At 49.0% G+C, this 71,063-nt stretch overlaps 3 protein-coding genes and 2 pseudogenes across 3 annotated transcripts; 2 read left to right on the forward strand and 3 right to left on the reverse strand.

Annotated features, from left to right (window-relative positions):
* Positions 1-3,266: 3,266 nt before the first annotated feature.
* LOC123447419 lies at positions 3,267-5,033 on the forward strand (annotated as a pseudogene).
* Positions 5,034-20,604: 15,571 nt separating this feature from the next.
* Positions 20,605-24,432, reverse strand: LOC123450876 (pentatricopeptide repeat-containing protein At3g60050-like). The gene is made up of 3 exons (XM_045127927.1): positions 24,346-24,432; positions 22,647-23,925; positions 20,605-20,694 (listed from the first exon to the last, which is right to left on the reverse strand). Exons 1-3 carry the CDS (start codon positions 24,430-24,432, stop codon positions 20,615-20,617), a joined length of 1,446 nt encoding a protein of 481 aa, XP_044983862.1. The 3' UTR covers positions 20,605-20,614.
* Positions 24,433-32,773: 8,341 nt separating this feature from the next.
* Positions 32,774-34,202, reverse strand: LOC123450877 (annotated as a pseudogene).
* A 258-nt stretch (positions 34,203-34,460) lies between these two features.
* On the forward strand, positions 34,461-52,454 carry LOC123449900 (MADS-box transcription factor 51-like). Its single transcript, XM_045127264.1, has 5 exons — positions 34,461-34,645; positions 50,696-50,780; positions 51,009-51,058; positions 51,144-51,240; positions 52,094-52,454. The coding sequence occupies exons 1-5, from the start codon at positions 34,461-34,463 to the stop codon at positions 52,181-52,183; spliced, it is 507 nt and encodes a 168-aa protein (XP_044983199.1). The 3' UTR covers positions 52,184-52,454.
* Positions 52,455-54,005: 1,551 nt separating this feature from the next.
* LOC123449899 (alpha-L-fucosidase 2-like) lies at positions 54,006-58,685 on the reverse strand. The gene is made up of 10 exons (XM_045127263.1): positions 58,296-58,685; positions 57,804-57,949; positions 56,771-57,639; positions 56,506-56,638; positions 55,975-56,133; positions 55,461-55,685; positions 55,270-55,371; positions 55,044-55,179; positions 54,759-54,954; positions 54,006-54,674 (listed from the first exon to the last, which is right to left on the reverse strand). Exons 1-10 carry the CDS (start codon positions 58,513-58,515, stop codon positions 54,362-54,364), a joined length of 2,499 nt encoding a protein of 832 aa, XP_044983198.1. The 5' UTR covers positions 58,516-58,685; the 3' UTR covers positions 54,006-54,361.
* Positions 58,686-71,063: the final 12,378 nt, after the last annotated feature.

Below are 71,063 nucleotides of genomic sequence, written 5' to 3' on the forward strand. Positions count from 1 at the left end.
CGCCAGTCCATTTTCTATTCGGCATGTTATCTTTTGGTAGCAATCACATTGTGCCGGATTAACTAGACCCAAGTCTTAATTTTCAGGGGCAGTTTAGCTTTCCAAAGATGTCTAAAGGATCTATCTGGGCCAACATCAGAACTATGTTCATAAATTGACTTCACTGAGATCGGCCAAGTGCACCATGCATCAAGGCGTCCTATGTGTTTAGGACTTTGGAGGTGCTCAAGATCTGAAACTGCAACGGCTAGGATTATCATCACACTGTTTGGAGGACATCATTAACAATTACTCCTAGTAAAAAGATGTGAGTAACTAGCTAATGTACATGCATGCATGCTGAGAGTAGTAGATAGGTAGCTGATGGATCGAGTTCATACCTGCTAGAGCGGCCGGACGCTGCTGAAGGGAGCGAGTGCCCCCGCCGGCTTGAGCGAGTGGAGGACCACCGGTAGGATCAGGAGTTTTGTGCGGAGGGGAGGTCCTGGAACTGCTAAGAGAAGAGGGAAGATAGCCCGACAGCCAATCCATGAGCTTCTTCAGGTTGTATGCCATCGATCCTCACCAAGCCACTCGCCAGCTAGGGAAAGGACAACTTAATCAGTCGATCAGTAGTGTACGTGGTTCTGTAATGAGGATCTTGATGAACTGATGACTGATGACTGATGACTGCCTCCAAACTGCAGGTTCTTGTGTGGGTACTTATATAGTGTTCAAATCTCACCGAGTACTGCGTGCGTTTAATTGTCGAGTGAAAATGATGAATAAGTAAAGGAATAATCCAAGACAGAACAGGAGAGGAATACGCGGCCGTTCAAACCACCGTGTGTGAAAACGAAGACCGTGCTTCCAACACCCGTCAAATCAAGACGACCGTATGTACTTCACACAAAAGTTGTGGCGGAGAGGTACCACGTAGATCGGGACGGATTTCGTTTTCGGAGTTGCTAGCTATTGCTCGGTCCATCAGGCTTTTCAAAGTCTCGGTCGTACTAGCTAGATTAATTAACCTAGCTACCAGATATATTCAGGTTTTGACTTTCTCCCAAAACACAAACTCCAATGACGGGTGTGGTGGGAATCATCCTGACAATAGTACCTAGGGGTACGAATGAATGAGCGAAGTCTAGCTAGGCGTAGCGGATGCACTCGGATGTATGAGGTCATGCCCCATTCGAAAGTGGTGACAGCCCTACGTCTCGAGCCCTGAGGCTGATGTTTTCTTATGAGGGTGTAAAAGGTTACAAGGTGTTGAACCCTTGAGCCGGTGTTCGGGAGTGGCTTATATAGTGGCTGCCACGACCAGCCGAGCACCATTACAAGGCAATAAATGGCAATAAAGAAGAAAGTTACTAGAAACGGTAGCTTTAACTCTTGACGTTACTGGTAACGTGAGTCTTCACTGCACTTCATGTGGTGGATTAAGTCCTTAGCCGTTGTCACCTCTTCGGTGCCTACACCTTGCTGTAGTCCGAGTGGAATGATGCATCCGACTGGCGCGAGGGGATCCGATTGACTCCAGGAAGACCGAGTGACGGTTGCTGAACCGAGTGAGGTCGAGGTTGTCTTGGCGACTTTAAAGACACTGATATCCGTAGGGGGTCCTAGGTAGGCCTAAGGAAGCAGGTCCGTAGGCCTACCCCTAATGTATAACCCCATCAGTAGCCCCCGAATCGACTGAGGTTTTTGCGGACGAGTGAATGACTCCTTTCAGTGTCTTTTGAGGTCTTAGGGTTGTGACTCGGGCCGCGTCATTCGGACTCTCCGAAGACCTTCACGGATTCAAGAGGGAGGAATTCCGACTGTCCAGTCATACAGGTACGCCTGCAGTCGGCGATGACATAATACCTTTCGAGAAGATAGATTCCATGAATTGGCATGCGGGATTTCGGAACTCCGTGTGCTCAATCGGCGAGTGGGGATGGACCCCCGCCTGTATAGAGGGAAGGACGATCGGGTCGTCCTCATTGGTTTCCTAAGTGATCGGGTCCCGCAGGGAATGAGCAAAAAGATCATTCAACTCACCTCGTCACACGCCGTGGATGCGGAATCCATTCCGGATATGAGCTGGGGCAGATTTTTCGCGGTTTTTGAATCAAAGGAGCATGCGCGCGGGCGACGGTTTCGGCGGAGACGCGCGTAGTGGAAGTAGTGGGGTGACGCCCCGATTTCTACGGCTGTGATGTCACGGTCACCCTACAGTAGTAAATAACTAGAGAGGAACGCGTCCGTTCATACCACCATGTGCACGCGGACACGAAGACTGTACTACTTCAGACCACACCCTTCAATCAAAGAGTAAAAAGAAGACTGTACTTCAGACAAAAAATGTGGCGCTGTCATAGTTTTGCTCACTCGTGGGCACTGGGGTGACCGTGCAGATCAAGACGGACGTCGTTTTCAGAGTTGCTAGCTATTTAACCTAGCTACTCCATAAGAATTGTTTCAAGGTCTCAATCATCCGAGCTTAACCTGCTTAGCTCATATTGTATTTTTCGTTTTGCTGCTATGGCTTCGGCTCTTTGGAATGTTAGAAACAAATAAAGCTTCTCTTTTTTTGCGAGAAAAACAAATAAAGCTATGATAGGAAGCAAATTTGTTAGACACCCAACCGAGAGAAAAACTATGTTTCTTCCTTGTAAGCCGATATCCCCAGCAAAACTACCTCCCTTTCATCCAGCTTTACAAAAAAAGTTGTTGCTTAGCAGGAGTATCTGCTACTTTCTCAGTATGAAACCTCGAGTCAAGAAGAGTCCATACGTGGTTTACAAGGATCGATGTACCAACCATTTAGCAGGACCCCACGTTCAGTTGACTCTGCAGAAAAATATTTTCCTTTCGGTTTCAAATCGCTCCATGCCCATCCGTGTAACGACGATGATTAGTACTTGCGATATACACTAGCATCTTATATATATATATATATATATATATATATATATATATATATATACTACCTTTCCCAAGCAATCCAACAACAACCTGACAAGGGACAACTTGCTAGGGTTCCATACTGTAAGAACAAGTGGAGCGCCAACAACCGCTTCCAGCTGATCCAAGCGTTGCCAGCAGGCACATACTACAAGTTAATCACACGCTCATATGCACCTGCCCAGTTAGTTAATTTCTACATTAGCATTCAGCTGGAAGCATTCGTGATATCATCTACTTTGGCCCATTGTGATACAGTACCTTGTTGCTCCAACCCCCAGCTATTTAAGGTGGGAGAGGTACTGCTACACAACATACTTGTAAATCAAGCGAGAGCTTCCGCGGATCGATAGCTGAGTAATGGCATATTTGAGTGCCTTCCTGTTTTCAGGCCTCTGTCGATTTCTCTGCCTGTTGGGATTCTTCTGCAGCCTACCATCACTAGGCATCTGCGATGAATCAGAGAGCGATACACAAGCCCTTCTTTGCTTCAAGTCCGGGCTCTCGGCACCTGCCGGGGTTCTAGCTTCATGGAGCAACGCGTCCATGGAGCTCTGCAACTGGCACGGGATCACCTGCAGCGCAACATCCCCCCGGCGTGTCGTTGCGCTGGATCTTGAATCCCAAGCCATCTCAGGAACCATAGCACCTTGTGTTGCCAAGCTCACTTGGCTGGCAAGGCTTCAGCTGTTCAATAACAGTTTCCATGGCGGCATACCGTCCGAGCTTGGCTTCCTGAGCCGGCTCACCAACCTCAACCTCAGCAACAACGCTTTGGAAGGTAACATTCCGCCTGACCTCTCTGCGTGTTCCCAGCTCCAAATCCTGGGCTTGTGGAACAATTTCCTCCGTGGAGAGATCCCACCTACTCTTAGCCAATGCAAGCACCTTCAAGAGATTAACCTTGGCAACAACAAGCTCCAAGGGAGCATCCCTCCTGCTTTCGGAGACCTTTCTGAGCTGCGCATTCTAGTTCTCACCAGCAACAAACTTACCGGCAATATACCACCGTCTTTGGGCCGCAGCCGTCATCTCACATGTGTTGATCTTGGGATCAATGCTCTCGGAGGGGTCATCCCAGAGTCCTTGGCAAATAGTTCATCTCTTCAAGTACTTAGGCTCATGAGCAATAGTCTTACTGGAGAACTCCCACAGGCTCTCCTCAACACTTTGTCACTTTGTGCCATTTGCCTCACAAATAACAATTTTGTTGGTTCCATACCTTCTGTTACTGTCACCTCTTCCCCTCTTAAGCATCTCTATTTAGGGGAAAACAATCTTTCAGGAAGAATACCTTCCTCACTAGGGAACCTTTCCTCCCTACTTCATCTTCGTCTCACAAACAATCATTTAGTTGGGAGCATCCCGGAGAGCTTAGGTTATATTCCAACATTAGAGGTATTGACCATGAGTATAAACAACTTATCTGGACGGGTTCCACCGTCTATCTTCAACATGTCATCCCTGAAAAGTCTCGCCAAGCGAGGAACTCGCTTGTCGGAAGATTACCTTTCGACATTGGCTATACGCTCCCCAATATCCAGAACCTAATACTCTCAGAGAACAATTTTGATGGAGCAATCCCAGCCTCTCTTCTCAAAGATTGCCACCTACGCTGGCTTTACCTGAATGGTAATAGCTTTACTGGATCCATGGCATTTTTCGGCTCATTGCCAAATTTGGAGGAACTCAATTTGGCACACAACAAGCTAGAAGCAGATGACTGGGGCTTTATCTCTTCCCTATCTAACTGCTCCAGACTGTACATGCTGGCCTTGGATGGGAACAATCTCAAAGGGAAATTGCCAAGTTCTATCGGCAACCTTTCAAATAGTCTTGACTCGTTGTGGCTGAGTAGCAACCAAATTTCTGGACCTATACCACCGGAGATTGGCAACCTTACGAGCCTCAGTGCATTATACATGGATTACAATCTTCTCACCGGCAATATACCACCAACAATTTGGGAATTGCACAACTTGGTCGGTCTATCCCTTGCGCAAAATAGGCTTTCAGGTCAGATCCCAGATACCGTTGGCAATCTTGTCAAGCTGAGTAGACTGGAATTAGGTCAGAACAACTTTAGTGGAAGAATACCATAAGTATAGCATGATGAAGTCAACTTACCAGACTCCAGCCCTGCTTACAACTAACTAGATGAGCGTCTACCAAGTTACATCTTCAAAATCTCTACGCTTCTGAAGAGTTGAACTTGCCAGACAACTAGTTTATCTGTAGTAGCTTGAAATGCAAAGCAACTTCCTTGAAGATGACAATTATATATCATTATGTGTAAGCATCCCAGCGAGGGGTATGTCTCTTTGTTCAGCACTAGCACATCATCTTCAGTGTATTGAAAATGAATGACAAAGTTTTTTGACTTATTTCTGCTAATATTGTCATTTGTATTATGTGATGACAAATAATAATCACTACTAGAATCCGCAGCTTTGCGCAATGCCCCGTTATTTCCCAAGCTCATTTTATCGAGCACTCAGCAAAAACAAAGAAATTTGAGTGCGCTAGAAAAAACACTAGGCAAAGCACAGGTGCTTGGCAAAGACTGCTCTCTGCCGAGTGCACAACAAAAGAACTCGGTAAAGCGAAAATGCACTTTGGAGGACGGGCTCTGTCGTGGGTATAAGCCTGACAGTAGATGTGTAGGGTACGAATGAGATGGGCAGAGTCCTAGCTACGGCGAGGTTGTATGAGTTCAGGCCCCTCTGGGGTGGAGGTAACAGCCCTACGTCTCAGTGCTCTCGGAGCTTGTTACCGAGCGTGATATGGAGTACAAAGATTTTCCAACCCTTTCACCAGTGGGGGAGGACGACTTATATAGAGTGCGCTGCCCTCCACAACGGTTCTGATTCAAGGGTGGAGTAGTGGCGATTGAATGCATACGTTACAGGTAACGTATGCTCTAAATGCTAGTAAATGCACCCGGAAACGTACAGCAGTTTCCCTCCAGAGAGGTTACGGCGCGCCGAGTGTATCCAGTCGGTAGGCCCGGTGTTCTCCGAATGTTAGTCTCCGACTGGATGATTCTGGGCTTGTTCCCGACTGGATGATGGGGGCACCTTAATTCAGTCGGGCCTACTTAAGGTCCTGTCCCTTGTGTGGGGTAGTCCTTGGGTAGGACCTGTAGGACAGGCCTATGACCCTACCCTAGGACTATGACCCCATCATTAGTCCCCGAATGGATTGGGGTTGAAACGTCAAAGCAGTGCTCGAGGTTCAGATCCGACTGGACTAGGTTCGGCTTGGGCGTTGCTTGCCTCTATCCATTTTATCTCTCCTGACCAATGGTCCGAGTGGAGGTGTTTTGCGAAACAGACTGTCGGGAACCGAGTGCTTTCGCGGCATCTTTTGACGCGACCGGTCAACTGACAGCGGCGGATTTTCCGGGATCTCAAATTTCGGGTTCCGCGCGCTTAGCGGGGACGACGTCAGCGCGCTCGAGTAGCGCCTGACTCCTCGATCCTCGCGCCTTCAACTCCTCCACTGATATCGCCGCGGCTGGTTGGGCAGATAAGATTTCGGTGTGTCCCAGAGGAGCAGGTGGGGGCGGCCAAGGGGGCCATGATCCAGGCGGAGCTGATGGCCGGAGAAGCCAAAAGGGCTTATGACTCCGTTGCGGCCTTGTACCGGCAAAGCTTGGAGCTGCGCGATGACATCCGAGTAAGTAGTCTAGTAAGTACTTACTTTTCTTCTGTAACCCACTGGGTGTTGTCTGCTGTTTGCAATGGGTTCACTCCGAGTGAACCCAGTGGGTGTAGTCCCCGAGACTTCTGTCGAGTGCTTGCACCGACAGTTGTCTTTATACATTTGGTCTTTAGTTTAGTTGTGTCTGTAGACAATATTTCCGAGTGCGAGTACTTATTGCAGTCGGAGCGCTCTTGCGGTAAGAGTCTTCGAGAGTAAGTTGCACGCAGGTGGAGTAGTATTAGCCCTTGAGGCGTAGGTGAAAAACATGCATCTCAATAGGGCGGGCCTGCTTGAGGAGCATGCCAGTGGGGTCACTCTTAGTGAACCCACTGGGTGTAGTCCCCGAGACCGCTGTCGACTGCTTGCGTCGGCAGGGGTCTGAAGAACTTATAATGTGTATTGAGAAACTTGCTGATTACTCTTTGTTTCGTGGTGTAGAAAACTTGTGAAATGGGAACTGCTTATGAAGCCATGAGGGCGGAGAGGAACCAGTATGCTGGTGAACTGGAAGCTGCAATGCTCGCCATGGCCAGCATGAAGGACGCGCTGGAAGTTCGAGAGAAGTCCTTGGAGGAGGCGCTGGAGGCAAACAGGGCGTTGGTGGCGGAGGTGGAGAGACTGAAGAAACAGAGGACTGAACTGCACAATCAAATGGCTGTTCGGAACAAACGATGGACAGCTCAGGAGAAGTATGTCAACGACTGGGCTGTCCAGATGATGACTCGTCTGGCAGGTAAGTCTTATGCTTTGTCGAGTGGTTGTACCGTGTGACGAACACTCGGTTTTTACCGTCTGTTTGCTCGTTTGGTGCAGATTTTTGTGGTGACGCCGAAGCTGAAGCGGCGGCTGTAGAGCGGTCCATGAAGGACAATGTGCCACTCGGCGAGGACGCCAACCGGGATCTGCTCCGGGCGCATATCCGTGTAGGCAAAGTGGGTCCGTTCGTCGGCCGACTGAGAGAAGTCATCGGCCGCATTGAGAAGGAGCTTTGGCCGGAAGACGAGTCGCGGCAGGAGATGGAGACTCTGTTGGGGCGACTGGAGGAGATTCCGGACCGAGTGCAATCCTGGAAGAAATCGGCAGCGCGTTGCGGTGCTGACGTTGCGCTGTCATTGGTCCGAGTCCATTGCAAGGAGGTGCGGGAAGATAAGCTGAAAGCATTGAAGGTCGCCAACATGAAGAAGCTTCAATTCGAAGACTTCATGGAGACGTTCCTTGAGACTGCCACCCGCATCACTGATGGAATCGACTTGGACACTTTTGTGGAGCCCTCTAGTCCTGACGCCGGCCCAGCTGATGCGTGATCAAACTTTATCCTCGGTATGCCGAGTGTTTACCTGTAAGATACTGTGGCCACTTCTGTTGGCCGTCATACTTTTAGAGCGGTGCGGGTAATCTGGATCCGCACTGAGTCGGCTATCGTTTGTGGACTTATGTTGTCGGAATGAAAACATTTAGTCTTTTGTTGAAATATTGTTTCGAGTGGAACACTTAGTGCGTACTCGGAGAAGATTAAGACTTAGGTGATTCTTGGTCACGTCTAAGTCCTCGAGTGGGACTTGTATTGCACACTCGGAGGAGATTAAGAGTTAGGCGATTCAGGATCGCAGCTAAGTCGTCGAGTGCGACGTATAGTTCACGCTCGGAGGAAGTTATTACTTAGGTGATTCTTGATCACAGCTAAGTCTCCGAGTGCGACGTATAGTGCACACTCGGAGAATGTTAATACTTAGGCGATTCGTGATCACAGCTAAGTCCCCGAGTGCGACGTATAGTGCACAGTCGGAGGAGGTTAATACTTAGGCGATTCAGGATTGCAGCTAAGTCTCCGAGTGCGACGTATAGTGCACACTCGGAGGAAGGTTAGTACTTAGGCGATGCTGGATCGCAGCTAAGCCCCCGAGTGTGACGTGTAGTGCACACTCGGAGGAGTTTAATACTTAGGCGATTCAGGATCGCAACTAAGTCTCCGAGTGCGACGTATAGTGCACACTCGGAGGAAGGTTAGTACTTAGGCGATGCTGGATCGCAGCTAAGCCCCCGAGTGTGACGTGTAGTGCACACTCGGAGAAAGTTAATACTTAGGCGATTCGGGATCGCAGCTAAGCCCCCGAGTGTGACGTGTAGTGCACACTCGGAGAAGGTTAATACTTAGGCGATGCTGGATCGAAGCTAAGCCCCCGAGTGTGACGTGTAGTGCACACTCGGAGAAGGTTAATACTTAGGCGATTCTGGATCGCAGCTAAGCCCCCGAGTGTGACGGGTAGTGCACACTCGGAGAAAGTTAATACTTAGGCGATTCTGGATCGCAGCTAAGCCCCCGAGTGTGACGTGTAGTGCACACTGGGAGAAAGTTAATACTTAGGCGATTCTGGATCGCAGCTAAGCCCCCGAGTGTGACGAGTAGTGCACACTCGGAGAAAGTTAATACTTAGGCGATGCTGGATCGCAGCTAAGCCCCCGAGTGTGACGAGTAGTGCACACTCGGAGAAAGTTAATACTTAGGTGATGCTGGATCGCAGCTAAGCCCCCGAGTGTGACGTGTAATGCACACTCGGAGAAGGTTAATACTTAGGCGATTCAGGATCGCAGCTAAGTTTTGTGTGTGTGTGTGTGTGAGAACTCTGAATCTGCACAAAACTGAATCTGCTGAATATATTATTTCTTCAAACTTGTTCGTTACACTGCTTCAGTCGACGATCACGTATAAAAACGCTTGAGGAGATCTTCGTTCCATGCGCGCGGCTCGTCTGTCTCCCTTTGAATATTGTAGAGTCTGTATGCTCCGTTGTTCACCACCTTGGAAATGATGGAAGGCCCCTCCCAGGCCGGAGCCAACTTGTGGGGTCTTTGCTGATCCACTCGGAGCACTAAATCGCCAGCTTGAAATGTGCGACTCCTGACGTGACGTGCGTGAAAGCGTCGCAGATCTTGCTGGTAAATTGTTGAGCGAGTGAGTGCCATCTCGCGCTCCTCCTCTAGAAGATCGACTCCATCTTGCCTTGCTTGTTCCGCTTCGGCTTCGGAGAAGAGTTCGACTCGCGGGGCATTGTGAAGCAGGTCACTCGGAAGGACCGCTTCTGCTCCATAGACGAGGAAGAACGGCGATCGCCCTGTTGATCGGTTTGGAGTGGTGCGGAGGCCCCAAAGTACTGAAGGTAACTCGGTGACCCATGCACCAGCAGCATGTCCTACCTCTCGCAAGAGTCGAGGCTTCAAACCTTGAAGGATAAGTCCATTCGCATGCTCAGCTTGTCCATTGGATTGCGGATGTGCTACGGAAGCAAAATCCACTCGGATACCCTGACTCGCACAGAAGCCTTTGAATCTGTCCGAGTCAAAGTTTGTCCCATTGTCTGTGATTATGCTGTGAGGCACCCCGAATCTGGAAATGATGTCCGTGACAAACTTGACAGTTGTTGAGGCATCGAGTTTCTTGATGGGCTTGGCTTCTATCCATTTGGTAAACTTGTCGACTGCCACCAACAGATGTGTGTAGCCTCCTTGGCCTGTCTTGAATGGTCCGACTGTGTCTAATCCCCAAACTGCAAATGGCCACACAAGTGGGATTGTCTTTAGCGCAGATGTTGGTTTGTGGGACTTGTTGGAGTAGAACTGACAGCCTTCACATCGGTCGACCATAGCTTTGGCCATCTCGTTAGCGTGCAGCCAGAAGAATCCAGCTCTGAACGCCTTGACGACGATTGCTCTCGAAGAAGCGTGATGGCCGCAGGTACCCGAGTGGATATCCTCTAGGATCAACTGTCCTTCCTCTGGGGAAATGCAACGTTGGAGGACGCCTGAGACACTCTCCTTGTACAATTGACCGTCAATGACAGTGAATGCCTTCGACCTGCGAACTATTTTCCGGGCTTGGATTTCATCTTCTGGAAGTTCCTGTCTCAGGATATATGCCATGATCGGCACAGTCCAATCGGGAATGACTACCAAAATCTGTGTGACTAGATCAACCACAGCAGGCACATCGACTTCAGTCGGATCTGTTGCGCTCTTGGGTTGTACTGGTTCTTCCGTGAAGGGATCTTCTTTGACTGAAGGAAGATGGAGGTGCTCGAGACAGACATCACTCGGGACTGGTCTCCGAGTGGATCCGAGTTTTGCCAACTCGTCAGCTGCTTGGTTCTTCAGTCTTGGAACATGATGAAGTTCTAGACCTTCAAACTTCTTCTCCAGCTTCCTGACTGCATTGCAGTATGTCGTCATGGTGGGGTTCCTTACGTCCCACTCTTTCATCACTTGATTGACCACCAAATCCGAATCGCCGTAGACCATCAGGCGACGGACGCCGAGTGAGATGGCCATGCGCAATCCGTAGAGGAGAGCTTCATACTCTGCCTCGTTGTTGGAGGAATCAAAGTGTATCTGGAGCACGTACTTGAGCTTGTCGCCTTTGGGTGATATGATCACAACACCAGAGCCGGATCCATTCAACATCTTAGACCCATCGAAGAACATTGTCCAATGAGCCGAGTAGATGTGAGTCGGTTGCTGTTGTTCTACCCATTCTGCTATAAAGTCAGCCAGGGCTTGAGATTTAACAGCTTTCTTGGCCTCGAACTTGATGTCACAGTACAGCATCTCCATTGCCCACTTCGCCACTCGGCCTGACGCATCTCGATTGTGGAGAATTTCCGACAAAAGAGCATCAGAAACGACAGATACCGAGTGGTCTTGGAAATAATGGGCCACCTTCTTCGCAGTCAAATAGATCCCATAGATAAGCTTCTGATAATGGGGATACCTCTGCTTGGAAGGGGTCAGGACTTCGGAAACGTAGTACACTGGCCGCTGAACTTTGTATGCTTTGCCTTCTTCTTCTCGCTCGACTGTAAGAACAGTACTGACGACTTGATTTGTAGCCGCGATATATAGAAGAAGGGTCTCTTTACTGAGCAGAGCAGTAAGAACTGGCTGGGTGGAAAGTAGGACTTTGAGGTCGTCGAATGCGACTTGGGCTTCGTCTGTCCACTCGAAGGTATCTGACTTCTTCATGAGTCGGTACAGAGGAAGTGCTCTTTCGCCGAGTCGATTGATGAACCTGCTCAAAGACGCTAGGCAACCTGTGAGCCGTTGAACATCGTGTATTCTGACCGGCCTATCCATTCGGACGATGGTCCCGATCTTTTCAGGGTTAACATCGATTCCTCGTTCGGAAACGAAGAAACCGAGTAACTTTCCGCTGGGAACACCGAATGAACACTTGGCTGGGTTTAGCTTGATATCGTACCTACGAAGGTTGGCGAATGTTTCTGCCAAGTCAGTCAGCAGGTCGGAACCTTTGCGTGACTTGACTACGATATCGTCCATGTATGCCTCCACGTTGCGACCGATCTGGTCGAGGAGACATTTTTGGATCATGCGCATAAAGGTAGCTCCTGCATTCTTCAGACCGAAAGGCATAGTGATGTAGCAGAAGCACCCAAATGGGGTGATGAATGCTGTTTTCAACTCATCGGGACCATACAGACGGATCTGATGATAACCCGAGTAGGCATCAAGGAATGACAAACGCTCGCATCCCGCAGTCGAATCGACAATTTGATCTATGCGGGGGAGCGGAAAATGGTCTTTCGGGCAGACCTTATTGAGGTGCTTGAAGTCAATGCACATTCGGAGTGACTTGTCCTTCTTGGGCACCATGACGACATTGGCGAGCCACTCGGAGTGGTGAACCTCGCGAATGAAGTTGGCAGCCAGCAGCTTGGCCACCTCTTCTCCGATTGCCTTCCTCTTGTGCGCGGTGGACCGACGCAGGCGCTCTCGACGGGCTGAGTGACGGGATCCACATGCAGTCGGTGCTCAGCCAACTCCCTGGGTACACCCGGCATGTCGGAAGGTTTCCATGCGAAGATGTCCCAGTTCTCACGGAGGAATTGGGTGAGCTCGGCTTTCTATTTAGGATCGAGGGTGGTGGAGATGTTCGTCGGGGCGGCAGACTCGTCCGTCGGATGGATGCTGATTTTCTTCGTATCTCCCGCCGACTGGAACGCGGACTCAAAAGCTGGTTTCTTCGAGCGCATCAGGTCGGCAGGGTCGACTGTCTTCTTGTATTCGTCGAGCTCGAGCACCGCCATCTAATGGTCGGCGATTCTTGATCCCTCTTGCAGACACTCCTCGGCTCGCTGGCGGTTGCCGGTGATGGTGATAACGCCTTTTGGGCCCGGCATCTTCAGCTTCAAGTACACATAGCACGGGCGTGCCATGAAACTCACGTACGCTGGGCGGCCCAGAATCGCATGGTAAGCGCTCTGGAAATCCACCACCTCGAATGTGAGCTTCTCCTTGCGAAAGTTTTTGTCAGAGCCGAAAGTGACGTCCAACGCGATCTGGCCGAGTGACTTGGCCTTCCGCCCGGGGACGACTCCGTGGAACTGCATATTGCTCTCGCTGAGTCTGGACATCGGAATGCCCATTCCCTTGAGGGTGTCGGCGTACATGATGTTCAGTCCGCTACCGACGTCCATGAGGACTTTGCGCAGACGGACTCCCTCCACCACCGGGTCGACCACCAGAGCCTGTCTTCCTGGAGTGGGGACATGCGTTGGATGATCCGACTGATCAAAGGTGATCGCAGTCTGAGACCATTTCAGAAACTTGGGAGCAGTCGGAACGGCCATGTTGACCTCTCTGTTCACTAACTTCAGACGACTCTTGCTTTCGACATCAGCAGAAATCATGAGGGTTGCATGGACTTGGGGGAACGGATCCTCCTTGTCTTCCTCGTCCTGCTCGGGATTCTTCTCACTCGATTGTCCTTCGCTGAACCCCTGGATCAGGAGACGACACTGCCGAGTGGTATGCTTCGCGTATATGGGATTGCCTTCTTCGTCCATCTTCGTGTGTATTGGACAAGGCTGATCCAGGATGGGATTGTTGAACGGCTTCTTCTTGGGGGCAGACTGTGCTTTCCCCTTGCCCTTGAACTTGGCGGTGGTCACAGCTGCAGCTTCTGCCTGCAGTGTGGGTGGAACTTTCTGTTTCTGCTTCCGAGTGTTACCTCCGTCGGCATCGCCGACTGTCTTGTGTTTGCCGCTCCGGATGCGGTCTTCTTCCTCGCCATTTGCATAACGAGCAGCTATCTCCATCATCTTGCTCATGGAGATGTCGCCTGTCCGGCCGAACTTTAAGTACAACTCTCTGTACCGTACGCCTGCCTTGAATGCGCAGACCGCTTGATGCTCGGTGACGCTCTCCACCGTGTGGTAAAGAGTCGTCCATCGCTGGATGAAGTCGCGCAAGGGCTCATTCGGCTTCTGGACACAGTGCTGAAGCTCCACAAGGCCTACAGGGCGTTTGCACGTCCCTTTGAAGGTCCTGATGAACACTCGGGCAAGATCTGCCCAACTGTAAATGCTTGAGGGGGCTAACTGGTTCAGCCAAGCTCGCGCCGAGCCGTCGAGCATCAGAGGGAGGTGCTTCATAGCGACATAGTCGTCCCCTCCTCCGATCTGGACTGCCACTCGGTAGTCGTCTAGCCATGTTTCAGGCTTGGATTCCCCAGTAAATTTACCGATTCCCGCTGCCAATCGGAAGTTGGGCGGGATGTCAGCCGAGCGGATGGCTCGACTAAAACACTCGGGGCCGGACACAATGGTCTTGCTGCCACTCGGACGATCCAGATCGTGGCCATCGCGGTGGGCTCGACCCCTGTCGACTCTTCGCTGGGCGATTCGCCCTCTTGCGTCGGGTCTCGGGTCGTAAGTGTCGCCGACTGAACGCCGATCATCATGATGTCGGGACCCATAGGGTCCACCCCGCGGAGGGGTGCGCGAACGGCGGCGATCTTCACGGATCATGGAACGACTGCCTCTCCTGTGGTGCTGATAGGAGCCGGGGCTGTGAACCGACCGATGCGTGTTTGCATGGGCGGAACTGTTGTGGATCCGATTGTGCGACTGGGAGACTGCCGAATTCTGCTGCTGCGCCGTGTGCAACAGAGCACGGATCTGCTCGATTCCTCTTCCTGCCTCTGAATCAGTCGGTTGGAGGGAATCAGCGATCTTGGCTGCCGCAGCCAAGTTGAGGAGAGGTGTGCGGAACAACTCTGCGTTGCTCTGCCGGGTGTGTCGACTGGCAGAACGGCGAGGCGGACGGCGTGCACCGGATGCTTCATCGACTTCGCGCTCGTTCCGGCCGGCCTGATGGGGATCTTCATGGGTGTTGGCCATGTGAACTTCTGTTGCAGGCCCGCGGCCTACGTACTCGAAAGGGAGCTCAGTCGGAACCGAGCCCGAGCACTGGGGACGCGGGGCAACCACAACAGACTCCAGAACCGCCACTTGAGAGGACGCGAACTGGCGCGCTCGGGCATGCTGCATCCAACGTTGTAGACGCGGACTGCGAGACCGCCTGCTGCGGCGCGTGACGAAGGTGCAAGCCGGCAATGGAGCCGATTGTTGGAGAAGAAGAACGCTGCGAGCACCGGCACGGAAGTGCGTGGCCCCGCGACGGGGAAGCGCCTCGACGTCGAGAGGTGCCTCCCGAATCCACGCCGAATCGTCGACGACGAAGGAGAGAGCGCCGAAGAGGATCTGGTGACCCATGCTCGAACCTCCACCGGACGACATGACGAAAGGAAGTAGTCGCAAACTCGCGGGAAGTCGCTTAGACGCCTGCCCCAAGGTGGGCGCCAACTGTCGTGGGTATAAGCCTGACAGTAGATGTGTAGGGTACGAATGAGATGGGCAGAGTCCTAGCTACGGCGAGGTTGTATGAGTTCAGGCCCCTCTGCGGTGGAGGTAACAGCCCTACGTCTCAGTGCTCTCGGAGCTTTTTACCGAGTGTGATATGGAGTACAAAGATTTTCCAACCCTTTTACCAGTGGGGGAGGACGGCTTATATAGAGTGCGCTGCCCTCCACAACGGTTCTGATTCAAGGGTGGAGTAGTGGCGATTGAATACATACGTTACAGGTAACGTATGCTCTAAATGCTAGTAAATGCACCCGGAAACGTACAGCAGTTTCCCTCCAGAGAGGTTACGGCGCGCCGAGTGTATCCAGCCGGTAGGCCCGGTGTTCTCCGAATGTTAGTCTCCGACTGGATGATTCTGGGCTTGTTCCCGACTGGATGATGGGGGCACCTTAATTCAGTCGGGCATACTTAAGGTCCTGTCCCTTGTGTGGGGTAGTCCTTGGGTAGGACCTGTAGGACAGGCCTATGACCCTACCCTAGGACTATGACCCCATCAGGCTCCATGGAGCCCGTTTTAAAATATCATTTTTTCAAAGCCCAAAAAATCTGAAAGAAATTATACATATAGAAATACGTGTATAACGCATTTGATAAAAGTTTTGTAGCAATATACTTCCATACGTGGCGTATACATAGAAAGCAAATACAAAAATGAAATGGGCCCCTTTTTATTGTTTTTGGGTTGGATTTTTGTTATTTTTGTGCAGCTTGCAAAAAATAACTTTTTTGAACGAGATTTCACAGATCCACTGTGAATATGTATAAGTTTTCACATATTTATTTTCGGATTTTTTTTAAACATAAAAATATCATTTTTGCAGCTTTTGAAATAAAGTCCTCCATGTAGGACTGGCTCCAAAAAGTCGCACTCCTCGGTAAAGACCCTTGCTCTGAGCAAAGGTCTGACCACATGTCCATTCCCTACACAACTGACGGCTTTATGACCGATGGGGCCTTATTTGCCGAGTGTCACCAAACGGACACTCGGCAACATTATTTATTTTCCTTTCTAAAATACATGGTTTGCGAGTGCCACAAATTTTCTTCTCGAAGGCTATCTGGGTTCATGAGTCGGGTGCTTAGGAAACCTTCTTGAGCTGCCAAAATAGCTCCACGGTTGCTTCCCCTACTGCGACACGAGCAGCACCATCTGGGAGTGCATAGGTGCCATTAATCTGCGCGGAGGAGGTTCACGAATTACATGCCTAGGGAAGCTTTTGGAGGAACTGGTAAGCCTCTGGCTTTTGTGAACCATCTTGTTGGCCAGATCTGGCACAAGCGTGCTCTATGAACAATCTGGACGTCCTCCCCCTGGGTGTTTAGGACCTTGGAGGAGGTGCTCAGCACCATCTGAAACTACAACATCATGGAGTATGTTAGCGTGCAGATATGATCAACAGCAAGAAGAACATGTGCGTAATGCATGCTGAGAGGCTGAGAGTAGATAGTTGAGTCTTGAGTGCATACCTGCAGGAGCGGGTGGAGGCTGCTGAAGGGACGGAGTGTCCCTGGCTTGAGCGGCTGGAGAAGCCAGAGCATCATCGACAGTTCATGGCTTGAGCAGCACCAGCGGGGATGCCACTAATTCTCACTACCAGCTAGCTAGAAGGCAAAGGACAGCTTAATTAGTCTGTCAATCCGTCACTGATGACTGCCCACAAACAAGCAGTTCATTTATGCAAGTTAACCTCAAAGAGGAGCCCAAGTTAGTTTCCTACCTTAATTTCCTCAGTGAACTACCACAAGTGTTCAACGAGTCAAAATGATGAATAAATACTACTCCCTCCGTCCCACAATATAAGAGTGTTTTGGAAGCTAACACACTCCCTCTGTCCCACAATATAAGAGTGTTTTGGAAGCTAACACACTCCCTCTGTCCCACAATATAAGAGCGTTTTGGAAGCTAACAAGTAAATAACTAGAGAGGAGCGTGTCCATTCATACCACCATGTGCTCGCGGACATGAAGACTGTACTACTTCAGACCACACCCTTCAATCAAAGAGTAAAAAGAAGACTGTACTTCAGACAAAAAAATGTGGCGCTGGCATAGTTTTGCTCACTTGTGGGCACTGGGGTAACCGTGACGGATGTCATTTTCAGAGTTGCTACCTATTTAACCTACTCCATAAGAATTGTTTCAAGGTCTCAATCATCCGAGCTTAACCTACTTAACTCATCTTTTATGTTTCGTTTTGCTGGCAAAACAAAACTGCAATGACAAGTCGACGTCGGAAGCAGAGCAAAGAGAGGCGACCTCGTCAAAGTTTAGAAGAGACATGAGACAGAGGATGGCCTGTTATAGCTCAATTGTTCTTTTCTTGTGTTATGGCTCAATTGTTCTTCTGGGACTGTGTCCAAGACAGTACACGTGGACGCCATCATGTCTCACCAATTTCTGGGCAAAACTTCAAGGCAGGTCCAGCGGCTAATTTGGATGAGATTTGCTGCTACGGCTTGGGCTCTTTGGAATGTTAGAAACAAAGCTTTGACAGAAAGCAAATTTGTTAGACATCCAACTGACAAAAAAAAACTATTTTTCTTCCTTGTAAACTGGTATCACCAGAAAAACTATGTCGCTTTCAGCCGGCTTTATAAAAAAGTTGTTAATTAGCAGGAGTACCTGTTACTTTCTCAGTCTGAAACCTCGAGTCAAAAAGAGTCGGTACACGGTCTACAAGGATGAAGCCACCATTTAGCAATCGTCAGGGCCCCGTGTTTCTCTAGTTGACTCTGCAGAACAATCTTCTCCTTTCAGTGTACTTCTTTCAAATCGCTCGATGCCCATCCGTGTAACGGCCATGATTAGTACCTTTGAGTCTTGAGATATACTATCTCCAATGCGTCTTATACTACATTTCCCAAATAATCTAACAACAACCTGACAAGGGACAACTTGCTAGGAATCCATATTGTAAGTACAAGTGGAGCGCCAACAATCGCTTCCAGCCGATTCAAGGGTCTCCGGAAGGCACAACCTCCAAATTAATCATGCGCTCATATGCACCTGCCCATTTAATTTCCACATTACCGTTGAACTGGAAGCACCACACTCTGAGTTACAGATATCATCTACTTTGGCTGGACAGGACCCCAACCAAACGAATTGTTCTATATCCTGGAAGCTAGCTCATGACTTGCAACTATGACTCGCAGATATCATTGCTGGAAGCTTGGAACAATGACTTGCAGATATCGTTGTTGAGTTTCAGGCAGATTGTCCAGATAGTCCAAAATCCATGTTCCGGTGTTGCCTACCTTACCTGCTCCTCTGTCCATAGCATCCAGCACGGTTGCATTGCCACCCATTATGATATCTTAACTTGTTGCTCCAATCTCCTACTATTAGAAGTGGGTGAGGTACTGCGACACACCATGCTTAAACATCCTCTTGCAAAGCTAGAGCTTCCATCGATCTCGATAGCTGAGTAATGGTGTCTTCGGCTGCCTTCTTGTTTCCGAGCCGCTGTCAATTTCTCTGCCTCTTCTTGGGTTACTTCTGCAGCCTACCATTACTAGGCATATGCGATGAATCAGAGAGAGACAGGCAAGCCCTTCTCTGCTTCAAGTCCGGGCTCTTGGCACCAACCGGAGCTCTAGCTTCATGGAGCAACACGTCCATGGAATTCTGTGACTGGCACGGGATCTCCTGCGGCGCGACAGCACCCAGGCGTGTCGTAGCGCTGGACCTTGAATCCCAGGGCATCTCAGGCTCTATAGGGCCTTGCATCGCCAATCTCACTTGGCTGGCAAGGCTCCAGCTGTCCAACAACAGCTTCAGTGGCGGCCTGCCGCCCGAGCTTGGCCTCCTGAGCCGGCTCACCAACCTCAACCTCAGCATCAACGCTTTGGAAGGTACCATCCCACCTGAACTCTCCGCGTGTTCCCAGCTCCAAACCCTGGGCTTGTGGAACAATTCCCTCAGTGGAGAGATCCCGCCTACCCTTAGCCAATGTAAGCGCCTTCAACAGATTAACCTTAGCAACAACAAGCTCCAAGGGAGCATCCCTCCTGCTTTCGGGGACCTTCCTGAGCTGTGCATTCTAGTTCTCGCCAAAAACACACTTACTGGCAGCATACCGCCATCTTTGGGCAGCAGCCGCCATCTTAGATACGTCGATCTCGGGATCAATGCTCTCGGAGGGGTCATCCCGGAGTCCTTGGCAAATAGTTCATGTCTTCAAGTACTTAGGCTCATGACCAATGGTCTCACTGGGAAACTCCCAAAGGCTCTCCTCAACACTTTGTCAATTGGTAGGATTAGCCTCGAACAGAACAGTTTTATTGGTTCAATACCCTCTGTTACTGTCACATCTTCCCCTATTAAGCATCTTGATTTAGGGAATAACAATCTTTCAGGAAGAATACCTTCCTCACTAGGGAACCTTTCCTCCCTAGTTCATCTTCGTTTTACAAACAATCATTTAGTTGGGAGCATCCCGGAGAGCTTAGGTTATATTCCAACACTAGAGACATTGACCTTGAACATGAACAACTTATCTGGGCCGGTTCCACTGTCTATCTTCAACATGTCATCCCTGAGAAGTCTCGCCATAGCAAATAACTCACTTGTCGGAAGATTACCCTTCGACATTGGCGACACCCTTCCCAATATCCAGGACCTAATACTCTCAGAAAATAGTTTTGATGGACCAATCCCAGCCTCTCTTCTGAAAGCTTGCCACCTACGCTGGCTTTACCTGAATGGTAATAGCTTTACTGGATCCATACCATTTTTCGGCTCATTGCCAAATTTGGAGGAACTCGATTTGGCACACAACAAACTAGAAGCAGATGACTGGGGCTTTATCTCTTCCCTATCGAATTGCTCCAAACTGATGATCCTGGCCTTGGATGGGAACAATCTCAAAGGGAAATTGCCAAGTTCTATCGGCAACCTTTCAAACAGTCTCGAATGGCTGTATCTAAGTAGTAACCAAATTTCCGGACCTATACCACCAGAGATTGGCAACCTTACGAGCCTCACTAGCTTGTACATGAATTACAATCTTCTCACTGGTAATATACCACCAACAATTGGGAAATTGCAGAACTTGGTCTTACTATCCTTTGCGCAAAACAGGCTTTCCGGTCAGATTCCAGATACTTTTGGCAATTTTGTCCAGCTGAGTATGCTGGAAATGGATCATAACAACTTTAGTGGAAGAATACCTGCAAGTATAGCACAGTGCACTCAACTCACCACACTCAACCTTGCTCACAACTCACTAGATGGGCATATACCAAGAGAAATCTTCAAACTCTCTACGCTTTCTGAAGAGTTGGACTTGTCAGACAACTACTTGTCTGGAGGAATGCCAGATGGAGTTGGCAATCTCGTTCATCTGCAGAAAATCAACATGTCAAATAACAGGTTGTCTGGCAACATCCCATCAACTCTCGGCCAGTGTGTTGTTCTGGAGTATCTTGGTATGCAAAGCAATTTGTTTGCAGGAAGCATTCCACAATCATTTGCCAACTTAGTCAGCATAAAACAGATGGATGTTTCTAGGAACAATTTGTCTGGAAAAATTCCAGAGTTCCTCAAATCCATGAAATCACTGCAAGACGTCAATTTATCCTTCAACCATTTTGATGGAGCAGTTCCAACAGGCGGTGTTTTTGACATCGCTGGTGCAGTGTCAATCGAAGGAAATTATCATCTGTGTACAAGCATTCCAACAAGAGGTATGTCTCTTTGTTCAGCAGTGGTTGACAGGAAAAGAAAGCAGAAGCTACTGATTCTAGTTCTACTGCCAACTGTTGTTGCCACTGCAATCCTTTTCTTATTTATTACAACAATTTTTTGGAGGAAAAGGATGAAAACCAATCCCCATTTGCATCATGACAATGAGCAGATAAAGATAGAGAAAATATCATATCAAAAGGTATCATATGAAGACTTGGTAAGGGCAACTGATAGATTTTCATCAGCAAACTTAATTGGTTCTGGGTCATTTGGAAGGGTTTATAAGGGCAGTCTGCAGTTTCAAGAAGATCAAGTTGCCATCAAGATTTTTGATCTTGACATTAATGGGGCACATCGGAGCTTCATAGCAGAGTGTGAAGCCCTAAGAAATGTTCGGCATCGGAATCTTGTAAAAATCATTACTTTATGCTCTTCAATGGATAATGCTGGGGCAGATTTCAAGGCCCTAGTGTTCCCATACATGCCAAATGGGAACCTAGGAATGTGGCTACATCTAAATGACCCTGAAAATGGTGAAATGAATACTCTGACTTTAAGCCAACGGACTAACATAGCCTTGGATGTAGCATTTGCATTGGATTATCTTCACAATCAATGTGCACCTCCAGTTATACACTGCGACTTGAAGCCAACCAATATTCTTTTGGGTCTTGACATGGCTGCGTATGTCATCGACTTTGGCCTAGCAAGATTCTTGTTCAGCACAGAAAATGCACATCAAGATAGTTCAGCAAGTTTGAGTCGCTTAAAAGGATCCATAGGGTACATCCCACCAGGTGAGATAAGTTTATTTGCAAGATATTGATTCTGTTTGTTCCTTGTGGAGTTGTACAAATAGTGAAGATTGTTTAATTTTATTTGTTTTTTTAATGTAAATGCAGAGTACGGGATGAGTGAAGAGATATCAACCAAGGGTGATATCTATAGTTTTGGAGTGCTTCTGCTAGAACTGATAACAGGGTGCAGTCCAACTGATGAAAAATTTAATGATGGTATAAGCCTTCATGAATTTGTTGATAGCGCATTTACAAAGGATATTCATGAGGTTGTTGACCCCACAATGCTAGAAGATAACAGCAATGCAACTGACATGATGAAGAATTGCGTCATTCCACTTTTGAGAATAGGCCTCTCTTGCTCCATGAAATCACCCAAAGAGCGGCCAGATATGGGGAGAGTCTCTACCGAGATCCTTAGAATAAAGCATGTGTCCTCAGACACATGCATGTCAGGTGAAGCAAAGAATTGGCAGAATGGTGGCAAGCAATAGTAGTTCATGTATAGAAGAAGAAGAATGTACTATTTTGTTTTTTTCTTTCTGAATCCAGTTTGAGCCATTTCAGTAGCTAATGCATTATGCATCTATGTCAAATGGCTTTGCAGCATTTGTTTCTGCCGATGTATGTTTTTATTATCTATACAAAGTAAGAAACATGTCCTTCTGATTTACAGCTAAGTTATCTACTTATACATGGTGCAGACAGGAGTGAAGGGCATAAATGGCACATGAATATCTTATATGCACAAGCAAGTTTCACTCAACTAGATGACTCAACAAGAGCTCAAAAATAAATCAGTGTTCCAAACCTGACTGTACAATGAATTTCTGAAACAAGGACTTCAATTCAGCACACAGATCTCCCCTCCCCATCTTGTGCAAACCTTTGGAAACTGTAACATAAGCAGAGTGGTCTGGCCTAAGGCCTTTCTCCATCAACTCATAGAGGACACGGCCTGCCTCGATGTTCCTCCCCGACTTGTGCAACAGCTTGGCGAGCAGGCTGTAGTTCCTATTCGTGGAGTGTGTATCCCTGGTGCTCATAGCCCTGACATAATCACAGGCATCTTCGATTCTTCCGGTGTAGAAGTACCCCTTGATGAAGGCCGTGTGAATTGTAATCCTCGGCGTCAGCTTTTCCAAGAACATCTGATCGAGAATCTTCCTTGCCGAATCCATCTTCCCCGCCTTACAGGCGTGGTATGTGAGGATCTCGTACGTCAGTGAGTTTGGGATGTCGTCAGGTCCTGACCTCTCCATGGTCTCAACGAGGTCGCATGCTTCGGTGGCCCTGCCATTCTTGAGCAGGCACCCGAGGAGGTAGTTCCAGGAGTTGGCATTCGGGTCGCAGCTCCCCTTCCTCATTTCATCGAACACCTCACAGGCGCCCCGGAAGTCGCCATCCTTGCACTTGGCAGCCAAGAGGACGTTGTAGTAGCTCGCTCTCATCGCCGTCTCCTCAATCACCCACACGGCCGCGTCGAACTCGCCGATCGAGGCCAACGCCTTGACCAGCGAGAACACGCCGGACGCGCGGCACGGGCCGCCGGCACCGTCCAGAGTCTTCAGAGTCGCCGTCACCGCGTCATCCACGCTGCTTGACGACCTCGCCGCGGCCTCCAGGAACGCAAACGCCTGCTCGGTAAGGGGGAGCCGCCGCGCCGACACTTGGTCGAGGGCGCGGGCCATGGCGGGGTAGTCGGCCAGCCTGCCGGCGTTCTGGACGAGCAGGTTGTGGGCGCGGGCGCTGGGGGAGACGCCCCTGTGCCGAGAGAGCCAGGCGAAGAAGCGGCACGCGGGGATGCCGCGCTCCGTGAGCGCGCGGAGCGCCGCCGACACGGCCGCGTCGGAGAGGGGCGGGCCGAGGCGGTCCAGGTCCGCCTCCAGGCTGCCGCCATCGCCGCCTGCCGCGACGAGGCTGACGATCGCATTCGCGGTGGCGGCGGTGGTGGGTTCGGTGCTGCGGAGGTTTGAGGGTCTGGAGGAGGAGGAGGAGGAGGAGGTCGCGCCGCCGGCGGAGACGGCGCGGCGGAGGCGGGAGATGCGACGAGACATGGGGTGTGCTCCGAGAGTCTGGGTGGAACTGGACTGTTCGAATGCCAGTGGCAAGTGAGGTTGACGGGCCAATCTGGGCCGTGAAAGGCCGGCCGAACGGTTCCTGTGGCACTTAGAAAATTGGAGAATCCTCATTCCTTGCGGGTTACCCATCCTCTTTCGCCGCAGGAGTTCATAAAAGAGAAAAAAATCATTAGAGGTCCTCACGTTTGTTTTGGTGGTCATTTTAGTCATCGTAGTTGTAAATACTTGAAGTACGATCCTTATAGTTGTCATGGGGTTTACATATGATTCAATATACGATTTTGTGTATGTATTTGTTTAGTTGACCGTGTGACTGGCCTCGCCACGTGGCGTTTGAACGACAACTCAACTTAGGGTCGTCGGTTGGCTCTTATAAGCTGGTAAGCCTGGGGGTTTTCGCAAAATTGACACGCATTAAAAGAAATAGACCTGGTCGGACTGCACCCGATCACCACCACCTGCTCCCTTGTTCCTCCTTGGTCGCTTCTCCCATGTTCCTCCTCGCTCACCCGTCATCGCTGCCGAGGTGGTGCCCTCGAGCTCGCCGGCGTGCCCGCGTGCGGCAACGGCGACATGAGCTCATCGTCGGATGCCGAGCCACCGTCGTCCGACCCCTTTGGCAGAGGCCAGTGCGACATCATTTCGCCCCGACGCGTCGTCCACCCGATGCTGACCTCCCTCATTATGGTACGTCGTCGCCGTCCGGTCCTTCTCTGGTAGCTTATGGAACGGCTCCATAATGTCTTCAATTCCGCTGATTTGTTGGGGTTTTTGCTATGTCATCACGAATCGAGGCCCCGGGCTTGTAGGGTTTTAGGTACTCCAAGTAGGGTTTAGCAGCTCGAGCGGCAGACTACGATTAGGGTTTTGTGGGTGCGGTTAATGGGTGAAACAGAAGTATACTTCCATATGATTAGGATTCGCTGGTGTTGTTACTACAATACTTGGTAATTTTGCCCAAAAAAGTGTGCTGCTTTCAAATGCTTTTTTTATCAGAGTGCAAACAAAGTACACGATTTTGGATCATGCACTTGTCCTGTGGATGACTGTGGATTTGACAGTGTAAACAGAAGTATACTTCCATATGATTAGGATTCGCTGCTGTTGTTACTACAATACTTGGTAATTTTGCCCAAAAAAGTGTGCTGCTTTCATATGCTTTTTTTTATCAGAGTGCAAACAAAGTACACGATTTTGGATCATGCACTTGTCCTGTGGATGACTGTGGATTCGCTGGTGTTGTTACTACAATACTTGGTAATTTTGCCCAAAAAAGTGTGCTGCTTTCATATGCTTTTTTTTATCAGAGTGCAAACAAAGTACACGATTTTGGATCATGCACTTGTCATGTGGATGACTGTGGATTCGTTGGTGTTGTTACTACAATACTTGGTAATTTTGCCCAAAAAAGTGTGTTGCTTTCATATGCTTTTTTTTATCAGAGTGCAAACAAAGTACACGATTTTGGATCATGCACTTGTCCTGTGGATGACTGTGGATTTGACAGTGTAAACAGAAGTATACTTCCATATGATTAGGATTCGCTGGTGTTGTTACTACAATACTTGGTAATTTTGCCCAAAAAAGTGTGCTGCTTTCATATGCTTTTTTTTATCAGAGTGCAAACAAAGTACACGATTTTGGATCATGCACTTGTCATGTGGATGACTGTGGATTCGTTGGTGTTGTTACTACAATACTTGGTAATTTTCCCCAAAAAAGTGTGTTGCTTTCATATGCTTTTTTTTATCAGAGTGCAAACAAAGTACACGATTTTGGATCATGCACTTGTCCTGTGGATGACTGTGGATTTGACAGTGTAAACAGAAGTATACTTCCATATGATTAGGATTCGCTGCTGTTGTTACTACAATACTTGGTAATTTTGCCCAAAAAAGTGTGCTGCTTTCATATGCTTTTTTTATCAGAGTGCAAACAAAGTACACGATTTTGGATCATGCACTTGTCCTGTGGATGACTGTGGATTTGACAGTGTAAACAGAAGTATACTTCCATATGATTAGGATTCGTTGTTGTTGTTACTACAATACTTGGTAATTTTGCCCAAAAAAGTGTGCTGCTTTCATATGCTTTTTTTTATCAGAGTGCAAACAAAGTACACGATTTTGGATCATGCACTTGTCCTGTGGATGACTGTGGATTCGCTGGTGTTGTTACTACAATACTTGGTAATTTTGCCCAAAAAAGTGTGCTGCTTTCATATGCTTTTTTTTATCAGAGTGCAAACAAAGTACACGATTTTGGATCATGCACTTGTCATGTGGATGACTGTGGATTTGACAGTGTAAACAGAAGTATACTTCCATATGATTAGGATTCGCTGGTGTTGTTACTATAATACTTGGTAATTTTGCCCAAAAAAGTGTGCTGCTTTCATATGCTTTTTTTTATCAAAGTGCAAATAAAGTATACGATTTTGGATCATGCACTTGTCCTGTGGATGACTGTGGATTCGCTGGTGTTGTTACTACAATACTTGGTAATTTTGTCCAAAAAAGTGTGCTGCTTTCATATGCTTTTTTTTATCAGAGTGCAAACAAAGTACACGATTTTGGATCATGCACTTGTCATGTGGATGACTGTGGATTTGACAGTGTAAACAGAAGTATACTTCCATATGATTAGGATTCGCTGGTGTTGTTACTATAATACTTGGTAATTTTGCCCAAAAAAGTGTGCTGCTTTCATATGCTTTTTTTTATCAAAGTGCAAATAAAGTATACGATTTTGGATCATGCACTTGTCCTGTGGATGACTGTGGATTCGCTGGTGTTGTTACTACAATACTTGGTAATTTTGTCCAAAAAAGTGTGATGCTTTCATATGCTTTTTTTTATCAGAGTTCAAACAAAGTACACGATTTTGGATCATGCACTTGTCATGTGGATGACTGTGGATTTGACTGTGTAAACAGAAGTATACTTCCATATGATTAGGATTCGCTGGTGTTGTTACTATAATACTTGGTAATTTTGCCCAAAAAAGTGTGCTGCTTTCATATGCTTTTTTTTATCAGAGTGCAAATAAAGTATACGGTTTTGGATCATGCACTTGTCATGTGGATGACTGTGGATTTGACAGTGTAAACAGAAGTATACTTCCATATGATTAGGATTCGCTGGTGTTGTTACTACAATACTTGGTAATTTTGCCCAAAAAAGTGTGCTGCTTTCATATGCTTTTTTTTATCAGAGTGCAAATAAAGTATACGATTTTGGATCATGCACTTGTCCTGTGGATGACTGTGGATTCGCTAGTGTTGTTACTACAATACTTGGTAATTTTGTCCAAAAAAATGTGCTGCTTTCATATGCTTTTTTCTATCAGAGTGCAAACAAAGTACACTTCCGACGGTCGTTACTCCTCGCGGGATCTAGACTGGCCCCACATATTAATACCAGTCTTTTCTGCGCACTTTGTCCTCACTCATGCGCACCCGCGATCAACTTCCCGGTCGGTCACCCATCCTAGAACTACTCCAAGCTAAGCACGCTTAACTTGAGAGTTCTGTTCGAATTGGCTCCAGGAAAATAAGGAATTCTTTATTGATATGAGTAGTCTATCATCCCTAATAAGCCAGGCTATCACATACAGCACCACTCAGAGGAACCGACGTCCTCGTCGGGCCACATGAGCGTTCCCTCTTGGCACAAACATCTATGCATCCAGTCCAGTACATGTACCATGTCGTGTGCCACGACGGGTTTCAAACGTCATGAACAACATGACCGTACACCTGTCCGCAAACATCCGTGTAAGCGCGAGGGTCGGCTCTGATACCAAACTTGTAACGCCCCGGACACACCCGCCGACGGTCATTACTCCTGGCGGGATCTAGACTGGCCCCACATATCAATACTAGTCTTTTATGCGCACTTTGTCCTCACTCATGTGCACCCGGGATCAACTTCCTGATCGGTCACCCATCCTGAAACTACTCCAAACTGAGCACGCTTAACTTGAGAGTTATGCTCGAATGGGCTTCCGGAAAAGAAGGAATTCCTTATTGATATGAGTAGTCTATCATCCCTAATAAGCCAGGCTATCACACATATGTCTTGTTTTTATTCTGCAGATGATTGAAGTATCAACAAAATGGCATAAAGAGTCTAAAGATTGCACCGTCTGATATAATTGTCAAACCATGTCTGAAGTTTGTACTGTATGAACACTGGTGTAATTTGTGTGTATCAAAATGTATGAATATTGTGCATATGATTGCATTACTTTATCCATATTACGTACATTATTTAATTTTGCAACAAGATGTCAATAAAAGTCTGAATATTGCACATTTTACACTTATGCACTCTCTATTTGTATTGTACTGAATATGTCTGAAGATTGCATTGTGTGAACATTGTCAATGTGCTTGTTTTGCAGATTCCAAAGGCAACTTCTTCTCTTCTCACATCATACATGGTGGCTATTTTCTTTGCTCGGGAAAGCATAGGGGTTATCACAAAGGCCACTCTATTAGGTATGACTACTGTGATATAGATAATTGGACACCTAATGTTGTTGACAGTTTAGTGGAGGAAATAGGTTATGAGTCTGAGGGCAGGATCAGGGCTTATTGGTGTTCCTGGGTTGACAGTTTACAAGAATGGACTAAGAGAGATTAAGTTGGGGGACAACACTATGACTGAAAACATGAAGGATTGTGTCCTAAATGGAAACCAGTTCCAGTAGATTTATCTTGATCATGATCACAACGTGAGATCATATGTTACTATTGTTCCTGTTGATTCTGATGATGAGGATCCTACTGTGGTCAAATTCAGTGGCATTGGGCCAAAGAATGAGCAAGTGCAAGAGGAGCATTCACATGACCAGCAAGAGCAACAGGTTGTTCAAGTTCAAGTTCAAGTGGAACAAGCAGAGACACAACATGTGGAGCAACCTAACCAAGAAGAACTTACCCATGCATATCCACAGCAAGTGGAACAAGCAGAGACAGCAGGTGGAGCGGGATAACCAAGTTCAACTTAATCATGCAGATCCACGGCAAGATGGTGATCAAGATCCAAGTGAGGGAGATGCACTAGTTGAAAGTGAGGAAGAGTCAGAAGATGATTGCATACCATGACCCCCTCAACCAGGATATTATGTTCCTTCATATTAGTTGAGCATAGGGCCAAAAAAAACCTGCAGGGCTTTGAACATGGATGAAGCGGATGGTATGTTTGATTTAGCAGTTCATGACTCAGATGATGATTACAATCCACAATTTGTTGATTCATACATTCATATTAAAGATGATAATGACTTGTTTGACAACAATGTTGATTTTGAGAAAGGTAAAGCAGTCCAAGAATAACTTGATGATCCTAGTGAACATGGTGACATGTGCTTGCCTGACTCTGATGAAGATAAGGTTAACCCAAAATTCAAATATTTTAGAGAAGAAGGCCTAGCTCAACTTGAGTTACATGTTGGTTAGACCTTTGGCACAGTTGAGTTACTGAGGAAAGCCATCAAAGAGTACAACTATCGGGAAAGAGTTGACATTAGGTGCCCCAGAAATGATAGGAAAAGACTTGCTGCTAAGTGTGAAGATGGGTGTCCTTGGCTTTTGTCTGCTTCATATGACAATTTAGTAGAAGAGAGAGATCATCTAAAGCAAGAGAAAAGGAGGCTTGAGTACATGATTGGTGATTTGTTCAAACACAAATAGGAGACAAAGGACAAGATTAGGAAGCTTAAGGGGATCCTTGATGAAATAGATTAATGCTATATCTTTATGTTGTAATGATATTTTCAAATTGAAGTGAGCTATGTTGGTGACCTTTTTATGAGTGTTGCTTCTTTTCAACATTTGACACTTCTAGTTAATTATATGAGGACATCATTGCTCCATTTTAAGTCAAAAAACACACAAAGAATAATGACAAGTACAATTATGTGACAATATGTAGGCATGAAGCTACATGCTTCATATTACTTTATAGATCATCCATTACAACCACAACAAAACCCACCATTACATTATAGCTTAGATTAACTTTGGGCAGGTTTCTCACTTAAGAACTACTACAACTTCATAGACCAGAAGCTTCATTGTCTGCTAACTTATAAACTACAACACCTAAGATACCTACTCACCTAACTTAATCAGTTCTTCATAATTGTGATGAAACAGAGCACACAAAGCACCATGACACTAGCCAGCACCAGCTTCATCACTATTAGGATTTATCTACCTAGTTCAAGCAGCATAGCAACTTGTTGCTTTTGGTGGCAAAGTTCTTGTCAATAAGGCTGCCAAAATTGACTCTGCATGCATTGCCTCTTCCAGCAATGCCCCTTCTTCCTGCATTGTCTTCATTCCTCTTCATCTCAAGCTCTTCCCTTTTATCCTGAGTTGTACCTAATGCATCAACAACATCATTCCCAACAAGAACCCTAGTTTCAATGAGATGTTGCACATATTCTAGCTCCCAGCGCCAGAAATCACAGGTAGCCTACATTTTCAGATCAAACAAACCATATTAGCAAATCATGCATTATCAGATGAAGTAGCAAATCAAGCATTAACAAATCAGGTGAAAATTCAGTTTAACTGTCAAAATTCAGTTAACTATCAAAATTCAGTAAACATGTTAAGTTAAATAATTCAGATCAAGAGCAGGGGAGCGAAAACAAGAAGCTCACATTTTGTTTCTTGCACTTATAGAACACCCAGCCATCATGGTCATCAGTGGTCGAGCGGTAGAAGGTCATGGGGTCGTCACAGTCGGGGCAACCGACCAATGGGACAGCGACGACGTGGTCATGCAGTCCAGAGCGGACATATGACATGACTACGACAACCCTTGCACGCCGGAAGCGGAGGACGGGGGATGGATGTGACGACGGGAAGCACGGCAGCACGGCGACAGTGGATGCAGCGGTTCCAGTGGCTGCGGCGATGGCAGTGGCTACGACGGTTCCAATGGCTGCGACGTCGGTGGCGTTAGTTAGGGTTGAGCGAGAAGGACAGGAGAGGCGACGAGGAGAGGAGAAATGACCAAGGTGGTGTGGCGGCGGTCCTACCAGGTGGTGTGGCTGCGGTCCGACCAAGTGGAGTGATGGGTGTAAATGCGTGTCAATTTTGCAAAAAAAACCCTGGCTTAGCAGCGTATAGCAGCCAAGCGACGACCCTGAGCTGAGTTGTCGGTCAAACGCCATGTGACGAGGCCATTCAAACATCAACTAAGCAAATATATACACAAAAACGTATATTGGACCGTATGTGAACCCCATGACAACTATAAGGACCGTATTTCGGGTATTTACAACTACAATGACTAAAGTGGCCACCAGGAAAAGTATGAAGACTTCTCATGAAATTTTCTCGTTCACAAAATCTTCAAGTTTCGTTTGGATCTTCGCCGCAGGAGCTCAGCGCTGCAGGCGCGCGTTAACATCCCACACATGTAGCATCGTTGACGTGGGACGGCCCACTAGCATCGCTCGCGAGCTGTCCAATTTTTTTGTTCTGTTTTTTTCTGTTGATACATTAGGAAAAACCGTCCATATTTTCTATTTGTTATGAAAATAAAAATATATAACCAAAAAAGTTTTACAGATTTAACGAAAAAGGTTAATCCATTTGAAATAAAAGTTCATATATTTAAAAAAGGTTCATCAATTTTGAAAAATGTGCATTGAAATTGAAAAAAAGTTCATCTAATTTGTGAAAATTTCATTGAATAAGTAAAAAGTTCATGGCAATTAAAAAAATTTCTGTATTTTAAAAAAAAGTTCATTGATGTGGAAAAAGTTCATAATTCTTTAAAAATTTCATCAATTTTGAAAAAACAATCATCAATTCTCAAAAAGATGTTCATCAATTTTCAAAAAGTTCATAGAATTTAAATTTCATCGATTTTCAAAGAAAAGTTCATCAATTTTAAAAATGTTCGTCAAAATTTAGAAAATGTTTATCAATATTTTAGAAAAATTACAGAATTTTCAAGATAAAGTTCGTCACCGGCGTTTAGATGGCCTGGCCCCATTTAAGAATGAAGTAGGTGCGAGTTACCTAGGTCAGGAGACCACCAATGGCAAGTGTTTGTGAGTTTGTTAGTGGTGTAATAAGATTGGTATGATGGTAAAATGCGGCTTTATTCAAGTAATCCCAAACCGCCCATGATGGGTGAAAGCACGAGACACAAGGGGGAGCTTCATAGTGTATGTAAAGTGGAGTCGACACGCCTCAACACGGATACATATGAAAATGCATGGCTGTGGCTAGTGTTGTTCTTTGCCTTTTGGAATCTCCAAATGAATGAAAGAGATCCTTTGTGCGGTATGATAGTAGAACCGTCAAACTCATTAGAAAATTGCTCGTGCGTTGCGACAGACGTGTACTCTAGTAATCCAACATTAATTTTGTCTGACATCTCCCCTAATAATAAACCACGGATCGCTTCTGCCGTACGTCACGGTTGTTTTGCAAAAAAGTTCTTCTATTTTCGGTTATTCAACCCGTGGTCCCTCTTTAAGTGGTATCTGAGAAAACGTTTCAGTTTTGTAAATTAACCCCTGTGTTTTGCGAGAATCCCACCCGCACTCCTTTGTTCTATGCTACAATGGATTCCTCGCCACCCACCACATCCCCTTCCTCCCGGTCGGCGCCGCCACGCCTCCTCTTTCTCCTGGCCGTTCCTCCTCTTCTCCACCCTGTCCACCATCCTTCCCCCGTCGTGCGCTCCACATCTCCCCCCCATGCTTCTGCCCAAACCCCGCCACCTACCGCCTCGAGCGGCGGCCAGCCCTCCCACTCCAGAACACTCCACCGTGGCCTCGCGGATCTGACCAGCCACGGAACAAAACGCGACGATGTCAGGCGCTAGGGCGTGACAGACGAGCCACCGCCGAATCGAGGCATGGACCTGCTCCTACCCCGCCTCAGATCCGGCTGCCCGTGACCCGGCACCGCCACCGTCCATATGGTGGGCATGTAGTGGACAGAGGAAGGAGGGAGTGTGCTCCCCGACGTCCCACCTGCAAGATCCATGGTGGAGGATGTCGACCAACACCACCACAAGCTTCCAATCCGCCGCGCGACGGCCATCCCGAGCGCCGCGGAGATGCTGGTGGAGCTGTGCCCGGCGCCGAACGCGTCGTGCGCGCTCTCGTCGCGCTTGGGGAACCCGGCGAGGCCGGAGGTCTTCCGGATGGTGTGCATCCGCGACCGGCGCCCTGTGAGGATCTTGTGCGGGTAGGACTGGTGGCCAACGTCCCAGATGATCTTGTCCTCCGGCGTGTCATACACGTGGTGCAGCGCCACCGACAGCTCCACCACCCCCCAGGCTCGAGCTCAGGTGGCCGCCGGTCTTGGACACCGTGTGCACGATCTCCGCCCGGAGCTCCGCGGCCAGCTGCTCCAGGTCCTGCCATGCCAACCCAGATTCGTTTAGCTAACTGCTAGAATATCTATGCCTTCGAGCATGATTCTCAGCCGTTGCATTCTCCCGTTGCAACGTACGGGCTCTTTTGCTAGTATATCTTACATCAATTTTGACAACATTTAATTTGATAGTAATATGGGTAGGTAAAGATAAGGAAATTTTTGTTCAGTTGAGATTTGGTAAAATTGATTTGATTTTATTCGACTGAGGTAATGCAGGACATGGTTTTGAGAAAGTATTGATTTATGTTTTGTTGTTTTATGCGGCATCGGTTGGGGTTACCAAAGAAACCCACAGAAAACCAGGGGGGGGGGGGAGGGAACGTGAAAGAAAAAATAATTGAGCGAAAGGTGAAGCATGGAACAAACTCGTTAGTAGATTTTCTTTTTCTGTGAAAGAAAACTCGTTAGTAGATTTTCCTACCACGTGGTAAGCGTGGTGGTATGTAAAAGCAATTTCAAACAGACAAAATAGTAGATTTTTTTGATTTTTTTAAACACAGTACAAACACAAACATTCATATATACAAGCGCATATATTCATCTCCATGAACTATACAAACGCATACAGTCATCTTCATGAACGCACTCACGCATACCATATCCCTATAAACACCTTCGAGAGACTAAGACGGCGGTTTACAAAGTCGCCGTAAACGCCTCGACGTCGATGAAACGTCTCCTCTTACCGAATGCGCATCGTTAAAAACCCTGAAATGAATCCATGACGATGAAATTAGTAGCGTGGTCTGTAAAAGCAATTTCAAACAGGCAAAACAATAAATTTTCTTGTCTTGGTGCGTGACCATGACACGGGAGATGCACCAATGAGGAGGGCGTGGGGCCGCTTCAGATCCGATCGCGCCATGCGGCATGCAGTGCAAGCCGCCAACCCCTTTGATTGCCCTGAACGGCATCCGTATCCTCGCGGAATGTAACCACTTTCGGCACGTTGGAGGGGCTCACACGCAGATATCTCTGGACATGGATGCACCCCCCCCCCCCCCCCCACCCCCCGTTTCTCTCTCTCACACACACACATTCTCCAAGTCCAAATCATCGAGAGACGGCCGGAGGACGACTGGAGGAGGAGGGGAGGCGAGCAGCGGGGATAGAGATAGAGTAGATGGCGCCGCGCGGGGCGGTTGAGCTGCGGCGGATCGAGGACCGGACGAGCCGGCAGGTGCGCTTCTGCAAGCGCCGCTCATGCCTCTTCAAGAAGGCCTACGAGCTCGGCCTCCTCTGCGACGCCGAGGTCGCGCTGCTCGTCTTCTCCCCCGCCGGCAGGCTCTACGAGTACGCATCTTCCAGGTACGCTGCTTTCTTTATTTGTTTATACCTAATATATATCCCGCCTCAAAAAAACCCTCTAATATAATACATTGTTGGACCCAACTATAGAGCGGCGGCGCCGCACTCGTCATGCGGCGGCTCTTATACTAAGAGCATCTCCAACAGAGGCGCTAAAAGTAGGGGAGCATTGAAAAAACCGCTAATTTAGCGCGGGGGAGAAGAAAAAAGCTCTTCAACAGACGCTGCAAAACCCAGCACGCTGCAAAAACTATCCGACGTGCTGGGACTTTCGGCATCGCATGCGGGATATTTAGTGCGCGGCGTACAAAACCCAGCACGCTGCAAAAACTATCCGACGCGCTGAATCTTCCGACTCGCTCCGCTCCCTCGCGTCCCGCCTCGAGCTCGCCGCTACAGCCACAGCTCGCCGCCACCACTCCTGCATGCTCGTCCTCTGCTCGTCCCGGCACGGGGCGGAGCCGCCGCTGCCCTTCTGCTCGCCGGCTGCAACTCGCCGCCTCGAGCTCGTCGGCCGGGAGCGCGTGCCAGCCGGGAGCCGCCGCTGCCCTTCTGCTCGCCGCCTCGAGCTCGCCGGCCGGGAGCGTGTGCGGTGGCCGGAGGCGAGCGGCGTGTGCGGAGCTTGCGATTCCAAGCTAGCTCGCATGCGGTGGCAAGCGGCGCCTGCGTAGCTTGCTAATTCCATCAGCAAGCTAGCACGCTTGCGATTCCATCAGCACGCTTGCGATACGCATGCTAATTCCATCAGCAAGCTAGCTAGCTTGCGATGCGTGCTGATGGAATCGCAAGCCAATCAGCACGCTTGCGATTCGATCATCAGCTAGCTAGCTTGCTCCAACGATTGGGGACCTAATTGCGTTTTTGTTTTGGTCAAATGAACTTATTTGTAAATGTTAGGGACCTGTTTGTTGTAGATATATTTGTGGCGCACTAATTTTTTAGTGCGTCTGTTGGAGTGCGACGCGCGCGCAATTTTTTTCAGCGGCTGCTGGAGTGAGAGCTCTGCTGCGTGCAAAAACATATAACTCCGACGCTGTCAATTGCTTTTTAACGCGCGGAGCGTTGCGCGTGTGTTGGAGATGCTCTAATATGCATGCATGTCGCTATCACGCTTTATTACAAAGCGGATTCAACTTCCCTGGCATGCACATGCACCTAAATATAGACATAAAGATTCTCTCCAATGCTTGAAGTTTAAAAAGTTTTATCTTTAAAATCGTTAATTCAATCGATGATTTGTTTTCACCGTTGGCTTTGTCACGACAAGATCTTCGAAACTAGATCCCATGTCTACATGTTTCGACAATTTTTTTTCCTTTCGTAATTGCCACATTGTTCTATTCACTTGCTATATTATTAATCACTTATTTGCCCAATAAAAATAACTTAATTATCATATTTTTTTTATGTCAGTTCGTGTAAAGATTGTCGATGCTTATAAATGCAGTCCCCAAAATGTTTTGATGTGCTTGTCATTTTTATTTTACTAAGTTGTTACGTGGTCTCATAAAGCTTGTAGGTGCTTATAAAATCACAGTTGCCACGTATATTTTTTGTGCTTGTCATTTTAATCCTACCTCGTCATCATATTGTCTTATACAACTTGTCAGTCATTGTAAATATGACAAGTTGGTATATTTTAAATTGACAAACAGAATCAATGACATGCTTTTATATCATGTATAATGAAATCTGTTACAAGGCTTTTGTACAAACAACATTAAAAAGTGACAATCAAACTATTTTTTAAGGCAAGTAAGTGGTTAATAATATGGCAAGTGGGTCAAAAAATGTGGCAAGTATAAACGAAAAAAAATAGTTGACGAAACATATCGACATGTGATCTAATTTCGAAGAACTCGTCGCGAGAAAGCCAATGGCGAAAACGGATAAATGTTAGAAAACTAATGTTAATACAAAAAACATTATAAAAATGCCTTGCTTAATTACCTAGAAAAAATTTCATGCATGAGGGTATGTTTTGTATGAAGAGATTAATGAAAAAAGTAACGTATGAATACATGCATGACTTAATGATGTGGCATTGTTGCATGAAGAGAAAAATTAGGTAATGGGTTCTAGCTATTTAAGAATAGAAGATACGCCTAATTCATAAACTAGTTTCATTGAATTTCAACGGGCAGTACTATTTATTGATTAAACTAGTTTTATTAAACTTTCTGCTTACTCCTTTTATTTATTTATTTTTTGTAATATATCATCTATTGGTATAGCAGAACTTCTCCTGTAGAATTTTTTTAACTTCTGTAATACAAGAATTTGATGTTTGAACGGTCTGCCTTCTTTTAGTACTTGTTATATGTTTTTTTGTAATACATGAATTGCATGTAGTATTCAAGTAGAACTTCATGCAACAAATTCACCTTTGTGCTATATTTGAACTCTAGTTAAAACATCTAGTTCAGAAACTGGTATAATCAAACTTTCAGGCATCAACAGCAATGCACAAAATTGCATGAGAATACACTGAATGAGTAGTTTTGCTCACATTTTTGTCGCCGCGGTGATGTGAAAGACGAGCACCATTTCCTCGAGCCAAAGCTGCACAACTGCTGCCCTCTGGTTTGGCTAGCTCGTCTTCTCTTTTGTACTCAACATCAACGCCGATGATCTTGTCGACCATGCCGCCGATCTTCATCCTCATCTTATGGATCATCTCATTGGCGGCTGGGACGCCTCGGAATTGCCAAGCAGCAACCCGGAGGCGACGACGGAACTTAGTACCAGTAAATCAACAACAACTAATATGGATTGGAGGAAGTAGTACTATTTTCTCACTGTATTTAGACCATTGAAGAAAATAGCGCGCTATAGCGTTACTAATAGCACGTTATAGCGTGTAAAAAAATTGTTTCATTAAATTAATGAGTATACAATGTTTCGTCAATAACACAATATAGCATGTTAATGGCATATTTTTAAGAGAAACGTTATTTTTTCCTTAATTTAGTAAGAATTGTGTTTCAAATTGATAAAAAGGATTTCAACAGATTTATATTATAAAGCAACTACACCAATATCGTACAACATAAAAGGTTCAAAAGAAAACAACAAAGAGAGAACACGAAAGTGCGACAAGGTACCAAGTAGTTCAGCTGGGGGTACGACACACTAAACCCTTTTAAATACATGGAAGTTACTAGCAGCTAGCTAATCTGGCTCGGGCGGTGACGGAGGGGGCGATGGAGTGATGGATCAGGCAGTGGTTTACGTCGATGTTGTCCCAATCGTGCCGCTTGTGTCGGTGAATACTCACAACATATGCCATAGGTAGGCTAAAGTCGGTGAGAACTGAAGGGACAAAGGTGGTCGCTGGGAACGAGGTTGGTACACGCATGGGACGCACGATGTACCCAGGTTCAGGGCTCTCCGTAGAGATAACATCCCTAATCCTGCTTGTGTGTTTGATGTATGGGAACAGAGTACAATGTCGCTCCTGGAGCTGTGTTGGGAGGAGGAAGAGGGGAGCAGCCGGCTCGTCTCTACCTCGCTCTCTGTTGGTTGGTGAATGTGTAGTGTTGAATGACTGGCGAGTGATCGGTCCCCCTGCATGGGGGGCGGCCGGGGGGTTTTATAGACGAACCCACCGGCCTACAATATGGATAAAGGGTACAAGCGTGGGACCCGGCCGGCTGCTTCGCCGGCTGGCGAGGGGCCCACAAGGGTCTTGTCTTGTCGATGAGGGGCCCGCCGGCTGCATGGTCTCGTTTACCTGTGGGACCCGCCGGCTGGCCAATGGGGCTCCCGCGTAAGGTTGACGCTGAGCACGCGTTGTACGTCAAGCGTCGCCCCGTGAGATTCTTCATGGGCAGGCTGTACGACCGCCTCCACTGTTCCCCACGTCGAGTGCAGTAATGGAGTGGGAGTGTGACGGTCCGACATCAGGCTAGGTGATGGATCAGAGCCGGGGTAGATCAGCGGCGTGGCCGCCGACGCTCGTACCTGCCGGGCGCCCCGATCCAGTACCTTTGCTGACGCGTAGCTACCTTTAATCGTGAGGTCCTTTCCTGACCTATGATCTGATGTGACTGGTGATCCTCGGCCGGCTAGCCTGCTTGGTTAGCCGGCTCGCGGGTGGCCGCGTCCTCCCCAGTCCGGCCGGCGGGACCAGGCCGGCTCTGAAGGGGAGGCCGCCTGCGCTCTAGCCGGCAGGGGATGCCAAGCCGGCCAGAAAGGTGACCGCCTCGTCTTCCAGTTGGCAGGCGATGCCCAGCCGGCCAAAAGACTTGGGCCTTGGGAATCTCCCTATCTTCATGTCCATTGGGCCGGAAATGAAGGAGCAGGCTTGATGAGGCTACCCCGGGGCTCGACAGGGAGGCGGAGGATGCGGATGAAGACACCGCCTCCGCGGCCGAGCGAGCCGGCTGGACAGCGGCTGATGCCGCCAACAGGGAGCTGGAGATAGAGTCCAAGCGCCGGTGTGACACAGCCGCGGGGAAGGTCATCGTGGACCAGCCTTGCCCCAGCCGGGTCGAGAGGCCGGCGGAGAAGCGTGCGAAGGCTAGACAGGACCCCTCCACACATGCCCGTGTGGAGGAGCCAGCTAGCAAGGCCGCCTCCGGGCCAACCCCGGGGACCGAAGGGACCCAGCCGTCTGAGCCGGCAGCCCCGGAGCGGGTGGACCTGGAGACGATCCCGGTTTCTCCCCGGGCCGAAGCAGCTCCTGACGTGCCGGTGCTGGATCTGGCCGCGCCGGACGCGGCCCTTGACGCCCCAAGGGCGACCATGGATGCGCCAGACGCGGCTCATCCGCTTCCTGTGGAGGAAGTAGCGCCGGCTGGGGCGGCGCCCGAGCCGGCCGTTGAGCCGGCACCAGGAGCCGGCGCCATCGTCGTCCCCCAGTAGGGCCCTGTCGTGCCAAGGGCAGGCGGCGGACCTGGGAGCCGGCCCATGAAGTCGTGGCGGGCGGCGAACGCGGCCCGCCTGCGAATGCCCGCCGGCATCGTTCTGTCCGGCGTGCCGGAGCTGGTGACGCTGTTTGACAGCGGCCGGTCGAAGGTGGAGCAGGCGGCCCGCGTGGTATGCGGCGACATGGAGCGCCTGGAAGCCCGCACCCAGGTAGGCCTTGCCTGTTTTGATTTTTCTTTGCTTTTTTCCCCTCTCTTGACGTCAGTGGGGGCGCGACAGCGCACCCACTGGGTGTAGCCCCCGAGAATCGGGCGGGTTGATTGCCAACCGGTCCGAATCTCTTGGAGGCCCTTTTCTTCTGCATATTTTTCTTTAGTGGGGGCGCGCAAGCGCACCCACTGGGTGTAGCCCCCGAGAATCGGGCTGGTTATGCTTTTAACCAGGTCGAATCTTAATCATGTTTCCTTTGGCAGGCGCTATACGATGCTCAGGTACAGACGTACAACGAGCTTCGGGATGAGCACCTGGGGGCTGATAGCCGGATCACCGATCTTGAAGTACGGCTGGGCGAGGCTGCCACGGAGCGTGATGCCCTTCGCGAAGCCGGCGGCCGACTCCAAGAGCGGCTGGACCTTCTTCAGGCGGAGAAGAAGGAGCTTGAGGCGGCCGGCCGGGTTGAGTTGGAGCGGCTACGGGCCACGCTACAGGAGAAGGAAGCCTCCTACTCGCAAACATGGACCGCCTCGTGGCGCATCATCTTGAGGAGGCGAACCTCAAGGACGCCGCCTTGAAGGCGAAGGACGAAGCCCTTACCCAGAAGCAAACGCGGCTGGGTAAGGCGCTGGAGTCCGCCGCGACCCTCTAGGAGGAAATCGCCCGCCTCACTCATGCGAGTGAGGTGCGGGAGCGTGAGGTCCTCGAGGTCTTTCACGAGACCGACGGCGCCTTCCAGCGTAGGCTTCCTTTCCTTGTTTTGCGTTTGGTTTTTTGGCCGTCTCCTCCTCTTGTTGTGGTCTTACGTCCCGGCTATCTTTACCCCAGATCTCTTCTCCAAGACCCAGGTCGCAGCCGACACCGCCGTTGAGGTGTGCCGCGAGGAGCGTCGTGCGGCCGGGCAGGAGGTAGATACTACCTCCGGCTGGAGCGTCGAGGAGATCGGGGTGGGCCTTCGGGCCCGCCTGCACGTCCTGAGCGAGTCTGTGACTCAGCTCCAGGTTGCAGGTTCGTCGATGGCGGCGGCCCTATGGCCGGAGGGCGTGGAGCCGACGACCATGAGCCGGCTTGCCCGCTCGCTCGCAGCGGGTGGAGAGCGCCTCGACGCCTGGCGAGCCTCCGTCGCGCGGTCTGGGGCCTATATGGCCCTACGCTTGGCCAAGTCATGGTATCGCAACCTGAACTTGGGCAAGCTGGCAGCCCAGCGCAACGGCTCCGAGGCGGAGCTGCAGGGCATGGAGGAGGAGCTCCGGGTGAGAGCCAGTGCCGTCGCCGAGTACGCCGCCTGGGATGATTTCGTCTTGGTGCGGGGTGAGAACGGCGGCATGATCGCTGAGGATCTGCACGGCCTCCAGCCCTACGACATCGATGGCAACGCCGAGGAGGCGACCTGGGCTGCGAAGTCTGCAGCCGCCTCCAGCAGTGGGGCGTATGCCGACTCCGGGATCAGCGGAGCCGGGGCCGCAACAGGGGAGACGACGCATCTACCTCGGGAGGAGCCGGAGGCGGCGATGCTACCACATCAGGAGCGGCAGCCGAGACGACCCCTGAGGCCGTTGTCCCGTAACTGGCGTCCCTTTGTGTTTTTTGTTCTACCCCCGAAGGGATGTAACGAACGTGGGCCGTGGGCCAATGCTTTTTTATGAATGTATATATTCAGCATTATATTCGTCACCAAGCGTGTTGTCTTATGACCCTGTCTTTTGATTCCTGGTTGACTTCTCTTATCCGAAGCCATCAAGACGTAAAGAACAAGACATAAGCCAATCAGAGGCCGGCTAGAATGAACCAACTCAAGCCGGTCGTCACTAGTATAGCCGGACTTTGCATGTATTCGACCTGACCCGACGTCACATCGCGAACCTGGCGACCGGAGCCAGCCCGCTGGTTCAAGTGAAGGACCGGGAATCAGCCGGTACACTATGTGCCCGACTACAAGGATTGACCGTTAGAGCGGCTGGCGAGCCCCCGAGCTTGTTTGAAGCTAGCAAGGGGCCGCGCTGCGTAGCCTCCGGGCTTAAGCAAGCCAGCAAGAGGTGGTACGCGGTGTAGCCCGTACACTGAGTGAAAACTCTTTTAGCAAGAGAAAGCATGGAGCTTGCTTTTTTGTGCGTAGCCTCCGGGCTTAAGCAAGCCAACAAGAGGTGGTACGCGGTGTAGCCTGTACACTGAGTGAAAACTCTTTTAGCAAGAGAAAGCATGGAGCCTGCTTTTTTCCACCATATTTGTTGTTCTCGGCAGTCAGAGGCCGTCTTGAGTCTTGAATGAGATCGTATGTACGATCGAGCCGGCCTGAGCCGGTCGTTCCAAGTATAGCCGGACTGTGCATGCATTCGACCTGACCCGGCGTCACATCGCGAACCGAGCGACCGGAGCCAGCCCGCAGGTTCAAGCGATGGACCGGGATTCAGCCGGTACACTATGTGCCCGACTACAAGGATTTGACCGTTCGAGCGGCTAGCGAGCCCCCGAGCTTGTTCAAAGCTAGCAAGGGGTTGCGCTGCGTAGCCTCCGGGCTTAAGCAAGCCGGCAAGAGGTGGTACGCAGTACACGTGAGTGAGAACTCTTGATAAAAAGAAACATGGAGCATGTCCTTTTTATTGCCTTCTTTGTTCCCTGAGGAGGGAGGAAGATACATGTGTATGCTCTTCCCTTTGCTTGTCTTCCGCCTTTTAACAATAGAACGGGCGAAGCAACGCCGCGTTTGATGGGCGCTCCGTTTCCTGGCCGGAGTCGTCCCTCTTGCGCTTCCTTGGCTTCTGGGCGTCAATTAGGTAGTAAGCGTTGTTGTGTAACGCCCTACTGACGATGAAGGGTCCCTCCTAGGGGGGTGAGAGCTTATGCTGGCCGGCAGTGCACTGGATTCTTGTGAGGACCAAGTCTCCCTCCCTGAAAGAGAGTGGCTTGATCCTTTTGCTGTGGTAGTATCTCAGCTTCTGTTGGTAGATGGCCGTCCGGCTCAATGCCAAGTCCCTTGCTTCCTCGAGGAGATCCACACCGTCTTCTCTGGCCTCCTTCGCCTCCGTTTATGTGTATAGGGTGACCCGAGGCGAGTCGAACTCGACATCCGTGGGGATGATAGCCTCAGACCCGTATACCAGAAAGAATGGAGTGAAGCCGGTCGACCGGTTGGGCGTGGTGCGGAGGCTCCATAGTACAGCCGGCAGTTCTTCGATCCAGCAGCCGGCTGACCTGACCAGTGGTGCCACCAGCCTTGGCTTGATGCCGGCTAGGATCAGGCCATTGGCCATCTCCGCTTGGCCGTTTGACTGGGGGTGTGCCACTGAGGCCAGGTCGAGCCGGATGCCTACCTTGGAACAGTAGAGCGCCAGGGCACCCTTGGCGAAGTTGGTGCCGTTGTCGGTGATGATGCTGTGGGGAACGCCATATCGGACAGAGATGTCTGTGATAAACCTGACGGCAGTGGGGCCGTCAAGCTTCTTGATAGGCCTGGCTTCGATCCACTTGGTGAACTTGTCGATGGCTACCAGAAGATGCGTCATTCCTCCACGAGCCGTCTTGAAGGGCCCAACCATGTCCAGTCCCCAGATGGCGAATGGCCATGACAAGGGAATGGTTTTCAGCGCTGAAGGCGGCATATGGCTTTGTGCACTGAAGCGTTGGCAGTCTTCACATTTGTCCACCAGATCCACAGCATCCTCGAGGGCCGTGGGCCAGTAAATCCATGGCGGAATGCTTTGGCCACCAGGGCCCTGGAGGCGGCATGATGCCCGCACTCCCCCTGGTGGATGTCTCTGAGGATCTCCTGCCCTTTTTCTGGTTCGACGCAGCGTTGGAACACGTTGGTCGTGCTACGTCGCACCAGCTCGCGATTGATGATGGCGTAAGCGGCGGACCTGCGCTGGGTCTGTCTCGCCTCCGCCTCGTTCTGAGGAAGTTCGCCGCGAAGAAGGAAGGCCAGAATGGCCTGAGCCCATGATGGAGCCGACACAAGGGTCGCCTCCGCTTTGTCTTGACTGTTGGGGGCTTCTGCAGCCCCCGAGCCCGATGGTGCCTCCGGTGCTATTGCTGCAGTCGGCTCATCGTCTATCTCCATGACGTCCACCCACTAGGAGGGTTCGAGCCCGGGCAGAGCCGGGGTTGTCGTTGTAATTGATGCCATTGTTGGAGTCGGGCGGACCAATGGAGCCGGATTAGGATCCGAGGCCGGCGTAGTTGATGGAGCCAACGACGCTTGCACCATAGATTCAGTCGGTGCCACATTTGGAGCCGGTGCCGCCAGTGCAGCCGGCGTGGGGTCCGTAGCCGGTATGACTGGCGGAGCCGGCGGCGCTTGTATTGTAGAGTCGGTTGGTACGAAGATTGATCCGACTCCGGAGACGGCTTGTGGAGTTGCTCGAGGGAGACGCCGGCTGGGATGGCCTGCCTTGTGGACCCGATCTTTGCCAGCGTATCTGCCGCCTCATTTTCCGCCCTGGGGACATGGTGGAACTCACAACCCTTGAAGGCGCCGCTGAGTTGCTGGATGAGGAAGCGGTAGCTTGCCATGTTGGCGTCCCTGGTGTCCCATTCGCCCGAGACCTGCTGCACCACTAAGTCCGAATCGCCGAAGCATATGAGCCGCCGGATGCCAATCTCCTTGGCAAGCCGGAGGCCATGAGCCAGTGCTTCGTACTCGGCGACGTTTTTGGAGGCGGCGAAATGGATCTGGAGAGCGTACTTGAGCTGGTCCCCTTTCGGGGACATCAAGATGATGCCGGCTCCCAGTCCTGTCCACATCTTCGAGCCGTCGAAGTGCATCTGCCAATGCGTGGAGTCTGGAGGCGGTGGCTCGAACTGGGTCTCGGCCCAGTCGACGAAGAAGTCGGCCACCACCTGTGATTTGATGGCGGTGCGAGCCTCGTACCGAATGTCGTGGTCCGCCATGGCGATGGACCACTTGGCAATTCTGCCCGTGGCATCAGGGTTGCCCATAATCTCTGACAGCGGAGCAGTGCTCACCACACTGATGGCATGCTCTTGGAAGTATTGTTTCAATTTCTTAGCAGCAAGGTAAACACCATAGTACATTTTCTGATAATGAGGGTAGTTCTGCTTAGAGGCGGACAAGACCTCACTAAGGTAGTAGACAGGGCGCTGCACTGGCAGGGCCTTGCCCTCCTCTTTGCGCTGAACTACCAACACTACGCTGACCACTCGAGTGGTGGCCGCGATGTATATGAGTATGGGTTCCCTTTCAGATGGGGCTGCTAAGATTGGCAGGCTCGAGATTACCCGCTTGAGGTCGCGGAAGGCTTCGTCCGCCTGGTCATTCCACTCGAACTTCATCGTCTTGTTCATGAGCTGGTAGAGTGGAAGAGCCTTCTCGCCAAGCCGGCTGACGAACCGGCTGAGGGACGCCAAGCAGCCGGCGAACTTCTGGACGTCGAGGATCCGAGTCGGCCGCACCATCCGCTCGATGGTGCTGATCTTCTCAGGGTTCGCTTCGATGCCGCGAGCGGATACGAAGAACCCCAAGAGTTTGCCGCCTGGGACCCCGAAGACACACTTCTCCGGATTGAGCCGGATATTGTATTCGCGCAGATTGGCGAATGTCTCTCGCAGGTCGTCGAGGAGGCTGGAGTGCTGCTTCGTCTTGACGACGATGTTATTCACATAGACGTGGATGTTTCTGCCAATCTGTGGCAGTAGGCACTGCTGCATGCAGCGTTGGAATGTCGCATCTGCGTTCTTCAGACCGAACGTCATGGTGGTGTAGCAGTAGGCCCCGAAGGGCGTGATGAAGGAGGTCTTCAGGCGATCAGCTGGATCCAGCTTGATTTGATGGTAGCCTGAATAAGCATCCAGAAATGACAGCAGTTCGCAGCCTGCTGTGGAGTCGATCACTTGATCTATCCTAGGCAACGCGAAGGGGTCTTTCGGACATGCCTTATTCAGGCTAGTGTAGTCGATGCACATTCTCCATGTGTTGTTCTTCTTCAGCACCAGGACTGGGTTCGCCAGCCAGTCCGGGTGGAAAACCTCCATGATGAAGCCGGCTGCAAGGAGCTGGGTGATCTCTTCTCCGATTGTGCGCCGCTTCCCCTCGGCGAAGCGGCGCAAAGGTTGTTTCACCGGCTTTGCATCCGGTCGCACGTGAAGTTTGTGCTCGACGTACTTCCTCGGGACACCCGGCATGTCCTTGGGGGACCATGCAAAGATGTCCCGATTCTCACGGAGGAAGTCGACGAGCTCGCCTTCCTATTTCGGGCTGAGGCCAGCCCCGATGGTGATGCACTGCTTCGGGTTGGCAGGGTCGAGTGGGACCTGCTTGGTCTCTTTAGCCGGCTTGAAAGAGCCCTCGCCGGCCGATTGGGACGGAGGAGAAGGAATCGCCGGCTGCTCGGTAGCCTGGGCCACGAGCCGGTCGATCTGCCGCTTCTCCTCGGCAATCACCAATGCGTCGGCGAGGCGGCTGCTATCCTGGGCACACTCGAGCGACTTCTTGTAGTCGCCAACAACAGTGATGATACCCTTGGGACCCGGCATTTTCATCTTCAGGTAGGCGTAATGCGGAATAGCCATGAACTTGGCCAGAGCCGGTCTCCCCAGCAGCGCGTGATACGGGCTACTGAGGTCCACCACCTCGAACCATATGGACTCACGACGGAAGTGGGCCTTGTCGCCGAAGAGGACATCCAGCTGGATCTTGTCGATGGGCGAGCACGACTGCCCAGGCACGATGCCGTGGAAGACAGTGCTGGTTGGCAGGACGTCCGTCTCCTTGAGCCCGAGCTTGCGGAGAGTGTCGAGGTAGAGGATGTTGATGCTGCTGCCGCCATCGACCAGCACCCGGGAGAATCGGCAGGTGAGCCTCTTGGAGGCGAAGGTGGGGTCGAGGACGAGTGCGTATGACCCCGGGTTGGGCATCACCGCAGGGTGGTCCACCCGGCTCCATGTAATTGGTCTGTCGGACCAATGATGTACTCGGGAACCGGGGGGACAGTGGCGTTTACCTCGCGCCGCCTTTGGCGCAGGCTGTGCTTGTCGTCGCCTTCACTGGTGAAGACGACGAACGCTCCGTCTTGATGCGGGTAGTCGTCAGGGTGTGGGCCGTCGTCGCGAGGCGGCGGCGGAAGCGGAGCGTGATGGGGAGCCGGTGCACGGGGCACCGCCTGCGCACCCGGAGGAGCCGGCATTCCCTCCCCTTGCGACAGCCGGCGTGCGATGCTGCACTGTCGAAGGGTATGGGTAGACGGCGCCGCCCCCGAATGTATCTTGCAGGGGGCGTCGAGCAGCTGCTCGAGAGTCTGCCTGGGCAGCCAGTTGGGGTTGCCCTGATTGCGACATTTCCGTGGAGGGCTAGCCTGGGAAGCCAACGCCTCGCCCTCCACGTTGGCCACTAGCTTGTTGTTGGCCATCTGATCCGCCTTGCGCTTGTAGTTGTTCTGGCTGCCTCGGTTGTCCCCAGCCGGCACCGGCACGACCTTGTCCGAGGCGGTCACCTTGATGCGCATTGCGGAGTCGCCCGTGGCGTACTTGTCCGCCTTGGCCATGAGCACCGCCAAGGAGGTGGGCTCGGCGCACATGAGCTTGTGCTTGAGGAGGGTGCCGTCTCGGCATCCGTCGATGAAGTACTGTATGGCTTGTACCTCATGCACCCCCTCACAGGAGTTGCGGAGCTCAGTCCATCTGGTGACGTAGTCGCGGCGGGGTTCGTCGGCCTTCTGGACGCACATGGCCAGCTCGCGAGGTCGACCAGGGCGCTTGTAAGTGTCGGTGAAGTTACGGACGAACGCCTCCTCGAAGTCCACCCAGGAGTTGATGCTGCCAGCCGGGAGGCTGTTAAGCCACGTCCGGGCCGAGCCGACCAACATGAGTGGTACGTAGCGAACCGCTACGCGCTTGTTGCCCCTGGCGATGCCTACGGCCGTGGTGTACTCGATCAACCAGTCTTCTGGCTTGGCCGTGCCGTTATATTTCGGCGTATCCCGAGGCAAGGTAAAGCCTCGGGGAACGGCTCCCCTCGGATCCGGGGGCCGAAGCAAGCCGGACCGACGGGTCCGTCTTCCTCTAGGAGGGCCGAATGGGCCAGGGCGATGATACGCCGGCGGGCATCCCGCTCGTCCTCGGAGGCGGGAGCGCCAGCCCCGGAGGCGAGAGGGAAGGCTCCCCGTACTCCAAGTCGCCCTCGTCGCCTCTGCGAAGCAGGCCCGAAGTGTGCTCGCCTTGGTGCTGCGAGCGTCGGCCTTGGCTTCCCTCGCCCCTCCAGCCGGAAGGGCGATGCGAGGAAGATCCTTCGGCGTGGTGCTGGCCGCTAGGGTTGCGGCGAGCCCCCGAGTTCGGCCCCGGGGACTCTGAATGAGCCTGGCCGGGGTCGAACCGAGCGTGCTGCTGGTTAGCGGCGTCAAGGAGATCCTTGACGCGCTTCTCCTGGAAAGCGCGCTCCTCGCCTTCCAGGCTAGCCATCTCCTCCATGGCCGCCTGCGCCGCCCGCATGTTGGCCGCAGGAGTCTCGTAGGTGGGGAGGTCCCCGCCTGGGACCTCGGCGACGAACCGTCCGCGGCTGCGGACCGATCCAAGCCGGCTGGGGGCCTCGGAAATCGGAGTAAGACCGTATGCGGAGTTATACTCACGATGTGTAGCCTCCAACCGACGTTTTGCCATGGTCACGGCGATGCCCTCCTCCAAGATACGCTTGCGAGCCTCCTCTAGCGAGGCCTGCGCGTCTGCAGGGTCGGAGGAAGCGGCGACTGGTGTCTTCAGGCCGGCAATGGCATCCCGAAGAGTGTTAGCGGCGGCCGCAACGGGCTCGCCAGCGCCTGTGGATGTCTTGCAGGAGCCGTGCTGGCGCCGGCGCCGATAACCATCACCTCCACGGTGTTGGAGACGGCAGCGACGTGGTATGGGGTGAAGAACCCCACCGACGGCGGAGGGCCGTCGAAGATGAGGACGTTACTGGGGTAAACATCGTGGGCAGGCGTCTCAGCGATAGAGAGCCTGCAGAAGCTGGTGCAGAGCGCCTCAACGTCGTAGTCCTCGCCGAAGTAGCGTGGGCCGTCGTTGAGGCGAAGGTCGCTGAAGAGAACGCTGAGGTTCTCCATAGCTGCGACGACGACGCTAGGGAGCGCCTCGTCATCAGAATCTTCGTCCGAATCCGCATGGCGGACGGGGACGTCGATCATCATGGGCGTCGCCTCGTCGAAAGCGAGCTCCACGGGCATGCAGACTGATCCGGACGCGATGCATCCGGTGGTGTAGGTGCGGGGCCCCGCCCAGCGCGTGAAGCCAGCCGATGCCGCGATCGTCCCCATGGTGGGCGCCAAATGTCGGTGAATACTCACAACATATGCCATAGGTAGGCTAAAGTCGGTGAGAACCGAAGGGACAAAGGTGGGCGCTCGGAACGAGGTTGGTACACGCATGGGACACACGATGTACCCAGGTTCAGGGCTCTCCGTAGAGATAACACCCCTAATCCTGCTTGTGTGTTTGATGTATGGGAACAGAGTACAATGTCGCTCCTGGAGTTGTGTTGGGAGGAGGAAGAGGGGAGCAGCCGACTCGTCTCTACCTCGCTCTCTGTTGGTTGGTGAGTGTGTAGTGTTGAATGACTGGCGAGTGATCGGTCCCCCTGCATGGGGGGCGGACGGGGGGTTTTATAGACGAACCCGCCGTCCTACAATATGGATAAAGGGTACAAGCGTGGGACCCGGCCAGCTGCTTCGCCGGCTGGCCAGGGGCCCACAAGGGTCTTGTCTTGTCGATGGGGGGCCCGCCGGCTGCATGGTCTCGTTTACCTGTGGGACCCGCCGGCTGGCCAATGGGGCTCCCGCGTAAGGTTGACGCTGACCACGCGCTGTACGTCAAGCGTCGCCCCGCGAGATTCTTCATGGGCAGGCTGTACGACCGCCTCCACTGTTCCCCATGCCGAGTGCAGTAATGGAGTGGGAGTGTGACGGTCCGACATCAGGCTAGGTGATGGATTAGAGCCGGGGTAGGTCAGCGGCGTGGCCGCCGACGCTCGTACCTGCCGGGCGCCCCGATCCAGTACCTTTGCTGACGCGTAGCTACCTTTAATCGTGAGGTCCTTTCCTGACCTACGATCTGATGTGACTGATGATCCTCGACCGGCTAGCCTGCTTGGTTAGCCGGCTCGCGGGTGGCCGCCTCCTCCCCAGTCCGGCCGGCGGGACCAGGCCGGCTCTGAAGGGGAGGCCGCCTGCGCTCTAGCCGGCAGGGGATGCCGAGCCGGCCAGAAAGGTGACCGCCTCGTCTTCCAACCGGCAGGCGATGCCCAGCTGGCCAGAAGACTTGGGCCTTGGAAATCTCCCTATCTTCATGTTCATTTGACCGGAAACGAAGGAGCAGGCTTGATGAGCCTACCCCGGGGTTATCTCCCCGACAGCTTGCTAACCGGTTTTTAGAGATGTGGGAAGCAACACATTTTGTAATAGCATCAGTCATGGGTCGTGGGATCACATACTCAATTACTAGTTTATTACGCATATTCCACAAAGTTCACACTAGAGCTCCCATTGCCACCCAAAGGGATGGGCGAGCAACAGATGAGAAACCTATCACTTCGTGGAACATGTCCAGGAGATTACTATGGTTCCAATTCCCTCACATAACATCCCGGAAACAACTCCAGAGAAATACCGCTGCTGGGCAAAGAAAGAATATGATGTTGGAGTCTTTTGGAATTTCACATAATGGGCAAAGCCGCCATTTCGTTTGAGCACTTCCGTTTTTGAAGGTAGGCGGCCACGAACCCATTGTCAAAGAAAGATACGAATCTTCTCGTTTCAAAGAAAGATAGGAATCTGCATTGGCACGCCTTAATCTCCCATAGGAGAGTTAGTTCCACCAGGCTTGGAGTAGCCAAGATCGTGCAATAGATGGACTTGATCAATAATGATCCAGATCCAGTCGGTTCGAGATGCCATGAAGTGAGTGCTATGCACTCAATCAGTTCGGCTTTGGATGTGCAATTTCCATGCGTTAATGGTATCCATTTGTTTTCAGCATTGGAGGTACATATGACCGCTATCAAGCATTTGGAGGAGACGAAAAGGACCACCTGAATGAAGGCGGTGCAAGTACCAACAATGTAAATTAATCTCTCTACAGCTTTTCTTATTGCATAGCTTAGAGCTAGTTTAGGAGCGGAACATTTGGCTGCCAAGTAGTATCATACTGTGGATTTAATCAGTCTATATTTCTGAATTTACCATATCTCTGACATGATTGTATATAAATACTGCTTAAAAAGATCATATTGCTTTGGTTTTGTTAGTCATGTGCATATCTCTGACATGATATGTTGGTCCTGAACCAGGATGGAGATCCTTCAAATATACAGTCAAGGCTTAAAGAGATTGCTTCCTGGTAGCCCTCACATACCTTTCACGACATATCTTAGCATGTTAATTTAATGCGTTTAGCCCAATGCTGATTGTGTGCAATCCTGAAGGTCTCTTCAAAACAATGCTGATGAGGCAGATGCTAATGAGCTAGAGAAACTGGAGAAACTACTCACAGATGCTTTGGAGAATACAAAATACAAGAAGGTACAACTAATGGCTCAGTTGACATTTTTAATCAACTTTTGTAGCCAAGAATCAACTTTCTGGTTCCTGTTGCACCTTGCGCCGTCAGAAAAATGGCTCTGTTTTCAGCCATTTCAACCAATTCAACAGCTCACAGCTTTAGCATGATCTTAGTTCGCTCTGGACGCTTTGACTAGACATAAACAATCACTGGTTCCTTAACCAAAAGAATTCTCCTACCTAATGGTGTAAGGTAAGTATTTTTCATTTCGATTGGCTATTCTTAAGCACTAGAGATGTTGGGACAATGGTCCTGAATGTGTTAGTTCCTATATCTTGGTAAATGATAGGTAAAATAGATAGAATGGAAAACTCATTGGCTACTTCACAGTGCATGTAGCTGTCTTTGATATTTTTACAGCGGTTAGTACATTTTCTAAATTCAGGATTAAGCTGGATGTGCTACCGTGCTATAAACCTTGATTGTGTAGAACTATACTTGGATGAACTGACCTATGATGTGACGATAGCCAAAGTCAACATATGTTCTGGCTACACGACTCGGCGACAGATGGGTTGCATTGTCATTTTTCTGAGAATTGTGTAGCTCATTCAGTAGCAGTAGTAAGCCTGTTTGGATTGCAGGCTGCCTGAAGGCCCTGAAATGACAGACAAAATGGAGACATCAGAATATGTTATGTGTGTTACTTGCAAACAGGAAATTAAGTCTTGGAACAGAACCTGGCATGCGAGTTCAATCAAATATCGATACAAAGACTACCCACAAGGCTATTTGACAGGATACTACTGTATCCTCTGAATCCATGCACAAAGACTTATTAACAAGCTTTGATTTGTTGTCGCTGGAGTGCAGATGTTGGCGCAACGAAACGGCGGCGCAAGCACCGGTTCGGGCGGCGGGAACTCCATCAGTCCTATGGGGCAGAAGGAAGGAAGGAGCTGAGGCTGAGCAGTGTATGTGTAATGCATGTCTTCACTGCTGATGCCACACTGCTGCCTTGCCTTGTGCTTTTCCTATCAGTCTGTTGCCAGTCTTCACTGCAGCTACTGTCATACGCGTCGGTACACGGCTGCGTGAGAAAAAAGAGTTTACGTGGATGTGCACTTTATATAAACTAGGTGATTTCCCCGCACGTTGATGCGGGAATTTAAAGATTATTGGTGTATTATGCATGAACAAAATGGCTTAAATCGAGAGCTATTATTTTCGAAAATAATTGTGTGTGACCGAAGAGCATGCATGTACGCTGGACCATTGGAGTAAGTTGGGGTACAATAATGCTTAACATACGGACACATTCTACAGGATTTTACGGGCTGGGTACTGTAAGCTCTTTTAATTGGCCCTGAATTTTAACGGTGGGCCCGTGTGCCTTAATCAATTTCCGGTCAATCAGTGATAAGCAATCTGTAAATCTTTTGTAAAAACTCCGTACGTGTAGCATTACTGGTTGGGGTATGCATGTGCTACACAATAATGTTTGTGGATGCTGATGTGGCACATTTGGTGATGTGGATGGCTGCATGTTGAGAGAATTGGAGTTAGTGAGAATAACCATTTAGAAATGTGTATAGGATAACCTGACGTGTAGATGTTGTTAGCCTGTGAGGCTGGTTTTTTATTCCATTACATATGTCTGATTTGGGGTTTCTGTGTTGCTTGTTACATATGAGATACGGCGCAAAAGCAGCAGCACAAGCAGAACATGTTGTATCGAGCGATTTGCCGCTGATTCGATCGGTGTCGTGCATACGTACTTCATTTGCCTGCAAATTCAAGGTTGCAGTGGCTACAACGTACTCATTTCGTTCTTAAATATAAGTTTTTTTAAAAATTTCAAAAAAAAAAACTACATACGAAACAAAATGAATAAATCTACACTTAAAATAATGTCTATATACATCCGTATGCAGTTCAAATTACGTCCGCGTCGCTTTGAGGACCTTGGGGCTGGGTGGCGCTTGTGGGTGGTGGGTGACGACGGTTGTGCGACCCTATCCTAGCATGGATCCGTGTCCGCTGCTTGGAGATGGACTCGCGTAGGTGGAGATCGTCGTTTGACATCATGGTGGCGTCGATGGCGGAGGCACCCGCCAAGGCTGACACCTTAATCTGCTCTGGAGATGAACCGGTGAAAGATGATGACGGCGACACATGTGAGTGCGCCAGATCGGTTTGTGCCCCGGACCCGGTATGTAGCTCGGTCGGGGCCTCCGGCTTTAGATGTTAGGTTTAGGTGAGGGGTCTGGGTATTTGACCCAGTTTGCATCCCTTCATCATATGGATAGAAGCACCGGCAGATGTTATCAAGATGACGGATTTAGACATATTGTTGTACTACTTTGTAAGGTTATTAAAAATAATCAATAAAATGATTGCATGCATCTTCCAAATACAAAGATTGTGGGTCATCCTCATTTTCTAAAAAAGAAACGGAGGGAGTACATAACATAACATAGATTGTTCCCAGCTATGGATCTCAAAATATACGTAACATAACATAGACCATTCTTAGCTACGGCGGAGAGCCTAGAGCCCAGATCGAGGGACAAGGGTATATTTTGACTGGAACCCAGGCCACGGATAAAAAGGGAAAAAATAAAAGAAAGAAACACTCTTGCTAACACGCTCACTTTTTTTACTAACGGACCGTCGGATCCGAGCTCAAGTCCTCTTGGCTCAGATTTGGGCGGTTCAAGTTGGGAAGACTTGACTCTCAAATACTTTTTCCTAAAATCTTGAGATTATTAAACAAACCTTGAAATTGAAGAAAATAATTAGTCACTTAAGAAACTCCCCATTTCATATTCTCATTACAACTCTTTGTGGTGTGATATATCACATCCTAACAATCTTCAACTAATTCTAACATTGGTTCCTGGAAAAATATAAATAAAAGCTGAAGAAGGAGCAGCAGCAGTAGCAGATATCCAATATGCTCCCTCCGTTCCTAAATATAAAATGTTTCAGCTTTTCTCTATTTTCTCAGATTCTTATGCATCTAGACGTGTTTTAGTGTATACATTCGCTCATTTTAATCCGTATGTAGTCCATATTGAAATATCTATAACATCTATAATTAGAAACGGAGGGAGTAAATAAAATGCATGGACGGGGCATTCATCTGGAGAGTGGCCATGTCTCCAGACATCGCAATCCACTACCAAACTTGTAAAAGATACCATGACGAAGCGTCAGGGCGGCAACCTCTTTGCCGTAATGCAGCCTTGCGACTGAATTCTGATTATTTGATGACCATAGCACTGCTTCATGAAGCTCCCCTTCCTTCCAGCGGATGTCGACGGTAACATCGCCACGGGCCTTCAGCCCTTTGACGCTGCCTGAGGGCCACTTATCACGCGGCAGAGCGGGGAGCAAGTACAGGTCACTCTGTGTGCTCTGGATCAACATCTCAGCAATGGCAGCTGCAAATCTGTCAGAAAGAGCAGGATCAGAAATGCTTCTTCAGTTTCTGAAGAATCAGATGCCATGGTGAGGAGTTGGGAGGTCGACGTACCCGAAGTTTGCGTCGATTTGGAATGGCGGGTGTGCTGTCCACAGGTTGCTGTACAGCCCTCCTTCAAACGCAACCTTACCACCAGGAGGAACCAGGGTGATCAGCTTTAGAACCATTCTGTATGCATTTTCACTGTCCAGAAGACGCGCCCACAGGGCCATTTTCCATGTAGTTGACCATCCGGGGCCATCTTCACCTGAAGCAAAAGGGAGAGAAGAGATAAATTAGTTAAATGTGTCAAATACTGTACTAGTCAAATGTGTCCATCTTTTGAGCTGAGCCAACCTCTTTTATAAAGGCTATTGGCAACAGCTTCACAAATTTCAGGGTCATTATCCATGGATATAGTGTGTCCAGGGTAAAGTCCAAAGAGATGCGACAGGTGCCTATGCTGGACTTCTGGGTCCTTGAAATCTAGCGCCTGCATTAACACGTATGACAAATCATTCTACAACACAGAGTACGTTAAAAATGAAAAACAAAAGGGCAGCTTAGTATTTCGAGCACCTACCCACTCCATGACGGTACGATCTCTTGCAATTTGTATGGGAGGAAGTCTTGGGAGTGCTTTCTTGATTCTCTCAACCAAATCAATATCAGCTTTACCCAAAAGCTACACGATCAACCGATTACAGTATATACATGTGCTATTACCCCATGGTGCTAAAAATTAGTTGCTACAAGTGATTGTCTCTTAATTACCTCCGCAGATGAAAGGACTGCAAGGAAAACCTCCCGGATGATCGAGACGTCCATTGTTGTCGAGTAACTCACGCTTGCTGGCTTACCATCAGGAGCTACGAAAGCATGCTCCGGAGATGTTGAGGGATTGGTTTCCAGATAACCTCCGGGTCCTTCAATCAACCAGTCAACCAGAAAGTTGGCACAGCCTTCCAGCAATGGATATGCTGTGTTTTCCAAAAAGTCCTGAAAAATATCTTACAGGAGAGTAAATATTTCACACCTTCGAACCACCAAATAACTATTTTGTGAAAAAGTTTGAAGAATATTGGATGTTCTAATTCTGTATGTCTGACAAGGATTGCAAATACTCAGATCAGTTTTTCTTTGAGTTTGGGGCACCTTAACTTTCTTACAAGATGGGAGTTTGGATCCAGAAATTATCCTTGCGGAGCTTGTGAAGTCAGATATAGTAAGACGATATCGTTGGAGAATGAACTGAAATAAGAAAGTAGTACAACGATTTGATGCTTACTTTGTCCAGTGAAAACTGGTAATGCTCCCACAGGTGTGTGCAAAGCCAGGCCCCTCCCATAGGCCACACAGCATGCTTTGGATTCTTAAGAAACGCCGATGATTTTGCCCATATATCCGACACATGATGTGTTACCCATCCACCTGCTTGGTAATTGACCTGTCACAGTCACATAGTTCCACACAATAAGTAGGCCAGAAGAATCAGGCTTCTGAAATTTAACTTCAGTGTTGCTAGAAAATGGGATGGATGGCACTGATTAGTTTGGAAGGAACTGCACTACCAGATTTTACTGCAGCATGGTCCAAACTCCAAAATACAGAGGAAAGATATTTGCAATATGACATATACATTTAGACTAACTTAACACTTTGTGTCACAATTCACTACCATTTTCCAATAGAGGTATGGAGTTTGGTAATTATGTGACTTATCTTTCCTTTCATGACTGAGGCACAAGTTGCAATAACTGACAATTTGTTGAACATGTTCCATTAGCTCCAAACCCGGGTAATCAGAACCAGAACTTACTTTTGCTGTTTTAGTCCCGTTAACCGCAAGCGATCCTAGGAAATCAAATAATGGTTCTTGGCATTCACTAAGGTTGCAAGGAAGTGCTGGCCAGTAATTCATCTGTAGATTTATATTCAGATGGGGAGCTGCACTGAAAAGCAGAGCAGGTTAAGTGTTCAACATATTGAGTTAATATCGACCAAAAAATATGGTTAGAAAACTAAGATAAAAAAAATAAAAGAATGAAGCAAAAGATAACTAGTAAGGTACAGAAAGATCTTACTCCCACTCAGGTGCAATATCTTGGCTCCAGATTCCTTGCAGATTAGAAACCTGAGTTCCAGGCCGAGAGCAGGAAATGAGGAGATAGCGGCCATACTGAAATAAGAGTTCAACCAGCGAAGGATCCTCATCACTACTAAAACTCTTCACCCTATCTGCTGATGTCCTGATGTCTTCAGCAACTTGTTCTTGTATATCTGTTCGAGTCACCGAAGTGCATGCGTCGTTCGATCCTTGTGAAAGTTGCAAGGTCACGCGGTTAAAAAGGCTCTGATAATCATCCAAATGGGCTGCTTTAAGTTGATCAAATGTGAAGTTCCTGCTGTGGTTCAGCATACTGAGAGCTAGTGATGTGGGATCTAATTTAGAGTCTGCAGGATTAACATGTGGCCCATAGAATGAGGATGCTGCCGCAACAACGAAAACAACCCAATCTGCACTGTCAAGCCTCAACTTTTGGTCATTCAGCACTGTTGATTTTGCCGCGCTCCCACCCATCTGCAAACCCAGAGCAGCTGTAAACCTAATGCCAGTTACATTATCGCCGCCGTTTTCTCTCATCCCAGGCCTCTGACCTGGACATATGCCTTCCATGATCATCTCGTTTTCATTGATTACTGTGACGCTGTGGTTTAACTGGCTGCTTAACGACAGTGTGCAGGAGACATGGCCTGGTGTGCTTGCTGAGAACCTGGTGACAATGGCTTGATGCGGATTCGAGCAGAAGTGCTCTCTAGTGTACTGCACTCCCCCAATGTTGTATGTGACCAGAGCAGTCGCCGTATGTAGATCAAGCTCTCTTTTGTATGAATCATACACCTGTTCCGAGGTGCTGAACTCGATATTCAATTCACCAAGAGGTTGGTATACCTTCAGAAAAAGAATCAATGTATGAACAAAGCAGTATAAATCTGGGCGTGTATCATGAGCAATATCATCAGTTTCATACGGTAGTTCAGATGCATTGCAATACTGTATTCACCAAGCAAAGAATTGTATACATATTTAAAAAGGCATAACTGAATGCAACATACCTCAGACAGTCCACCGAAAAGGCCCTTGGCTGAAGCCGTGGCGTCGGCGAACCTTCCTTGGTCGACCAATCCCCTCACCTCTGCAAGAACACCCGGCGCCTTTGGGTCGGTGTAGTTCCCTGGCACGCCGGTCCATAGTGTATCATCTGGCAGGAGCAAGAATGGAGCATATCACTTATGTACCCCATCTTTAGAACATCGAATCATGGCGTAGCCGAATTGAACTTCATGACGTTAAGGCGAGTGAGTTATGCGGTGACGCCGCACAAACCGCGCAGCACCGGGTGCATTTTGTCGAACATGTGGTGGGCGTCCTGGCAGGGGCGCGAGCAATATGCCAAACGTAAATCTAATTCATGCGTTTCATACTCAGTTTGATACGTATTTTTCAGAAAAGAGAAGGCACCCTTGATCTACAATTCTGAACTGACACAATAACAGCTTCGTTTCATGAATGAATGAAGATAAAAAGTGGTTAGTGAATTCACGGACGGTTAAGCTGGAGCTTGTCGGAGGAGACCCCGCCCCAAACCATGGCGCCGAGGCTGCCGTTGCCGATCGGCGCCGCGTCCGTGAAGTACTCGGCCGGCGACGAGAACGCCACCTTGAGCGGCCGCTCCTCCTCGTCGGCCGTCCATGGCCGCCGCGCTCGCGCTCCCTCCTCCGCCGGCCGGCGCACCCAGACCCAGCCGTCGGGGCCGTCGGTGTCCATGGGGAGTAGAGGATGAGTGCCGGACGATTGAAGAAAGAAATGCGTTGTGATGTGCTCGATCGGAGGGAGCTTCCATTCTGTTGTCTTGGTTGTTTGGCGCCAAGGGAGAGGACAAGGAGGAGGAACATGCCGGCGTGCATGCAGGCCTCCGCCTCCGTGTTGGCCTTTTGCATTTGCATTCTTTTGCATTTTGCATTTGCATTCTAGTGTGGTGGCCCAAGCCAAACATCTGCTTCATTTTAGGGCCCGTTTGGTTCTCCACATTGAACCCAACCAAACCCGCGTGGGAAGGAAGAGACCTATTTGGTTGCCTGGTTTCACTGCTGGGCCTGCATCGCACGCATGTCAAAGCAGCCCAGAGCGTGGCTCGCTGGAAATGCTTGGATCGACACTTTATCGCGAGCCAGGTTGAGTGCGGCGTGAGGTCGCACGAGCGGGTGCGACGCGAGGGCGAGGGGGGTGGCGGGAGATGGGAAATCTGGCGCGTCGTCCCGGTGCCAAATTAGCCGCACCCCCCTTTCTACTCACTCACCCATAGCCACTTTTTTCCCTACTGCCTCACCGCCGGCGGCGGCTGCGATTTTAGATCTGCACTAGAGGAGGCGGCGGCGGTGGAAAAGACGGCGGCGTTTGCGACGGATCTGGTGCTCCCCTTGTTGTTGGCCATGGCTCCCCCTACGTCGTCCTCGTCTCCGATGCCGATAAGCAGCACCCCCTCCCCCCTTTCTTAGGTCGGTGGTTAGGCCGTTAGGCAAGGTGTAGGATAATTTTTCACTGAACGAACCGTCGATGTCGACTAGGTTATGGACGCACGGATGAGTCTGGTATTTCAGGCAGCAACACTTATAAGTGTGATTCAAGCATGGATCAGCAGTTCGTCGTGTTGGGAGACCTTTGATCCGCTATGGTCCAATGTTTATCCGAGATCAGGAGAGGATCCAAAATCTGAACTACATCTATAACTGCAATGACGTTGAGGCTGTCTGGATGCTTCGAATGAAAAGAGCACCATTTGCCAGGCTTGTCGAGACCTTCAGGATCAGGGGGCTGCTACAAGGTAACATCAACAACTGTGTGGAAGAGCAAGTGGCAATGTTCCTCCATGTTCTTGGCCATAACCAGAGGATCATGGTCATTCCAACACGTTCAAGAGATCAATGGAGACCATCTCCAGGTACTTCAAGCAGGTGCTTTTTGCTGTTGGGGAGCTTAGAGGAGAGATGATCAGGAGACCATTTGGCCAGACTCCACCTAAGATTCGAGGAAGCCCAAGATGGTATCCATACTTCAAGGTGAGCATTGACAATATACACTTTTCATGTCTTGGTATGCTTGTATTGTTCAAGTTGAGCACTAAACACATGCTTGTGATGCCATTTTCGGGATTGCATTGGGGCAATAGATGCTACTCATGTCACTGCCAGAGTTCCTAGGTCACAGTCTGCAACATACAGGGGGAGGACTCACTACACAAGCCAGAATGTGCTTGCTGCTGTTGACTTTGATCTAAAGTTGACATATGTGCTGGCTGGCTGGAAGGGGTCAGTGCATGATGCTAACATTCTATCAGTGATAGCATGACTCGACCTGATGGGATCAACATCCCCGACGACAAGTTCTACCTTGGACATGTTGGCCATGCATGTTGGCCGGGTGTTCTTCCACCCTTCAGGAAAACCAGGTACCATCTCAACGAGTTCAGCGGTAGGAATTATCTTAGGATTGCACAGGAATTGTTTAATCTCAGACACTTCAGCCTTAGAGTAACTGTTGACACGACATTTGGAGCTCTGAAGAATAGGTCTAAGATCCTGGACCAGAAGCCATTCCACCCATACCCCACTCGGGTTAAGCTTGTTCTTGCTTGTTGCATTCTGCATAATTGGATCCTCCAGTGGGGCTTTGATGAACACGTGCCTGAGGAGGAAGAGGTCGAGCATGACCATGTTGTTAGCTCCGACCATGATGTGGAGGCATTTGACAATGATGCTTGGAAGAACAAAAGGTTGAAGTGGGTAGAGGCAATGTGGCTTAATAGAGGTTAGTGCATGATTTGAAGAAGAGGAAGAAGAAGCAATTGTTGGGGAACGTCGCATGGGAAACAAAAATTTTCCTACGCGCACGAAGACCTATGATGGTGATGTCCATCTACGAGAGGGGATGAGTGATCTACGTACCCTTGTAAATCGTACAGCAGAAGCATTAGAGAACGCGGTTGATGTAGTGGAACGTCCTCACGTCCCTCGATCCGCCCCCCGAACAATCCCGCGATCAGTCCCACGATCTAGTACCGAACGGAAGGCACCTCCGCGTTCAGCACACGTACAGCTCGACGATGATCTCGGTCTTCTCGATCCAGCAAGAGAGACGGAGAGGTAGAAGAGTTCTCCGGCAGCGTGACGGCGCTCCGGAGGTTGGTGATGATCTCGTCTCAGCAGGGCTCCGCCCGAGCTCCGCAGAAACGCGATCTAGAGGAAAAACTATGGAGGTATGTGGTCGGGCAGCCGTGAGAAAGTCGTCTCAAATCTGCCCTAAAAGCCCCATATATATAGGAGGAGGGAGGGGGACCTTGCCTTGGACCCTCAAGGGGTCGGCCGAGCCAAGGGGGGGGGGGAGGACTCCCCCCCCCAAACCGAGTTGGACTTGGTTTGGTGGGAGGAGTCCCCCTCCCTTCCCACTTCCTCCCTCTTTTTTTTTTCTTTTCCTTTGATTTCCTTCTCTTGGCGCATAGGCCCCCTTGGGGCTGTCCCACCAGCCCACTAAGGCTGGTGTGTCTCCCCAAAGCCTATGGGCTTCCCCGGGGTGGGTTGCCCCCCCGGTGAACTCCCGGAACCCATTCGTCATTCCCGGTACATTCCCGGTAACTCCGAAAACCTTCCAGTAATCAAATGAGGTCATCCTATATATCAATCTTCGTTTCCGGACCATTCCGGAAACCCTCGTGACGACCGTGATCTCATCCGGGACTCCGAACAACATTCGGTAACCAACCATACAACTCAAATACGCATAAAACAACGTCGAACCTTAAGTGTGCAGACCCTGCGGGTTCGAGAACTATGTAGACATGACCCGAGAGACTCCTCGGTCAATATCAAATAGCGGGACCTGGATGCCCATATTGGATCCTACATATTCTACGAAGATCTTATCGTTTGAACCTCAGTGCCAAGGATTCGTATAATCCCGTATGTCATTCCCTTTGTCCTTCGGTATGTTACTTGCCCGAGATTCGATCGTCAGTATCCGCATACCTATTTCAATCTCGTCTACCGGCAAGTCTCTTTACTCGTTCCGTAATACAAGATCCCGAAACTTACACTAAGTTACATTGCTTGCAAGGCTTGTGTGTGATGTTGTATTACCGAGTGGGCCCCGAGATACCTCTCCGTCACACGGAGTGACAAATCCCAGTCTTGATCCATACTAAATCAACTAACACCTTCGGAGATACCTGTAGAGCATCTTTATAGTCACCCAGTTACGTTGCGACGTTTGATACACACAAAGCATTCCTCCGGTGTCAGCGAGTTATATGATCTCATGGTCATAGGAATAAATACTTGACACGCAGAAAACAGTAGCAACAAAATGACACGATCAACATGCTACGTCTATTAGTTTGGGTCTAGTCCATCACGTGATTCTCCCAATGACGTGGTCCAGTTATCAAGCAACAACACCTTGTTCATAACCAGAAGACACTGACTATCATCGATCAACTGGCTAGCCAACTAGAGGCATGCTAGGGACGGTGTTTTGTCTATGTATCCACACATGTAAATGAGTCTTCATTCAATGCAATTATAGCATGGATAATAAACTATTATCTTGATACAGGAATTATAATAATAACTATACATTTATTATTGCCTCTAGGGCATAATTCCAATAGTCTCCCACTTGCACTAGAGTCAATAATCTAGCCCTCACATCACCATGTGAATTACATTGTAATAAATCTAACACCCATACAGTTCTGGTGTCGATCATGTTTTGGCCGTGGAAGAGGTTTAGTGAGCGGGTCTGCTATATTCAGATCCGTGTGCACTTTGCATATATTTACGTCCTCCTCCTCGACGTAGTCGCGGATGAGGTTGAAGCGTCGTTTGATGTGTCTGGTCTTCTTGTGAAACCTTGGTTCCTTTGCTAAGGCAATGGCACCAGTGTTGTCACAGAACAAGGTTATTGGATCCAGTGCACTTGGCACCACTCCAAGATCCATCATGAACTGCTTCATCCAGACACCCTCCTTAGCCGCCTCCGAGGCAGCCATGTACTCTGCTTCACATGTAGAATCTGCTACGACGCTTTGCTTGGAACTGCACCAGCTTACTGCACCCCCATTAAGAATAAATACGTATCCGGTTTGCGACTTAGAGTCGTCCGGATCTGTGTCAAAGCTTGCATCGACGTAACCTTTTACGGCGAGCTCTTCGTCACCTCCATACACGAGAAACATCTCCTTAGTCCTTTTCAGGTATTTTAGGATATTCTTGACCGCTGTCCAGTGATCCACTCCTGGATTACTCTGGAACCTACCTGCCATACTTATGGCCAGGCTAACATCCGGTCTAGTGCACAGCATCGCATACATGATAGAACCTATGGCCGAAGCATAGGGGACGGAGCGCATATGCTCTCTATCTTCATCAGTTGCTGGGCACTGAGTCTTACTCAATCTCGTACCTTGTAACACTGGCAAGAACCCTTTCTTGGATTGTTCCATTTTGAACCTCTTCAAAATTTTATCAAGGTATGTGCTTTGTGAAAGTCCTATCAGGTGCTTTGATCTATCCCTATAGATCTTAATGCCTAGAATGTAAGCAGCTTCTCCTAGGTCCTTCATAGAGAAACTTTTATTCAAGTAACCTTTTATGCTCTCCAAAAGCTCTACGTTGTTTCCAATCAGTAATATGTCATCCACATATAATATTAGAAACGCCACAGAGCTCCCACTCACTTTCTTGTAAATACAAGATTCTCCAACCACTTGTATAAACCCAAATGCTTTGATCACCTCATCAAAGCGTTTGTTCCAACTCCGAGATGCTTGCACCAGTCCATAAATGGATCGCTGGAGCTTGCACACCTTGTCAGCATTTTTAGGATCGACAAAACCTTCGGGTTGCATCATATACAACTCTTCCTTAAGGAAACCGTTAAGGAACGCCGTTTTGACATCCATCTGCCAGATTTCATAATCGAAAAATGCAGCTATTGCTAACATGATTCTGACGGATTTAAGCATCACTACGGGTGAGAAGGTCTCATCGTAGTCAACTCCTGGAACTTGTGAAAAACCCTTTGCCACAAGTCGAGCTTTATAAACGGTCACATTACCGTCAGCGTCCGTCTTCTTCTTAAAGATCCATTTGTTCTGAATAGCCTTGCGGCCCTCAGGTAGTATCTCCAAAGTCCACACTTTGTTCTCATACATGGATCCTATCTCGGATTTCATGGCTTCTAGCCATTTGTTGGAATCTGGGCCCACCATTGCTTCTTCATAATTTGCAGGTTCATTGTTGTCTAACAACATGATTGATAAGACGGGATTACCGTACCACTCTGGAGCAGCGCGTGATCTCGTCGACCTGCGTGGTTCAACAGAAACTTGAACTGGAGTTTCATGATCATCATCATTAACTTCCTCCTCAACCGGCGTCGCAACGACAGAGGTTTCCCCTTGCCCTGCGCCACCATCCAGAGGGATGAGAGGTTCGACAACCTCGTCAAGTTCTATCTTCCTCCCACTCAATTCTCTCGAGAGAAACTCCTTCTCGAGAAAAGTTCCGTTCTTAGCAACAAACACTTTGCCCTCGGATTTGAGATAGAAGGTGTACCCAACTGTCTCTTTTGGGTAACCTATGAAGACGCACTTTTCCGCTTTGGGTTCCAGCTTTTCAGGCTGAAGCTTTTTGACATAAGCATCACATCCCCAAACTTTAAGAAACGACAACTTTGGCCTTTTGCCATACCACAGTTCGTATGGTGTCGTCTCAACGGATTTCGATGGTGCCCTATTTAAAGTGAATGCAGCTGTTTCTAATGCATAACCCCAAAATGATAACGGCAAATCAGTAAGAGACATCATAGATCGCACCATCTCTAACAAAGTACGATTACGACGTTCGGACACACCATTACGCTGTGGTGTTCCAGGCGGTGTTAACTGCGAAACAATTCCACATTGTCTTAAGTGAGTACCAAACTCGAAACTCAGATATTCACCCCCACGATCAGACCGTAGGAACTTGATCTTCTTGTTACGATGATTTTCCACTTCACTCTGAAATTGCTTGAACTTTTCAAATGTTTCAGACTTGTGCTTCATCAAGTAGACATAACCATATCTACTTAAATCGTTAGTGAAGGTGAGAAAATAACGATATCCGCCGCGTGCCTCCACGCTCATTGGACCACACACATCGGTATGTATGATTTCCAACAAGTCACTTGCACTCTCCATTGTTCCGGAGAATGGAGTCTTAGTCATCTTGCCCATGAGGCATGGTTCGCACGTGTCAAGTGAATCAAAGTCAAGTGACTCCAAAAGTCCATCAGCATGGAGTTTCTTCATGCGCTTTACACCAATATGACCCAAGCGGCAGTGCCACAAAAATATGGCGCTATCATTGTTTACTCTAACTCTTTTGGTCTCAATGTTATGTATATGTGTATCGCTATCAAGATTCAATATGAACAATCCTCTCACATTCGGTGCATGACCATAAAAGATGTTACTCATAGAAATAGAACAACCATTATTCTCAGACTTAAAAGAGTAACCGTCTCGCAATAAACAAGATCCAGATATAATGTTCATGCTCAACGCAGGCACTAAATAACAATGATTTAAGTTCATCACTAATCCCGATGGTAGTTGAAGTGACACTGTGCCGACGGCGATTGCATCAACCTTGGAACCGTTTCCTACGCGCATCGTCACTTCGTCTTTCGCCAGCCTTCGTCTATTCCGCAGTTCCTGCTTCGAGTTGCAAATGTGAGCAACAGAACCGGTATCAAATACCCAGGCACTACTACGAGAGTCGGTTAAGTACACATCAATAACATGTATATCAAATATACCTGATTTTTCTTTGCCCGCCTTCTTATCTGCCAGATACTTGGGGCAATTGCGCTTCCAGTGACCCATACCCTTGCAATAGAAGCACTCTGTTTCAGGCTTAGGTCCAGCTTTGGGTTTCTTCGGCGGATTGGCAACAGGCTTGCCGCTCTTCTTCGAATTGCCCTTCTTGCCTTTGCCGTTTCTCTTGAAACTAGTGGTCTTGCTCACCATCAACACTTGATGCTCTTTACGGAGTTCAGACTCTGCGACTTTCAGCATCGCAAACAACTCGCCGGGAGACTTGTTCATCCCTTGCATGTTGTAGTTCAACACAAAGCCTTTATAGCTTGGCGGAAGTGATTGAAGGATTCTGTCAGTGATAGCTTCTTGCGGGAGTTCAATCCCCAGTTCAGCTAGACGGTTTGAGTACCCAGACATTTTGAGCACATGTTCACTGACAGACGAGTTTTCCTCCATCTTGCAAGCATAGAATTTATCGGAGGTCTCATACCTCTCGATCCGGGCGTTCTTCTGAAAGATAAACTTGAACTCCTGGAACATCTCAAATGCTCCATGACGCTCAAAGCGACGTTGAAGTCCCGGTTCCAAGCCATACAAGACTGCACATTGAACTATTGAGTAGTCCTCCTTACGTGCTAACCAAGCGTTCTTAACATCCTGATCAGCCATAGCGGGTGGTTCATCTCCTAGCGCAGCATTAAGGACATAATCCTTCTTTCCAGCTTGTAAGATTAGCTTAAGATTACGAGCCCAGTCTACAAAGTTGCTTCCATCATCTTTCAACTTAGCTTTCTCTAGGAACGTATTAAAATTCAGGATGACACTTGCGTGAGCCATGATCTACAACACAAATATATTCAAAGTGGACTTAGACTATGTTCAAGATAATTAGAGTTCAACTTAATCAAATTATATGCTAAACTCCCACTCAAAAAGTACATCTCTCTAGTCATTTGAGTGGTTCATGATCCACTTACACTATCCCAAGTCCGATCATCACGTGAGTTGAGTATAGTTTCAGTGGTAAGCATCCCTATGCTAATCATATCAACTATATGATTCATGATCGACCTTTCGGTCTCATGTGTTCCGAGGCCATGTCTGCACATGCTAGGCTCGTCAAGCTTAACCCGAGTGTTCCGCGTGCGCAACTGTTTTGCACCCGTTGTATGTGAACGTTGAGTCTATCACACCCGATCATCACGTGGTGTCTCGAAACGACGAACTGTAGCAACAGTGCACAGTCGGGGAGAACACAATTTCGTCTTGAAATTTTAGTGAGAGATCACCTCATAATGCTACCGTCGTTCTAAGCAAAATAAGGTGCATAAAAGGATTAACATCACATGCAATTCATAAGTGACATGATATGGCCATCATCACGTGCTTCTTGATCTCCATCACCAAAGCACCGGCACGATCTTCTTGTCACCGGCGCCACACCATGATCATCCATCAACGTGTTGCCATCGTGGTTGTCGTGCTACTTATGCTATTACTACTAAAGCTACATCCTAGCAAAATAGTAAACGCATCTGCAAGCACATATGTTAGTATAAAGACAACCCTATGGCTCCTGCCGGTTGCCGTGCCATCGACGTGCAAGTCGATATTTCTATTACAACATGATCATCTCATACATCCAATATATCACATCACATCGTTGGCCATATCACATCACAATCATACCCTGCAAAAACAAGTTAGACGTCCTCTAATTTTGTTGTTGCATGTTTTACGTGGTGACCAAGAGTATCTAGTAGGATCGCATCTTACTTGCGCAAACACCACAACGGAGATATATGAGTTGCTATTTAACCTCATCCAAGGACCTCCTCGGTCAAATCCGATTCAACTAAAGTTGGAGAAACTGTCACTTGCCAGTCATCTTTGAGCAAAGGGGGTTACTCGTAACGATGAAACCAGTCTCTCGTAAGCGTACGAGTAATGTCGGTCCAAGCCGCTTCAATCCAACAATACCGCGGAATCAAGAAAAGACTAAGGAGGGCAGTAAAACGCACATCACCGCCCACAAAAACTTTTGTGTTCTACTCGAGAAGACATCTACGCATGAACCTAGCTCATGATGCCACTGTTGGGGAACGTCGCATGGGAAACAAAAATTTTCCTACGCGCACGAAGACCTATCATGGTGATGTCCATCTACGAGAGGGGATGAGTGATCTACGTACCCTTGTAAATCATACAGCAGAAGCGTTAGAGAACGCGGTTGATGTAGTGGAACGTCCTCACGTCCCTCGATCCGCCCCGCGAACAATCCCGCGATCAGTCCCACGATCTAGTACCGAACGGACGGCACCTCCGCGTTCAGCACACGTACAGCTCGACGATGATCTCGGTCTTCTCGATCCAGCAAGAGAGACGGAGAGGTAGAAGAGTTCTCCGGCAGCGTGACGGCGCTCCGGAGGTTGGTGATGATCTCGTCTCAGCAGGGCTCCGCCCGAGCTCCGCAGAAACGCGATCTAGAGGAAAAACTATGGAGGTATGTGGTCGGGCAGCCGTGAGAAAGTCGTCTCAAATCTGCCCTAAAAGCCCCATATATATAGGAGGAGGGAGGGGGACCTTGCCTTGGGGTCCAAGGGACCCTCAAGGGGTCGGCCGAGCCAAGGGGGGGGGGGAGGACTCCCCCCCCAAACCGAGTTGGACTTGGTTTGGTGGGAGGAGTCCCCCTCCCTTCCCACTTCCTCCCTCTTTTTTTTTCTTTTCCTTTGATTTCCTTCTCTTGGCGCATAGGCCCCCTTGGGGCTGTCCCACCAGCCCACTAAAGGCTGGTGTGTCTCCCCAAAGCCTATGGGCTTCCCCGGGGTGGGTTGCCCCCCCGGTGAACTCCCTGAACCCATTCGTCATTCCCGGTACATTCCCGGTAACTCCGAAAACCTTCCGGTAATCAAATGAGGTCATCCTATATATCAATATTCGTTTCCGGACCATTCCGGAAACCCTCGTGACGTCCGTGATCTCATTCGGGACTCCGAACAACATTCGGTAACCAACCATACAACTCAAATACGCATAAAACAACGTCGAACCTTAAGTGTGCAGACCCTGCGGGTTCGAGAACTATGTAGACATGACCCGAGAGACTCCTCGGTCAATATCCAATAGCGGGACCTGGATGCCCATATTGGATCCTACATATTCTACGAAGATCTTATCGTTTGAACCTCAGTGCCAAGGATTCGTATAATCCCGTATGTCATTCCCTTTGTCCTTCGGTATGTTACTTGCCCGCGATTCGATCGTCAGTATCCGCATACCTATTTCAATCTCGTCTACCGGCAAGTCTCTTTACTCGTTCCGTAATACAAGATCCCGAAACTTACACTAAGTTACATTGCTTGCAAGGCTTGTGTGTGATGTTGTATTACCGAGTGGGCCCCGAGATACCTCTCCGTCACACGGAGTGACAAATCCCAGTCTTGATCCATACTAAATCAACTAACACCTTCGGAGATACCTGTAGAGCATCTTTATAGTCACCCAGTTACGTTGCGACGTTTGATACACACAAAGCATTCCTCCGGTGTCAGCGAGTTATATGATCTCATGGTCATAGGAATAAATACTTGACACGCAGAAAACAGTAGCAACAAAATGACACGATCAACATGCTACGTCTATTAGTTTGGGTCTAGTCCATCACGTGATTCTCCCAATGACGTGATCCAGTTATCAAGCAACAACACCTTGTTCATAATCAGAAGACACTGACTATCATCGATCAACTGGCTAGCCAACTAGAGGCATGCTAGGGACGGTGTTTTGTCTATGTATCCACACATGTAAATGAGTCTTCATTCAATACAATTATAGCATGGATAATAAACTATTATCTTGATACAGGAATTATAATAATAACTATACATTTATTATTGCCTCTAGGGCATAATTCCAACAGCAATAGCAGCAGCAGAAGCATAAGCAGATGAAGAGGAAGATCTGATAGCAGCAACACCGATGAACTATCCCCTATTTAGCCATTGGCTCTTAATAATTTATTATGTCATTTGATAGTAGTTAGGATGAACTGTCATTTGTTTAACTAGCTGGCACTACATATTCAGATTGTCTGCGGTAAGCTCACCACTAGTTAGAAGTGGTGACAACAACTTATGCAGGTTGCAACCAAATACCATGTCATATGTGCGCCTACTGCAATGCGGGCAACAAACGTCGGGTCAAAAATGATTGTCGCATGCAACTAAGGTACATGCAGACAACCAAACTACGTGCATCTAGGGTCTTTTTGCGTGCATCCCCTCGAACCGGATCACTAGAGCTAGGCTAGCCAGACCAGGCTCGATTGCGAATATAACCAAACACGTCCTTAGTAGTATTGTTTTCTCCACGTATGCTCCTCTGTTGATTAATTTTACTTTTTTTTTGGTTTTTCAGGAAAAATTAGTACTTTCTTCATCTCAAAATAAATGTCTTAAGCTTAATGTAATTTTATATTAGAGCTAATATAAAATTGAGACAGTTATTCTGAGACAAAGGGAGTACTGAATAAGGACCTTGAACATCATGGCGTGAAATTGTTTGACATGTCTGCTGCGTGGTGATAATATTTATATTAGTCTATTAGATTTATATTTGAAAATACATGAGTGTGTGTTTCTGTCTTCAAATATACTCTTTCCGGTTGAAATTACTTTTCGCATAAAAGAATGAAAATAGATGTATTTAAAATGCATCTAGATACATTCATTTTTTCGACAAGTACTTTCAGACGGAGAGATCATAAAATTTGTACTGGATGGTACATGAGTTTCATGTTTTCTTTGTTTTCGACTTTCAGCATTATGCCCCGTTCGCTTCCTAGGATTTGTGAAGGAATTCTAAAGGAACACTGTTTATGGAGGTTTTCTTTCTTTTGTAGCGCGCGGAACGCAGGAAATGTGTCGATTCCAAAGGAATCCAAACATCCATCTGGATCTCATTTTTCTTGCGGAAGACCAAGGTGCTCGTGAGCGGATTGTAAAAATGGGCGTGTGACGTGAGAGATAGAGATAAAGCTGCCTTGCTTCATTTAAAAAAGGCCGAATACTACTGTTTTGCACAGTGCTTCTCCATGGTTTTCACGGTGGTTTATCGAACACCCATTCTAATAACTTTCCAGTGTTTTTGGTTCAAGCATTTTGCACATGCGTTCCTTTTTGGTTCCTATGTTTTGTATTCCTATAAACCGAACGGAGCCTTAATTTCTCAGATCAAGTTTTTTTGGGGGGTTACAAGAAAGACCCTGCTCTTAGGTGGAAATTTCAGAGAGCCATGGCGGAACGAGATTTAACCTCAAACAACAAGCCTCTCATGTAAACCATTTTATTTGAGGATCAAATAGGAGTAGGGTGTTTTTGTGGCCGAGCTACATTGACCCCTTTATTTTAAAAAATATCAAAAATCAAACCTTTTGACTTTAAAAAATTCAAAAAAATGC

The sequence above is a fragment of the Hordeum vulgare genome, chromosome 4H (genome assembly GCF_904849725.1).
Source record: "Hordeum vulgare subsp. vulgare chromosome 4H, MorexV3_pseudomolecules_assembly, whole genome shotgun sequence".
Classification (NCBI taxonomy): Eukaryota; Viridiplantae; Streptophyta; class Magnoliopsida; order Poales; family Poaceae; genus Hordeum; species Hordeum vulgare.

Coding starts and splice junctions, on each gene's coding strand:
- LOC123449899 (XM_045127263.1), bottom strand. CDS start 58,515: ATGGACACCGACGGCCCCGACGGCTGGGTCTGGGTGCGCCGGCCGGCG. Junction 55,180..55,269: donor ATCGTACCGTCATGGAGTGG/GTAGGTGCTCGA, acceptor GTGTTAATGCAG/GCGCTAGATTTCAAGGACCC. Junction 54,675..54,758: donor CAAATCGACGCAAACTTCGG/GTACGTCGACCT, acceptor TCTTTCTGACAG/ATTTGCAGCTGCCATTGCTG.
- LOC123450876 (XM_045127927.1), bottom strand. CDS start 24,432: ATGACGGGTGAGCGAGGAGGAACATGGGAGAAGCGACCAAGGAGGAAC. Junction 23,926..24,345: donor ATCGGGTGCAGTCCGACCAG/GTCTATTTCTTT, acceptor GCATTCGAACAG/TCCAGTTCCACCCAGACTCT. Junction 20,695..22,646: donor GAAATTCATTGTACAGTCAG/GTTTGGAACACT, acceptor GATTTTCTGCAG/ATGAACGAGATTGCCAACTC.
- LOC123449900 (XM_045127264.1), top strand. CDS start 34,461: ATGGCGCCGCGCGGGGCGGTTGAGCTGCGGCGGATCGAGGACCGGACG. Junction 34,646..50,695: donor TACGAGTACGCATCTTCCAG/GTACGCTGCTTT, acceptor ATTTGTTTTCAG/CATTGGAGGTACATATGACC. Junction 51,059..51,143: donor CTTAAAGAGATTGCTTCCTG/GTAGCCCTCACA, acceptor GCAATCCTGAAG/GTCTCTTCAAAACAATGCTG.